Genomic DNA, 72,089 nt, shown 5'->3' with positions numbered 1-72,089 from the left:
GGGGAGCTGGGGCTGAACATGGTCATTGGGGTTGTGGCTAAGCATGGTGATGGGGGCAGTGTCAGATTAACATGATGGGGCTGTGGCTGTGGAAGGTGATGGGGGCTTTGGCTGAGGAATGTTAAAGGGGTCTGTGGCTGAGAAAAATGTTGAATAGAGGATGATGATGAGAGTATGAGAAAAAGTTATTAGGGCTGAGGATGGTGATGAGGTGTCGATTGCCCAGGGGAGGGCATGGGACCAAGTTTTAATCCACTGGCCTGGTCTGGATTCTCTTAATAAAGGCACTCGGTGGTCTGGATTTTCATGTAATTATCTCTGCAGCTATCTTTGACATTGTAGCAGATAAGGCCAGCCTTCTATAGAGAGCTGGGGGCATTGTGTTTTTTTCCCCTCTCAGGAACAATCTGTGTTTTTTTGTATATATAGGGGGATGCCGTGACATGAGCTTGCTTCATGTGCCATGGCCCCACTCTACGCCTCTGTGTATTGGGGGCCTCAAGTTCCATCTTACTGTACTTTACTTGATTTTCCCGCGATCCCCCGTACGGCTGCGAATGGATGATTGGCATAATCATCCATTCACATCCCTAGGTGCAGGGGAGAAATAATTTGATGGTTGGCGACCATCCAATGATTTCTCCAGTGCTGGCAGATCTGAGACACCTCTGTGGTGTCTCTGATCTGCAGGCTCCCTGTGCGGGAAGCGGGCGGGCAGCTGACATCCGCTGATGTCAGCTGCCCTCCCTTGGCACTTGCATCATGGGAATGCCCAGTGTTTTCATGGGAACGACCATGAAATGCTGGGCGTTCCCATGGGCGAATCCCCTGACCCGCCCCCCACGCCCCCTGCCCGGACTTCTGTGTGCAAGTGCTGTGGGCGCTCGCCCACAGTGGCTGCACATGCACATAAATAACTATGCACAGTTGCCAAAAATCGGTCCCATGTGGGAATTATTCAATCAGAATAACCCCCTTTGTTCATACCTCCCAACTTTTGTAGTTCAGCAGGCGGGAAGCTGCTGCTGCTGCGCGCCAGAGGCGCGTTGAAATTTTCGGGGGGCGTGACCTATACTCGCGGCTCCCCCGCGAGGCCACGCCCCCATTTTGCCGCTATGGGGGCATGACCCAGAGGCTCTGTGAGCCTCTAGCCATGCCCCCAGCCCCCTGGCTGCGGGAATAGACGCTGTGCGCATGCGCACAGCGTTTATTCCCCGCTGCTTAGCAGCTGACAGGGGGGACTCCCAACAGCCCCCCCACACCGCGGGACACTGCCGCCCGCGGGTGGGACAGCGGGACAGGCCCTGACAATCGGGACTGTCCCGATAAAATCGGGACTGTTGGGAGGTATGCCTTTGTTCACCACTGTCTTGGAGTCTTTTTAACTGTGTACTTAACCATTCTGTCTTTGACCACTATTAATTTCTAGAGAACCTACAGTAGATTTGCCCCCAAGGACTCATGGAGAGATAGAGACAGAGTCTCGGCTATAAACAAAATTTATGACCAATGAAGCCACAGACGTAAACCTTAGAAGTGTAGTTTATCATTTACATAATATACATTCCTAGGTTTGCCTGGTCTTATATGCTGATCCTCTGTATTTCTAAATGCCTTTCTATTGAGCAGGAAGTTTATGGCCTGTGTATACACTTTTCTGTTTCTGCACTTCGGGTTGTCCTGTGACTGCCCTGTTTGTAGCAAGGTCAGGTGTAGTCAAATACCAACAATGTCTTGGCCTATAAAAAACCTGCTATAAAAACTGAGGATAGTGCACTGGCATAGTCCAGTATTTATTTCCAGTTAATAGGTCACTATACAACAGAGCTTTTATTGCTGTCTTTGTACATGACCTTTATGTCTTTAGTCTCAGTCATAATCTATCCCAGTCCAGTTTGTCTTGTGTTTCTATTGTCTTCTTATATTGCTGCCTTGTTTTATAAGTGTATCTTGTTATTGTGTTCTACCCACATTTACCTTTACTTCTCAGTCCTGATCTTACCTAACATCATGCCCTGTTACAGATCTTTGTTCTAAATTGTGGGTTATCTGAATACTGTAATTGAACTATACTCAGGGAAAGGCAGCTGCGATAGGCTGAAGCATATGCAGAGACCATGAATCTTTGCTAGTGGATTGGATACCAGCCAATTCTCCTTTCCTAGTCCTCCATCTGTCTTGTCTGTTGCTATTGTTGTATTTCTTATTGTTTCTTCAGATTTACAGGTTTTGACCTCTGGCCTGGCTGATTAACCATCCTGGTTCTGGCTGCAGCTTGTCTATCTGTTTTCTACCATCTCAATTCTATACTGTAACATAAATCACAAATATAGTGTAAAGTCTTGTCCAATGCAAACTTTGTTGAATAAAGCACCATTTCTTTTTATAAATTTGTACTGGCACAGTACTTTATTGATTTCACAGCTGAAAATTTAAAATGAAGTCACACTTTTATGATGCCTTCAGGCACCTGAACATACGAGTGACCGAGCAGACAAATTCCTGAGTGCATTTGAGTACACCCAAGCCACACCCCCCCCCAAGTGGCAGCAAACAACCACCCCAGAAGTAGCAGTCCCAGAGGAGCACGGGCTACTGCAGAAGGCAGCGGCTGCAGCTTCAGTGGTGAGTATTTCTGGGGCAGGACAAACCTGTCCTTGTAGGTTTGTCCAGGGAAACCCACCACTCAAGGGGTTAAACACAGAAGGTGTCACCACATATTTCATTATATCGGGCATGTGTACGGGCAATAGAACATGATCTGGACCTAAAAAGAAATTCTTCCCAACCATCGGCCCAATTATTTGTCGGGCTAATGTGTACCTACCCTATGAAATTTCTATATCTGATGACAAGGAGGATACATGTGTGTGTGTGTGTGTGTGTGTGTGTGTGTGTGTGTGTGTGTGTGTGAGACATGACGTGTGTGTGTTTGTGTGTTTGGTTATGCGTGCTTGTACATGGTTTTTGTCTGTGGTATATTTTGATGTTACTGAATAGGCAAAATGAATGCCTTACTAATTTGGCTCCGAAAAGTCCAGAGTTTCTCTGCTGTAAAATAACTTCAGAAGGAATCAGAAAGCTTTATAATGTATGATACCCTGGTTTCCTGGAATACTTTCATCTTCCAAAAACTCCATGGGGGGGATGCTCTAACATCCACGCCCATCGCCGGCTACCGCAAACATAATTATCGCATATGATCTAAAATATGCTTTAAGAGCTGTCTTTTGCGTTGACCAGGCGATGAGCGGCGGGTCCCGGCGGCTCCCCCTTCCCTCTCTTACCCAGCCTGGAGCTGCTGCTGCAGGGGGGGCTGGCTCTCCTCCTCCTCCCTGCACCTGGAAGAAGATCACAGTCAGGGAGGAGGAGGTCACAGGTCCGGGCAGCACAGCTCTGTGCTGCCCGGACACAGGTGAGGGGGGGGGGGGGGGTCGGTGCGGGCGACGGGGGGTCAGTGCGGAGTGGCGGGGGGGTCGCGTTAGAAGCCCAAAGGCTTCTATGGGGCATTGCCAGATTTTTCTGGTGATTGCCCAGTCACGGTAACCCGGTGTGGGATGCTTAGAGCATCCCAAAATGCTGTAAAAACCCGATAACTGGGGTTTTACCGCATTTTTTGTTTAGAGAATCTCCCTTCATATCTCTTATAATATGTACATTTTTGTCAATAAACCACCGTAACTTAAATGAAATTCACTAAATAAAATAACATATACACTGCAGCTTGGTGTAAAAGGTCACCGCTTTTATTAATTCATTTGCTTCTGGAGAAAGAAAAAGGTGCTACAGATCTAGGTGATACAGATAGCTGTATCCAATTAAGATGTAACAAAATTGGGGGACGAGTAAAGCCTCATCTCCCCTCATTTGGACAAAGTCCAGACGCCTCGACAACAGAAGTGGACAGAACATTGTGCACAATGGGCGGATGGGACACCCAATTTGATAAGTAGGCTGAATTGGAACAAACAACACCATATATACTGCACACATCAGCACACATCCCTAATGCATCATATTGGCCTAAGCAATCTGATTGACATCTAAACCAGGAAGCTAAATGTACCTAGCAACATGGCTGTCATGCCAAGACAATCACCAGAAAAAACCCAGGACTCATATATACACAAGATTAGTCCATTTCTGTCTACTTAAAGAAATTTAAGGGTGGTCCAGACAGGTTTCTGATCGAGGACAACTGGGCAGAGGTACCCTAGTGGAGAGGCGCTGAATGTGGATGGAAGATAAAAATGATATGAAAGCAATTGAAAACCAAAGCGCACTTGGAGAAAAAAATCATTACATAGGGCCTGATTCAGCGATTCAGCATGGATCGCAAAAGCAAAATCTTTCTCTAATTGGCAAAATCATGTGCACTGCAAATGTATAGAGAGATTAAGGTGTATACTGTACACACGATGACATTTTGGCCATGAACGATTTTTACTATGCCTTTTCCCTTGAACTCTCCAGAGCAAGATTTTGAAAATAAGATTTTGACTATGGCTAATTTTTTCTAGACTGTACAATATAGTCAAAATTGTCTTTCCTGCACAGTCTATTTGTTTATGTTTTTTAAATACAGATTCCATGGGGGGGGGGGGGGGGGCGGCATCGGCAACGCAAGCTGTATACACACTGTGAGGTATGTGCTAGCTTTACTATCGATTTTGACTATATAGTTAAAATCAGAAGTTCAAATCGCACCGTGTGCATGCAAATTAGTTAGTTATTTTGTTTCTGTGCGGGGTAAATAGTAAATACTGGTGGCTTTATTTTTGCACTGCAATTTAGATTTTAGTTTGAAAACACCCCACCCAAATCTAACTCTCTCTGTACATGTTACATCTGCCACACATGCAGAGCACCATGGTTTTGCCAATTATAGAAATATTTTGCTTTTGTGATCCATGATTAATCAGGCCCATAATTGTTAATTGTACTTGACAGATATGTGCTTTTCCTGCTTGGCTCTATCCTCTTCTTTAAGAACTATTGCTGTGTTTGCCTATTATTCCCCACCTGGAAGAAAATTCCCATTAACCCACATTTGGAGATATCTGGAACAATATAGATAGCTGTTCTGCAAGCTCTGATTTCTGTCATCTTTATTAAAAGCTGTTGTTATTTTTCTCCTCCTGGGATGCAACTCCCATTAACCCATGGGCCACCTGCTTTCAGCGTGGATCTACGCATATACTGTATGTCAAGATAGTGCATTCTTCATTTCCAGGACTAGGATAATGATGTTGACAAATAAAAAATAAATAATCCCGAGATTGTATTATTTTTCGTACACATCAATATTTAATGGACAGTAAACAGCATTTATTTTTTTTCAGATAAGCTGTTCCCAAATACAGCCCAATTGTCCCTTAACACTGCCGCTCTGCTTAAACACATTCACACTTCTCAGTATTTCTTTATTTCTAGTAGAATGAAATCACTTGAGCAGGATTTTAGAAAAAAAAATGCATTCACTTTTATTCAGTTCATTTCAATAGTAATAATCCTAGAGCAGAAAACTCTTTTAACACAGTAAAGCCCTGCGTGACATTTCATTGTGGAGCTACCCGCCTGTGAGTACTTAACACAATGTAAATGGTTATTGCAGCAGCTGAAATAAAAAAATTAACAGCAACCGGTGTTGAAAATAAATACACTCAGAAGTTGAGTGGCTGCGGCACTATTACCGTGTGCAATTAGGCCCGACCTTTTAGAGTTTTTATCCACTTAAAGGTGCAACCCTCCTATAAAGCTGCTAAGCGGAAGGCAGCAGTATGTTGTACAAGCTTTGTAGAATTTACATTTGAATCACTATCTATCTATCTATCTATCTATCTATCTATCTATCTATCTATCACCTCTCTTAACACATGCCCATGTACCACCCTCCACCGATCTCCCTGCAGCCCCAGCAGCTCCCCAGCCTGCCCCCACTCCATGCCTGTCTCCCTGAAGTGGAGACGGGCAGGGAAGCTTTGGGCCAGATGTATCATGCTTCAAAAAGTGATAAAGTGGAGAGTGATAAACAACTAGCCAATCAACTTCTACCTGTCATTTTTCAAACCCAGCCTGTAACATGTCAGGTAGGAGCTGATTGGCTGTCTGTTTATCACTCTCCATTTTATCACTTTTGAAGATTGATACATCTGGCCCTTTGTGAGTTGCTGAGTGAGATGCTCGCGCATCCCTGTGAGCCAGTCCACCATCTGCCAGCCTGCACCAGCACATGCAATCTGACGATACTGCAGGCTGGCTGACAGGCGCTACATTTTTATACAGAAAACATTTGATTCATTCCTGATATGCTACACTTTGTTAATATAACACTGAAAATCATACTTACCTCCTTTTTATGTACTCCTTTCTGGGAGAAGCACAGAAAGAAGTAGCAGATGTGCATTTGGGGGTGGGGACAGACACTGAGGGGCGGGGATCAGTGGAGTAACTATTAATTATACGCCCCTCGCCTAAAATTTTACCAGAGCCCCCCCCCCCCCCCAGTAGGGTTAACAACCCCCCCCCATAGGGTTAACATGGGTGCAGCATGGGTGATGGGAGAGATTGTGCATAATGTCTTAAGGAACATACACACTGGAATTTTTGCCCATTATCGATGTAATGAAAATTGCTGGCCGATAAATCGCTCAGTGCATACACATTGAGCGATTTTCACAGTCTCCTACTTTCCATAGATGTCTACAGTGGTATTTGTTTAGGTGCCTGTGTCAGTGAGTGGTATACTGTATGTCAGTAAGGTATGTCTGTAAGTAAATATATGTACCAGTAAGGGGCACACATTGAGTGCTAGGTGTGCACACCCTTATGAACACCTCCCTGCCACTAGCAATACCAGCAATACCTTTTACCAAAGACATTTGCTTTTTCGAACATTATTCCATTAAAAAAGCGCCCAAAATGTACTAGACCATCAGTGGCAAACGCAGGATTTTCAGAAGGGGGTTTCCAGAGGGGCGGAGCAAAGCACGGAGATGGACAGGTGACACAGTATATGCCGGGTCAGTTAGAGTATTATAGATGGACCAAATGTATATAAATAATAATAATATATATATATATACACATACACACACACACATATATATATATATATATATATATATATATATATATACAGGGGCGTCAACAGCAGTGTAGACCCCTGGGCATAGCAATGTATTTGGGCACCTACCGATCCTCCAACGGTAGGGGTGGGGGAAGCTTTGATGTCCCCCAGGTGGTAGGGGGTATTATATCAACCGCTCAGGGCTTGGATCAGTGATTTCCACTAATTACACCTTTACTGCACAGATGGGGGGTGATGGGGTGAGAGAAGGGGACATTGGGCTGAACGAAGGGTGGTAGAGGATGTTTAATACGCAGAGGAGGGGTGTATAGTGGAGTGGGCTTATTATTCATAACTTTCTGGTGGGAGGACAGCTTGCTTGACTGCAGATATCTCCAGTTCTCGGAAATAAATTACTTAGATTTTAATGGAATTAAAAACTAGAGAATCCCACCTACCAAATGGTACTGGGGAATAGGGGATCAGAGTTCAGAAAGCAGAGCAATCTGCCAACGAGAATATAAAACTACATACCAGGTGTGTGGAGCTGGAGCAGTAACCAGCTGCTGGAAGGCTGATATCTCTAGTTCTGGGAACAGCAGAGACAAGCTACTACTGTCCATCAAAGGGGGACCATCCCAGCTTTTGGAATATACCCTCAGCAAAACTCTAAGTCAGACAGAACCTGAAATATCTGACTGGGAAAGCAATTAAAAGGCTTGGATGGGGACCACTGCTTTGAAGTCAGATATCTCCGGTTCCCCAGAGCCGATTTTTAAAATTCTTATACCGATGGAAAGAGGAGACCCTCAGCTTTCAGCCTAAGGCCCTTGGACTCCTGGGGGGGTTTCTGGGTACTCAGAAACCCCCCCTGCGTGCGCTACTGACCATTGTCATATCACTACATACCTGCGTCATTCATATATGTTTTTTAATTTATTTGCATGTACTGTTACACATAGTAATTAGAAGACTAAAACTGAAATAGGCAGGAGATTATGGCGTGGCTGAGAGACATTTTATATTGTAGTGAGTGCCAATAGATGATGGTAGACACGCCTCATTGGTGGTGTTAGACACACCCAATAGGTGGTGCTAGACACACCCCTTTGATTGTGTACCCCCTAATAAAATGTGCTGTGCACACTTTTGGGCATCTGCCAGTAAAGAGTGTCTATAGGTAAGTGTGTCAGTAAGCCGTCTTGGTGTCTGTGTAGGTAAGTTTATCAGTAATCCTTATTGTCCTATTCTTGGCATCTTGTTCAGATGAAAACCTAGTAAATTGTGATATTCAATAATCCTGTCCACCTTGGTTGTGTTTTTCCTGGGACAGCCTTGCAGCTGCTTGTTATTGACATGGCTCGAAACCGTCTGCAGGAAATACCAAACATTGGGCCAGATTCTCTAAGCTTCAAAAGTGATAAAATAGAGAGTGATAAACAGCCAGCCTAACAGGTCCAGACATTTTTCACACAGTCTGAGACATGGCAGGCAGGAGCTGATTGGCTGGCTGTTTATCACTCTCCATTTTATCACTTTTGAAGCTTAGAGAATCTGGCCCATTGTCTGCTCGATGCAAGATGAAAAAAAATCACATGCTCCCTCCCTCACATTTGTAGAGTATTATTTTCTGCCTGTCCTCACAATACTTATTGGGGTATGTAAACGATGTTTAGTATACCCCTTTCAGATTGCAAAGCCGGGTTGGACCTGGGATCTCGATCCCGACTCCAACACTGGCACCAACCAGGGTCCAGCGCTTTCACATTAAACCCAGGTTGCTCATTATACAGAGGGTGACCCGGGTTTAACCTCTCTTATAACCCGACTCGGGTTGGTCGACCCAGGTTATAAGCTTTGGGGCTTTTACACCGCATCTTGACCTGGGGCGTTACCCGGATCTGGATCAGGTGTGGTGTGCAAGGGGTAGTAGAGATATCACTTAAAATAATAGTCATCAAAAGACTTTTTGACCCATTGTCAAGGGGGATTTTTTTATGATTAAAAACTGTGAAATATGTGTACTTTTGATGTGCTTTAATGTGTCAATAAAGATGAATGCATCAATGTCAAAAACAGATCGGTTGAGCACTACTCTTTCGCCCTGGTTCACTCACAAAGGCAAATTCCTTCTCAAATGGACAAAACTATGTGCACTGCAGGTGGGGCAGATATAACATGTGCAGAGAGAGTTAGATTTGGGTGGGGTTTTACTTCATTGTGAGATCTACAGTATATTGCAGTGTAAAAATAAAGCAGCCAGTATGTTCCCTGCACAAAACAAAATAACTCACCCAAATCTAAATCTCTCTGCACAGGATACATCTGTCCCCAGCCCCTGCTGTGCACATGATTTTGTCCATTTGGGAAGGAATTTGCCTTTGCGAGTAAACCAGAAGAAGGGCCTCTGTACAGTGTATAATTTTTCTTTACAAAAAAGCACATAACTGGCATTATTAGCAAGCTTCTGTGTAATTAAACTATACTTTGAAATGTAATACTATATTAAAGGTATTACCAAAAGAAAATGAAAGGTTCTTAATAAAGAATGAGTCTGCGAGTTTAATTATGCAGCCAGGCTGTTTTAGAGCCTTGCATCTCTGAAATATGCATATTTCAGCAAGTGTTTTAGATTCAAGAATAGATTTACTGATAGCTACGCATTATTAAAATATTAATAGCACAGTTGTCTCACTAATATTTTGACATTTTACCCATATTAAAGTGCAAGAAAAAGAATATACGGTGAGGCACCAAACTGGTAAAGATAGAGTAACTGATGACAATGGGTTATTGAACTTTATACATCTGAATTTGGTGTTATATAGAGATGTGTCCCGCTACCGCTTTGCTGTGTAAAGTAACGTCCTGTAGCAGGATCACGATGTGTATGTATTGCAGCATGGTGCGTGCATACACATCTCAGTCACCTCTTGCCAGAGTGAATGGGCAGTGGGAGCATGTGTCAGTTCCCATTAAATTGTATGCATGCTGCGAGTTGTGTGCTGCAGTGCATATGCATCACAACACATCTGTACATGGGCACATTGACCATTAGAGTCTCTAAGAAGTTTGTCAGGAGGCAGACTGAATTGCGAGGTCAAATGTCGCATGTAGCCTAGTCTCCCCATTAGTGTGTCACTCATCATTCAGTCTGACAGGCACCTGTCAGCAGGCTGAGGCTCAGAGGAGCTCAGCACTTCTGAAATTGCAAGAACAGGATGTTCTCTTATAGGCAGAGCTCCTCCGGTCATTATTCCCCACCCGCGGAGAACTTCACTGCAGGGCCATCTTATCTCCACCGTGGGTCCTCGGCAAAGCAATGCACTGGGGCCCCTACTTTTAAGTTTTAAAAAATAAGAACTTTCTTTGGTGTCTCTTCACCTGGTATCAGCAATCCAGCAATTAGTATGCTCACATTCATTAACAGTAAATAATGTTTTCTTGATTTTGTATAATTCACAATCAAAGCAGCTGGGCAAAAATCTCTACTGGCCTCACAGGAAACTCCGAAGGAAGCAGCAAATCCGTGCTCTTAGGCTCTTAGAATTGTGGGGCCCTAGGGCAGCTGCCCAGTAAACCCAATACGTTAAGATGGCCCTGCTTCACTGTGGCTAGCCAAACAAGAGTGACACATGCAGCAGAGCCTCAGTAGAAGTGCAAGCAGTGCCATCTGCAGCCAGGTTACTATGGAGATGTGACTAAGGTCTTGGTACTGCTGCCCATTTGAATCTATTTTAATATTTGTGTGCAACAAGCCAAGTCTATAGCAATAAGCCAGGTCTATGTATAGATGGAGGTTTGGATCATTGTTAGGAAGAGATGGAAGACATAGGTCTGTGCAGCATATTTTATTAGGGGTGCAACATCAAAGGGGTGTGTCAGGGACATGCGGTGAGGTAAATGGCTCATGAGTCCCTGGCAAGTACCAGAGCCAGATTTGCACACAATACAGTATATGAGCCATGGGGTACATACCAGCATTATACACATGTAAAGCAGTATACACTGCTGGAGATTCGCTGAGTTTTAATAAGAGAGGTGCAGATAAGGTAGCCAGGTGAGGCACTGCCTCACCTGCCATGGACTTTTTACTCCAGAGTTTTGACTATAAAAATTATTAGAATGATAAAAATAAGATTTTTTTTATAAATTATTTGTATTTTTGACAAAATTTATCAATTGACAACGCCAGCATATATGCTAGTATGACTGGAAAGGCTGTGCCTCACCTGCCTCACCCCACCGCACGCCACTGGGGTGTGTATAGAACCACCTATTAGGTGTGTTGGACACTGCCCACTGGGTGTGTCTAACACCACCAATCAGGCGTGTCTACTACCATCTATTGGCACTCACTACAATATAAAAAGTATCTCAGCCACACCATAATCTCCTGCCTATTTCAGTTTTAATCTACCAATTACTCTGTGTAACTGTACATGCAAATAAAGCCCCCCAAAAATATGGACGGAGGTATAGTATGCAGTGATATAATAATTGTCTAGTACAATTAACAATGCAAAACACACATAATTGATTGATGGGCGCTTCTTTTAATGGAATACAGTTCTAAAAAAGCAAAAGTCTTTGGTAAAAGGTACAGTATTGCTGGTATTGCTAGTGGCAGGAATATGTTAATAAGGGTGGGCACAGCTTCAGGATGTGCCTGTGCACCCCTAACACTCAATGGGCGCACCCCTATGGTGGCAAATCTACTTCAGGTTGGGAGATACAGAAGGGAACTGGTGGAAAAGCAACGATGAGTTGTAGGCAAATCATGGTGAATAAGGGCAGAGGTGGCACAGCTGGAGAGCTGGGCTCGAGGCAGAGCAGGTATGTAAGGGCAGAGGCGGCAGAGAGGGGCTGGGGGTGGGGCAAGGGTGGCAAAACTGTGTTATCAGTATCCTAATCCAGTATCTAATCCTATCCCTAACCAGAAAATGAATCTGCCTCCTATGCCCAACCCTTCTGCTAATGCCCTTCTGCTAAACCCTAACTGCCCCCCTTACGAATCCAAACCCTAAGGGGGACATTTACTAAGATTGAAGATCGATTTTTAAAAAACATTTTATACATTTTATTTTAATATTGCTTTAAAATGACCGGGTCTTCTATTTATCAATTGTTTCTTTACAAGTAAGCAAAATATTTAAGGTACAGAAATATAATCGGAATAGAAAGAATTCAGGAAGTACAGTAAAATGTGGACAGGCAATATTGCATTTATTTTTACATACTGATTTTTCAATTTATTAACACAAAGATTAACATAGCTTAAAAAACGACAATTAGTAATAGCAACTATAGGCACACATAATTTGTACATTGCCTAACAATATTCTAATTTATTCATTTATTTCAGTGTCTTCGTAGTAAGCCAGATCGTAACTTATACTAAATATATAAGGGAATCTGCTCACATCTTAACCCCTTTCTCTGAAACTTTCTCAATAGATTAAGTTTATAGTTGTATGAGAAACAATTTAATACATTAGCTTCTACATGTCCTCTGTGCATCTCTTTGATGCTTAGCGGTCAAAAATCATTCACCCTAATTAAATTGCTAGTGACGCTCCTGTGTTTGTAGTCAATAGTCACTTTAATGTTACTGGAGACAGAGCTGGCTCATACTTAAGGATGGTCTCTGCTACTGCCTAATCCATTCTGACTCATGACTGATGCTTTCTCATGTAAGTGAGTGGGGTTGCCTGGGGGAACCTCTCTGCTCTGTACAAATGGATACACAGAAAGTATACATTTCTGGTAGCGACCTATTCAGATTGTTGCCAAGTTATATTGCCAACTAAGAGGTTGGGAATAGAAAAAATTCTTTATTTTCTCTTTCACATAACGAGATGAGTCTAGACCACGCTGTATAGTGTTGTTGTGAGTATATGCTATTTAATTAAACACAAATAAATCAGCGATTTCCTTTTATGAGTCCTTGGCACAAATGCAAACAACTGATGTCTGGCATATGGTTGAACTATGATTGACCTTTTTCGCTCTTTTTAAAGCAGAAGACCAACTTAGCCAGAACACTTTAATCATACAAGAGTTGTCCGTACACAAAACTGTTTTTTCCAATACACCCTCTGGTTTAAAAAAAAAGAAGACCATGGAAGACGTATTGGCAGAGTGTATATAAGTACGTGCAGTGTGGTTGTTAGACCTCACACTTAGAAGATATAACCAGTTTGAAGGGTTTATTCAAGTGGCAGGCTTGTAGGTTACAACAGTACTTCATGTGTTAACTTCAAGCAGTAATACAACTTGTACATTTGGTAACGACAGTCTCTGGTTGTTACTTAGCTGTAGCGTTTTGGCGCGTGCAGGGTAAATGACAGTCTGCTGGTTTACGCTGCGGTATCTCTCCCAGTCTCGCTGCTGCCAATGATGACTGATCTCCCTGTGCAAAAGGTCACGCTGGTAACGGGTTTACAGCGGGGGCTTGCTCCTATGCGCTCCGGTGCACGTGGAGCTACAAACAGCATGGACGGAGTCACACACGATCTGAGGCACACTCTAACGCGGGGACTTCCTCACAGGAAAGAGTAACGCTGCCAGCAGGGTCAGGGGTCTCTGCCCTGCTATTCGCTTAAGCGACCTGTCACTCAGGGTGACGCTTAACTACGTTGGCTGCAAGGGGGAAAAGGAAGACTGTAAGTCTTACACTAAGCAGTGTATGCGGAGACAGGCGCTGAGCGCTGCAATCTAACACTCCCCCTCGCTTAAGGCTGTCTTCGGCTACATAAAAGAACTCAATACAATGCTTTGTCCTTTTGTAATACCTGTAACCGAAAATATGGTTAGAGAGAAAAAGACATTCAGAACATCAAAAACTTCAAATCAACATTTTTGAACTTAGACAAGTCCACAGTCCTTCACGAACTTAGTAAGCAAGTTTCCCGACAGTCCTTTAGTAAGCATGTCAGCGACATTCTGTTCACTTGCAATGTATTCAACATCGATGGACTTGTTCTCCACTAGTTCTCTGATGAAGTGATGTCTTATCGCGATGTGCTTTGACCTTCCATGGTGCTTGGTAGTACAGGAAAGATCTATTGCTCCCCTGTTATCACATGCGATACTGATAGTCTCTTCTTCATAAAGTAGACCTAACTCACACAAAGTCTCTTTGATCCAGAGTGCTTCTTTTGATGTCTCTGTAAGAGCCATGTATTCGGCCTCGGTTGTTGAGAGAGCAACGGTCGGTTGTTTTCTACTCGCCCAACTAACTGCTGCTCCGGCCAGTGTGAACAGGTAACCGGTGTGGGAACGACGATCATCTTCATCTGCTCCCCAGTCGGCATCGCAGAAGACTTTCAAATTTGAATTGCTTGTCTTGGCGAATTTTAATTTCAAGGAACTTGTACCTTTTAGGTATCTCAGAATCCTCTTCACTGCGATCCAGTGTTGTCTTCCAGGATTTATTGCAAATTGGCTCACCCGACTGACTGCATGAGTGATGTCTGGACGAGTTCCAATACTTGCATACATAAGACTTCCAACCACGTTCTTGTAAGGAACATCTTGCATTTCCTCTATTTCTTCTTGTGTGGTTGGTGACATACTTTTTGTAATCTTGATGCTTTTGTCAATTGGTGTATTCACTGACTTGGAGTCTGCCATCCCATACTTCAAGATTGTTGCCTCGATGTACGTTTGTTGGTCGACTGTGACTGTTCCCTTTTGCAAGTTTTGAACAATCCTCATGCCCAACAGATGATTGGCTGGACCTAAGTCTTTCAACTTGAATCTCTGTTTCAGTTGATCTCTTACACTTGTGATGTGATCTTCGTGACCTGCTATAAGTATATCATCCACATAGACTGCTATGATGAACAACTTTTCTCCCAGAGTTTTGTGATAAAGGCAGTGGTCAGTCTCTGATCTAATAAAATTCATTTCAAGCAGTACTGTGTCCAATTTTATGTACCAGCAACGACCACTCTGCTTTAGGCCATATATGGATTTCTTCAGAAGACACACTTTCTCTGTCTGAAGTTCATTCTCATCATAATGATCTGGTGATTCCATATAGATCTCTTCAAGTAGTTCTCCATTTAGAAACGCTGAATCGAAGTCTAATTGGTATAGCAGTAAGTCTTGTAAAGTGGCGACTGCAATTACTAATCTGAGAGTGTTATACCTCGCAACAGGTGAGTATATCTCCCCATAGTCAATTCCGGATCTCTGTGTGTATCCCTTAGCAACAAGACGGGCTTTGTAACGGGCAACTTCTCCGTCTGAATTTAACTTCTTGCAGAAGACCCACTTGTTCTTGACTGTCTTGCGGTTGCTTGGCCTATTTACTATGGTCCAAGTATCGTTCTCTCTCAGTGCTGATAACTCTGTGTCTATTGCAGATTTCCATTTCGCCCAATCACTGCACGCTTTCGCTTCTTGAATACTCTGAGGTTCACTGAAAGCAATATTCGCATATTCTTCCTCATATCTTCTGGCTGGTATGCCCTTGTTTCTTCTCACAGAAGCTCTTTTAGTTGGTTCGCTTCCTTCTTCAGTATTTTCTGTTGCAGGTGTGCTTTCTATTTCACATACCTCTACTAGTGCTTGCTTTTCTTGCTCTTTTGCTTTTGTGGGTGATGCTGTTTCTTGAAATATCACATCTCTTGATTTCAGGAGACGTCTGTTCTCTGCATCCCAGAGCCTGTACCCTTTGCTCTCCTCACAATAGCCTAGCAATATGCACTGTCTTGATTTTGGGTCAAGTTTCTTCCTTCTCTCTTTTGGTATATGTGCATAAGCTCTGCTCCCAAAGACACGGAGGTGACTGATGTCTGGCTTCTTCCCAGACCAGGCCTCTAAGGGGGTTTTTCCCTTCACGGCCACTGTAGGTGTTCTGTTTTTCAGGTATACTGCAGTAGATACAGCTTCTGCCCAAAAACTCTTCTCCAGGCCAGCATCGTTCACCATCGCTCGTGCTCTTTCAACGATTGTTCTGTTCGCCCTTTCACTTACGCCATTCTGTTCAGGCGTGTAGGCCATCGTCAGCTGATGCTTTATGCCATGCCTTTTTAGGAAGTCGGTTAGTACTTCATTTTCGTACTCTCCCCCATTGTCGGATCTCAGGACCTTTAGTTTTAGGCCCGTCTGAGTTTCCACTAGGTTCTTGTACTCCACAATTTTCTTGACCACCTCACTTTTCTTCTTTATGAAGTATACGTGTGTCATTCTTGTGGCGTCATCGATGAGAGTCATGAAGTATTTGTAACCACTGGTTGACTCCTCTTCCATTGGTCCGCACACATCTGTGTGTACCAGAGCTAGTTGTGTTTCTGCTCTGCCTGCTGACTTGGGAAATGGGTTGCGGGTCTGCTTGCCTATTATGCAACTCTCGCACACAGGTCTTCCGGTGTCTTTCACTGTGATTCCTGTTGCCATCCCATCAGCTAATTTCTGGACATTATCATATCCTAAGTGTCCCAAACGTCTGTGCCAGAGCTCCATGGACTCATTTTCAGCAGAGGCTGCCAAAGCTACACATTCATCTGTGTCTAGGACGTATAGTTGGTTGCATCGGGTTGCTGAAGCAATTACAGTCCCTCTTTCATTATGCACCATGCACTTGCCCTTTGCAAACTGGACTCTGTAGCCTTTTGCCTCGAGTACGCTGATAGCGATGAGGTTACTTCCCAATTCTGGTACATACAGGACGTCTTGGATATCTGTGACTACTGTCTGTCCCTCAATTCTTAGTCTCACTGTGATTGTCCCAACACTTGAAGCAGTAAGGATCTTTTCACCAATCCCGGTAGCTGTTGTGGGGTTACACTGTGTTAAAGAATTGAACCACTCCTTGTTGCAGCTGAAGTGTCTAGAGGCTCCCGAGTCCATGTACCAGAGATCCCTCCTTGGCTTGTCTGTTGCATTCAGTGCTGACTCGTTCTTTTTATCATGCCGCTTGTGCATGCCACTAGTGTTCTTCAGCCTGCATTCTGAAGCCTTGTGCCCTACTTTGTGGCACACATAACATTTGAATGTGCATTTCTTGGGTTTCGCACCCTTTGCTACTAAGGCAGAACCTTCAGCTATGGCATCCTTGTGGATTCTCTCTTGGAACTGTAGTAGTTTGGCTCTCACAACTTCAGTTGTAAGCTTGGTCTCATTTGACTCTAGTGCGACAACCAGAAAGTCAAATTCCTCTGTCAAATTCTGCAGCATTACCATTGCTACTTCTTCCTCATCCACTTTTGCTCCTACACACGCCAATTGCTGAGCTATCGATAGTATTTTATCAATATAATCGTTCATGTCCTTGCATGCATTCAATTTTGTTCCATACAGTGTGCGTCTCAGACTTATCCTTCTCATTAAGCCTTTATTTTCATAAGCACCTTGTAGAGTTGTCCACATGTCCTTAGCGGACTCCTTCCCACAGATAGTAGAATAAACATGCTGCTCCACAGCCAGGCCTATTGTGCCAATGGCCTTGTCTACCTCTTCTGGGTTTGGACTTTCTCCCGGGGCTATTGTGACTTTCCATAGCTTCTCCCTCTTAAGCTGCATTTCCATAGCGAACTTCCATGTAGTGTAATTCTCTGAGCCTTTGAGCTTTGGAAAGTTCATGCTATGCCCTGTACTGTGCATTCTCGTTAACTCTTCCACAAATGGCAATTTAGAAATAATTCCTTTGTGTTCTTTTATGTACTGCGCTAGCACTTTGTCTTCAGGGGGTTAATCTTCGCGCACGTGACGTGCTGGGCCCATAACCTATTGGCAGAGTGTATATAAGTACGTGCAGTGTGGTTGTTAGACCTCACACTTAGAAGATATAACCAGTTTGAAGGGTTTATTCAAGTGGCAGGCTTGTAGGTTACAACAGTACTTCATGTGTTAACTTCAAGCAGTAATACAACTTGTACATTTGGTAACGACAGTCTCTGGTTGTTACTTAGCTGTAGCGTTTTGGCGCGTGCAGGGTAAATGACAGTCTGCTGGTTTACGCTGCGGTATCTCTCCCAGTCTCGCTGCTGCCAATGATGACTGATCTCCCTGTGCAAAAGGTCACGCTGGTAACGGGTTTACAGCGGGGGCTTGCTCCTATGCGCTCCGGTGCACGTGGAGCTACAAACAGCATGGACGGAGTCACACACGATCTGAGGCACACTCTAACGCGGGGACTTCCTCACAGGAAAGAGTAACGCTGTCAGCAGGGTCAGGGGTCTCTGCCCTGCTATTCGCTTAAGCGACCTGTCACTCAGGGTGACGCTTAACTACGTTGGCTGCAAGGGGGAAAAGGAAGACTGTAAGTCTTACACTAAGCAGTGTATGCGGAGACAGGCGCTGAGCGCTGCAATCTAACAAGACGCATATTAAAGAAAACAAATATTCATTCAATACTTGAAAATAATAAAACACGGAGTACATTAAGGAGGATCTGAGAGCGGTTTAACTACAGGGAGACATGGGTGGCTATTAATACATGGTCTGGACTATATTTGGGGCCTACTGTACACTGCACCCAGATGGCCAGGAGACAAGGAGCAAATCTCGAACTTTTGTAATGTCAGTACTCAATCTAACATTGAGGGCTAGATTTACTAAGCCTTAATAAAATATAAAGTGGCAAAGGTACTTATGTAATATCTGGGCTCCCGTTTTTCTTATGAGACCACGTCCCCTCGCGGGGCACGCTGCGCTTGCCACGCTTCGGGCACGGTGGCTCGCTGCGCTCGCCACACTATATAAAATCAACTCCATGCGTAGTTGGATAGTAGGGGTATGAAAAAATGGGGTGCATTTAACATGGGAGCCCAGATAATACATAAGTACCTAATCTGTTAACCGTCTCTTATACCAGCTCTCCCATTCCATCAGTATGATGTTCTGCGTGGTATATAGCTTATTCTTATCTACTGTCCCGCAAGTTGTGGGATACTCCTGATTCGTCGAGAAGTCCCCTACTTCACCTTAGAGTGTCCAAATCTCCTGCATCCCACCTGCTTCCTAGTGATGCCGGCATGTTGAGTAGATTATATCTGGGATTCACGGCTCTGCATAGAGGGAAAAGAACAAAATTTAGCAAATATTCATCATTTAGCCCCACCCCCTCCCTTTGGACCCACTACTCACAGCATTTTGACCAGACAGCAAAGGAACTTAGCGGTAAGACAGCCTGGGACCATCCCTGAAGTGTCTTGTGAAACATATCCTATCTGAGCTTTTCCCAGATACTAAACCACAAAAGTAGGACATAAAGTAGGGGTAGGGTGTGATAGAGTTGATTCTATTTAGTTTCCTTTGACACTATCTGCAGCCTCTACGCAATGGCCTTTATTCAGATCTGATCGCAGTACAAATTTGTTCACAAAATGGTCAAAACCATGTGCACTGCAGGTGGGGCAGATGTAACATGTATAGAGAGAGTTAGATTTGTTTGAGTTATTTTGTTTCTGTGCAGGGTAAATACTGGCTGCATTATTTTTACACTGCAATTTAGATTTAAGTTTCAACACACCCCACCCAAATCTAACTCTCTATATAGTCAACTAGAGTAACCCCCATAATCAGAACTAGTGTTACTGTCATTATCACCATAATTAACAATGGATATCTAAAGATGTTGGGTCTTTAACAGCTCCAAGGACCATTGTTTCACATCTATGGACAGTATGCAAAAAGGTTTATTCTTTTGAAATTGCAAATATTTTTATTTCATTCTCAGGTCTACAAATGTTTTTATCTGCCACAATAATTTAGGTCTTCTGCAGCCCAAATCCTTGTACCTACCCGATTCCATTTCACAACCGCTGTAAATCCATCCATTAAACTCCCCATTAAAGTTGAAAATGTACACATGGCTCATATTGTTCCTATATAGAAGCAATATCCCTGTTGCTCAGTGCATGCTCTTTATTGAAGTTATAATAGATTTTTATAGTCCTATTACACGTGCCGTTAAATTATTTAAAAGACGCTAAATTAAAGCAATTCAGAGGCATTCGTTAAGAGGTGCAGAGATTTACAGGAATGGCTGCAGAGATGTTTTCCCATAATCAGCATTCTTGTGCCAGCTTTTGATTTTAATTAACCGTGCTGGTTTTCCCATACAATTTTTAAAACTTTAAAGAAGTTCTTTCTGGTTGCAGTTCAGGATCTTTCTCTCTCATTAAAATAAATAAATAATATCAGTGTTACATACACACCAAGGGCCTCATTCAGATGTGGTCACAATGCCGATGCAACAGCAATCTTTATTATTGATGAAGTGTAGCAGCCACCCATTCTGTAAGTGAGAAGAGAAGCCCGCCAAAGCAGTCGCAACATAGTAGATGCTAAATTGTAGTGGGCTAAAGGACCTTCCACGCCCAGGGGGAGGAGCAAGGTCGGGGGGCTTGCTCCTTCACTATCCATGCCACCAATGGTTGCCTTTAGTAACCAGGTGGTGAGCGAAGCAAGCCACCGTGCTCGAAGCATGGCGAGCGAAGCGAGCCCATGAGGGTCCATTTGGGACCCTTCTTCTGACCTTGCTCCTCCTCTCTCAATCCTCCCCTCCTCCCCTGTGATGTCAGGAGGTCCCTTAGCCCACTTCAATTTAGACCTAACCATCACAACATGGTCAGCAACTGCTTACTCCATTGCAAGTATGTTTGAGACCTACTGCTGTAGATTAATTGATGTAATATATGTAATCTAAAGAAAATAATCACCAACAAGTCAATAGCATTTGGTTGCTCCCCTTAATGGTACTTTGAGCCTGATGGAGCACGGATCTCTAATCAGGGAAGATGTTGTGGACTGTTAGCAGAAAGATGCCACCCAGACAGAAAGAAAAGACCCCTGGCAAAATTACAAATGCATCACAAATAGTGGTGTATTCGCAGTACCATTTACAAACCAAACCATCAAACAGTTTTTTCATTCTGCATCAGTCTAGGGCAGCGGTGGCCAACCCGCGGCTCGCGAGCCGCATGCGGCTCGCCGCGCTGTAAAGTGCGGCTCCAGCCTCCCATCCCGTCTGCAAAGCGGGGTTTTGAATTTGGCGCCAATTCGGCTGCCAAATTCAAAACGCCGCATTGGCGGCCAATAGGAAACGGCCGCGGCGAGCAAATCAGCGCTCGCCGCGCCGTTTCCGCCCTACCCCCGGCGTCTGACATCAGACGCCAGCGGGAGGGCGAAAAGTCTTCTCCACGCCGGCGGAGTGCAGGAGCGCTCCTGAAGACACGAGAAGCCGCCGGAGGATGGCGCAGAAGACGGCGGCGGGGAGAAAAGTTCCGGCGCCGCTGAAGAGGCCAGAAGACGCCGGGATCAAGACAGAAGATCTCCGGCGCCTTCTGCAAGCAAAAAGAAGATGGCTCCCGGAGAGGCCAGCGGGGGTGGGAAGCAAAAGAGCTGACGAAGCTCCCCCCAGCGGCCTCTCCCAACACCAGGTAGGAGCCTTTGGCCTCCTACCCTCCATCCACCCTAGACCACCGGGTGTCGGGCACTAGGCCCGTGGGCAAATTCAGGCCCTTCTGGCCTGTGTGCGCATTAGTCGGGCCCTCTTGGCCCGTGGCTCATTTGTTTGTTGGGCCCTCCTGGCCCTCTAGGTGGGCCCTTTAGTTAGGAAGCTGGGCCCTCCAGCATAGGTGTTGCACTGTGGGCAACACCTGTGCTGGAGGGCCCAGCTTCCTAACTGTGGGGGCATATGATGTTTGGCACTGTGGGGGGCATATGTTTGGCACTTTGAGGGGCATGTGATGTTTGGCACTGTGGGGGGCATATGATGTTTGGCACTGTGGGGGGCATATGATGTTTGGCACTGTGGGGGGCATATGATGTTTGGCACTGTGGGGGGCATATGATGTTTGGCACTGTGGGGGGCATATGATGTTTGGCACTGTGGGGGGCATATGATGTTTGGCACTGTGGGGGGCATATGATGTTTGGCACTGTGGGGGGCATATGATGTTTGGCACTGTGGTGGGCATATGATGTTTGGCACTGTGGTGGGCATATGATGTTTGGCACTGTGGTGGGCATATGATGTTTGGCACTGTGGTGGGCATATGTTTGGCACTTTGAGGGGCATGTGATGTTTCGCACTGTGGGGGGCATGTGATGTTTGGCACTGTGGGGGGCATGTGATGTTTGGCACTGTGGGGGGCATGTGATGTTTGGCACTGTGGGGGGCATATGATGTTTGGCACTGTGGTGGGCATATCTGGCACTGGGGGCATAAAGTTTTGTCATGTGGCCACTCTCCTTGTGTCATATGACCTCGCCCCTGACCATTCCCCCGATCACGCCTACTTTTCAAAAGAGGACTGAGCAATACAGGAAGAAGCAGGACTCATATCTATATCTTGTGTATACTTATAATTATATGCTTCTCATGGTATCAATTTTCATTTACAAAATTACCCAGTTTTATGTGTGTATTTTATATATATTAAATCGAGACCTTTTATATTCCATTGATCCATTGTTTAAAATTCTATCTATAGTGCTATTTCTTTCTCTTTTTTGGTACCCACCTGAAAAACGTCTTTGCACCCTGCATTTTCACAAATACACCCAGAAAATTAAGGATTTGGGCACAAAAATTCCAGGATTTCAATCCCGGATTTCGGGATTAGACCGCGCATGCAGGGCAACATCTCAGCACTCGCTCAGATGCTGCCCTGCTTCTCCCTTCCCCGGCTGTGCAACCATGCGCACAGTGACACGGTCAGTGGTCACGCTACACAGCACCACCTGCCTGTCCGGCACCCGCAGCACTGCCCATCCGGCTCCCGGCCTCACCACTCACCAGGCTTTTTTTCAATAGGGAAGCCAGGATTGAGGATTTTTCAATTACGAATCCCGGGATTGAAAAAATGCCCAGGGATTGGCTTCCCTGCAGAAAATGCCATTTTTCCATCCCTAAATGTCAGCTTCCTGTCAATCAAACTGTGAATATTCTACAACATCTATGCGTGCAGATACTGCTAGTACTTATATGTTAGTTGGGCGCCCACTAAGCTATTTGCTTCGTTTTCCGCATCCCCTCGCGGGTCTCACTACGCTCGCCACGCTTCCGGCTCGGTGGCTCGCTGCGCTCGCCGCACTATATAAAATCAACTCCATGCCGACATGGATAGTGGGGGTATGAGCGTACTAACTATAGTGGGTGCCCAACTAACATATAAATACCACTATTTGTTCCCACACATGGGTGATGTGATAGCTGTGCATGCATATTTGTTCAATAGTCAATCAATTTGCAAATTCTCAGTCCTTGCTGAATTAAGCCCTTTATCAGCAATGTATCCCAACTGCATGTAAATTGAAAAAAAGGTGACAAGTCTAAGAGTAACAAATGGGGAAGCAGAAAGCAGTGTTAGGATCCGCCTCCAGCGGATCTGTGTTATGCGCAGATTCACATATTCTGTGTGTAGTTTTATGTTTCCCCTGGATTCTGCTCCCTGGGTTTATCCCAGCCTGTGTGTGTGTGTTTACTCGCTGGTGGCCTCCAGTGGTCAGCCTGGGCCATTGCAGCTCACTTTCAGTGGTGTGTCATCAGGACTCAGGTGTGTTTTAATTAGGCTTCTAGCCTGCAGTGCTCACCTATAGGCAATGTGTAATCAGCATCACATTGTGCTCACTATAAAAACCCTCTGCTCACACACTCCTGTGCCAGTTATAGTATTCAGTTGCATTGTTCAGTTCGTTGTAGTCCACTCTGTCCAGCTTCAGTCAACGTTCTGTCAGCCTATGTCAGAGTGTGTTCCTGGTCCTGGTTCCTGTCGGGAGCCTTCCTATTGCTCCACGCCTGCCCTGCCTGGTTTGGTCCTGCTGTGTCTGGGATTCAGCTTGTCTGCCCAGGAGATCTGCAAGTGGTGGTCTGGGACTCCGTCATCTTCTCAGATAAGTCAGGGGTTACCCTGTCCTTCTCCTTACGCAGTTTTGACACACGGTGTCACTGGGCATTATAGTCATTTCTTTATATAACATCTCATTAGCATTGTTGCCATTTCATTATATAACTTTTTATCAGCATTGTTGCCATTTCATTGTATATCTTCTCACTTGCATTGTTACCAGTCAGTTTCACCTGCTCAGCCTTATTACTTCTTTGGGCTTCTGGGAGTTCCCCGGTATAGGGATTTAGTTAGCTTTTTTCCCCTTGCTCTCTCCTGGCCTCGGCGGACGTGTTGTCATTTCCTAAGACCTGCCTGTAGCGGAGTGGGGCGGACCTAATTCGCCCTTCAGCCGAGACGGGCCCAGGTGAAGCCTAGCACCGCACACGTCCGTCGATTCCAGTCAGAGGCAACGGAGTTAGGGTACCGGGGATACTCCCAGAATCCTTACAGCAGTAGTAAGGTTAGTATCGAGTTGTAAAATGATAGAGCACTGGTTCTCAACTTTGTCCTCAAGACCCCAGTTAATTTTTTTCAGGTCACCTATGGATTATTAAAATGTGACAGATAGTGATACACTGTGTGCCTACTGTTTTGTTCATATGTTTGTAAATCCAGTCATAAGGACACAGAGACATGTCAGTTCACTGCTGTGCTGTTTTATTCCATCCAACTCCAGACACACTACAGATGGGTCAAGTCCCATCCTTGCTGGCGGGTCGCCAGAACGTCCGCGCTGGCGACCCGCCAGCAGCCACGCCAGCGAATACACTGAGGACCATCACCGAAGATTCAGGCTTACACACATTAGTAAGGGAGTGTCTACAAATATTAAGTATTCTAATACACTAACATCACACCTACTGGGTGACCTGAAAAATGTAGACTGTTAACACTGGGATGGGGTCTTGTTAGAACAGAGAAGGTAAGAGATGGAGAAGAGAAGTAATCCAATTTATAATAGGGCTGGTTCTATGGCACTGAGGTTGTGCTTGGTAAAGAGTAGAGGTCAACGGGGGAAGAGAAAGACTAAAGAAGAAGAGATTATAGAGGGAGAGAGGGAAGGGAGAGCAGTGGCGTAACCATAAATTTTACTCCCCCCTGCTAAAAAGTTTGTGGCGCCCCCAACCCGCCCCCGGGCTCCTCTCCAGCGTGTTTCCCCTTTGTGTGATGTGATGATGTCACACGCATAACGGAGAAGCTGAAGCAGGAGAGAGGAAGAGAGACCAGCTGACACTGCTGCTTCCCTTGGCTCCGAAGCATCCCAGGCCACCCTAGCACACCCATCCGCCCTCCTGCCCATCCTATACACTGTAGCCAATAGCCGGCTCTGTGTACAGTCAATTGAATCAGTGGGAGGATTTGTCGTCTCTGCCATGGCCGCACCTGCGCTGCGGCTGACTTGCCTCCGGTGCTCAGCCAGTGGGCAGTGGCAGGCAGCAGCATGTCAGTGCATCGAGCGGGTGCCGGAGCCCACACAGACCCCGCTGCCGCTTGCTCCCCCAAGCGGCAGCTGGGGCTGCCTTACAGTTGTTACGCCACTGAGGGAGAGATAGAGTAGTCAGAGATGTCACAGCATTTGGGAAAAGATTTAGATATTGACAACTGGATTGGGATGGGGAGAAGGCCCATTGGGTGAAGCCAAAATGCAAGTGAGTATAAAAAGTTTGAAAGTGGGTGTTGGGGAAAAGGTGAACGTAAATGACTGTCACTTGCAGATGGCAGGGTAGAAAGGCAGAATAGACATTAAAGGAAGAGAAGGAATAATAGTTTACAGAGGAGAATCCAGAAGCACTTATATGCCACCATTCTGGCAGTTCAAAGTGCGCTGTTTTTGGGAGAATGTGAGACCCCAAAATTAAAGGCAGCGAGAAAACTATTGTCAGTTGAGGTGAGCAGGTTTCACTGGCAGTATGGTGGTTGAGGAAGTTGAGATACATTAGTGGTCATGGATTGTAACCAATTTATTATATACAGACCTGGCATTCCAATTGATACAGGATAAAGAGATAGATTGGTATGTTGTTAAATAAAGAGTTTACAGGAGAGCATAACATCTCTATTAGACAGTTAAAATATTCACCAAGTTATTGTAGTCCATAGCTTGCTTTTATAGGAATAAGTAGATCAACTTAGTTTTATACTGAATACAATTAAATCAAGAATCAATCTGACGACAAAAAAAAAGGAAAAATAAATGCAAAAATCACAATAAAATGCTTATAAGATTCTCATATCCATTAGATAAGTGAGGAAATGTAACTGCTAATGTTTTTCAGTAAACAGTTTATTATTTTCCTTTCTTTTTTTGTATTTAGCAGAAAATGTAAAAATATGGCTTTTCTGCATCTCTAATAGGAAGAGAGGATATTTATTTCATGCTGTACATCAACAGCGGTATACAAACAGAAGCCATAAATTAAATGAAATCACACTTCACCAATGTAGCCAATGTTCATCGTAATAAGTATAAAACAATATGAATTTGGCAGAAAATGTTGCAAGCAGTTAATTATAATAATGTCATTAGCATAACGATAAAGTTCACAGATGTTCTGTTAGTCAGATCATCTGTAAAGTGGATATACGCTATATGTTATTTTGACAATGTTCAGTTTACGATCCCACTACGGCAAATCTGCCCAATCAGTCCAATATAATTTGTTGGTTCTGGAAGAATTTATCAATTTAGAAACATGCACATCAATTTATTACAGTCAAACACTGCACACACACACAAAGGAAATGGATTTTAGAAGAATCAATGCGGGTCATTTATGACAGCGTGGCACAGTACAAATCTGCATGGCTCTGTGTCGCTGTGTCATTGCACTTAACCTTGTATTATTATTGTGCTTCCTTGGATAAGCCCCCTGGTGCAATGTTCGCTTTGTCAACCTGTTTTGCACACAAACTGTGCCTTTTGTTTAGTAACTCTTTTGTGTGTGATGTGACAAAAGTAACAAATTCCATCTAATGCACTAACTTGTACAGCAACCATATTAAATAGGATGCTCTCAGTTCTAGCTGATGCCCAGTCATGTCCTAATTAATTATTTGTATAAATGTGACATGAGGGATTTCTTTACATTAAATATCGTAATTGTGTAGTTGGTCATATCAGATACATTTGCACCTTGCTATATGCAAAACCAGTGATTTCCCTCCAGTGTGCTCAGAATCATTTGTGTTCCTGTCCTGGTGATATCAGACTGGTTGTATGTCAAGAATCAGGGTTTCAAGTGGTCCTGGAGAGGAAGGGAAACTTCACTCTGCCACCTAATTACCCCCCTACCCTCCTCCCATTAGGAATAGCCAAGGCCAGTGGCGGAGGTTGAACTCCTTCTTTGGCACCAGTACAGGTGGTGGAACTCAGTTCCACCCCCCCCCCCCCCCTCCACACACACACTTTAACTCCCAACAAAAATTATTACCAATATGCAGGAACACTAAATTTAACTTTCAGATACATAATTTATTATCACCTATACTCCCTCCACTGGCTGCATGTATTTTATGAAGAGCTTTTCTGTACTTCATTGTTTCTGCAATATCAGGGCCTGATTAAAGGTTCCAGGTGCCCTCACTAATACACATGTAGCTCCCCTTGTAATACTGTTAAACACACATGTAGGGATGCTCAGGGACTTGCCATTCATACTGCCCATGTTCATGCAACGAAGGTTATACACCTGGCATGTATGATCCAATGCTTGTTGCGTGTGAAGGAGACTTTGGCTTTAGGCTGCCCAGCTGGCGCTGTAGCAAAATGTACATAAAGTAATGGTGGTACTTATATGTTAGTTGGGCGCCCACTATAGTTAGTACGCTCATACCCCCACTATCCATGTCCGCGTGGAGTTGATTTTATATAGTGTGGCGAGCGCAGCGAGCCACCGTGCACAAAGCGTGGCAAGCGGACGTGTAAAACTAAGCAAATAGCTTAGTGGGCGCCCAACTAACATATAAGTACCATTACTACGCGAGCCACCTATTCTATTCTCCCTCTATAGGGGTCGTGGACGAGGGAAAATAGCTAGTGGCCGTCGGGCACCCGGCTGTCGGCATTATTTGAAAGCAGCACCGACCCCTCAGCTCACGACTCGGATTTACCTAACACACCAGTCCTGACATGGTCCCTATCTAAGCAATAACAGTCTCTTGGCACAATGGGGGTCATTCAGGTGCGGTTATAACTGCACCTATCTTTGCATTTTATTATCGGGCCCCTGCGGCATAGGAAGCAGGCCGGCATCAGACTGACCACATTATCTTTCAGCTCTGTCCACTTATTGTGTATCCGTTGCTGAGATTCAGAGTGCCATCCATTCCCTGCTTGTGAGTATATTACTATCGGCGGAACACCTGGACATGGTGAGGCTGCTGGAGTGCCGGACTGACTACTATACTATGGGGGTCATTCCAGTCCCGTCGGAATGGGGAGAATTAGACCCTGTTCCAATGGGTAGGGGACTGCACATGCACATGGTCTTTTATGCACATGTGTAATTCCTCTTTGCAAATGGCTTTGGTGACTTGCATATATCATCAATATATATCATATATTGTGTTGTAGAGTATTGCTCATATGATAATAGTTTTCACATAAAATGCAACGTAATTTTTGAATATTTACAGTATTAGCAAAGAATTGGTTCCTATTTTAGTGAACAGCTTGCTTGTAGCATCCAACAATCAGTATTCACCAAATTGCAATTGTCTATAATAAATATGTTCTCTGCGGAGGAAACTGTTTAATATACCCCTTGTCTCAACTGATCTTCCTTACCTTTCTGAAGAGTGGAGAGAATCTGAACCAGGCCCGGAAACCCAGGTAATGAGGTAAAGCCACACAGTTGCCATTTCATACCACTCGTGGGTGTCACATACACATCCCTTTGCATGGTTGCGAGTGGAAATGGTGGCGGGGGTGAATTTTTGTTGGGGCAGCAGGGTGGGCTCTCTGGCACTAGGTAAGCTGCAATCCTCGCAACTTACTGACTCAATCAGAATCAGTCCCTATATGTGTGTGTGTGTGTGTGAGTATATATACAGTATATATATATATATATATATATATATATATATATATATATATATAATATGCACACACTTTTCATACATGTCTGTGCAGGTGCATTATGGAAATATTTAGAAATTCTGCAAATATTATCATATTATGTGTATATTCTCTCCACCTTGAATGACATTCAGACAAATGGTTCCTGTCTTCTGTCCACACCATGACAAAGGGAGGATGACACAGTGATTGATTCAATTGTCTACAGGGAATGGGGTTGTTTGCTGACATTCAGGCTGCAGACTAACAGGTATATACACTGGACTACTGAGGTGAAACCATATTTACATTGTGTTGGATCCTGCAATGAAAATGTGTTAATAATACATTTATTTTACTCCTTATAATCAAACATTTATCTTTGTTTAGTAAAAGTTAATTATGTGCTACAATTTGTAAACTCATGTTAGCAAGCATTGCTCTAAATGTTTTGTTTTAATAGCTATTTAACTATTTTGAAAATCACATATACAGTAGCTAGCGTAACTCTCCTATGAGGTGTGTGGTCAGAGCAGGTCTGTACCTAAAAAAATTAATAAAGTTATGTACTTTAAATATAAAAAGAACAACCCTAAGGGAAGTAAAGTGATCTTTATGTTCTGTATACAGTGATAAATGATATGCTGCATGCTAAATAATGTCTGGCTTATAGTTTATCATGTAGTCAAGAGAACCCTTATTATTAAATCTGAAAAGGGCAGCTCACTTTTCAAACTATTGTTAGTTGTTGTTTGTAATATCTTTCCTACAGCCATATGTAAAAGTGCTATACTACATGTTTTATTGTTTTTTTCTTTGCTCTGCTCTTTTCCAGGTATAATGTCCCTACAAAAATGCAAGCCTCTTTGTAAGAACAGCCGATGCCTCAGGTGTATATAAGTACTTTGCAAATGAAATCCGGACAGCTGCTAATGAAATGCAGAGGGTGTCTGCACAGCATACTCACGCTCCATAGACCTCATGTAAAGCAGCAGAAATATCTAGGCCTCACAGCAAGTTACACCAAACTGCAGAGCTCTGCCTACTTCTAAGACAATACCAAATATAGTACTTTATACCTGAAAGATATCTACTTTCCTTATAAGGCTCATTCATTTCTGAATGAATTAATAAACTAATACACATAGCCAGTATGACTAGTCCTGTCAGACTAAGGGCCAGATGTATCAAGCTTCAAAGTGTGATAAAGGGTGATGAACAACCAGCCATTCAGCTCCTACCTGTTATTTTTCAAACCCAGCCTGTAACATGACAGGTAGGAGCTGATTGGCTGGTTGTTTATCACTCTCCATTTCATCACTTTTTGAAGCTTGATACATCTGGCCCTAACTCATTATACTATGCCACACTATTGGCTGTACCTAAGAGAAAGGATGTTGTCCAGTTGTCAAGGGATTCTACCCTCTTCATTTCCACAACTATCCCCGACTCCTTCTCTCTGGAATTCTCTCTCTGGTGGCCCTGTTCTTCCCACCGGATATATGATATCATCATAATCGTCAGTGGCCTTCCCTCCCGATGACCATGGAACGAAATGAAAATAAATTCCAGAGAAGATCTGTCAATGTGTAAAGATCATAGACCAATGATTAGCAATGTGTACCAATTGTTTCATGTGTATGCACGATGAATGATTTGGTAAAGCTGATTGACTGGTCCCCACTCCCCTCCACCATCATTAAAGATCAATTGTTCATGTGTAATCTTTTGTACAATCGCTCACTATTTGACATCAAAACGTTTGTCCAGGAGTTCTGGGGTAATCGTTAACGAGATTGGATCATTTGCTAAATCTTTCTGTGTGTATGCACCTTTACTTAGCAATGATTGGCACACTTTAATGTTACGTGGCTTTAAACATTTGTTTCCTAAAAGTGAATTGAAGCCCAACATTAATTTATTTCCCAGTGTGCATTGTTAACAACATTGTAGATTATCATGTGAAACAGAGGAGTGCGGTAGATCAGCCTTTGTAATAATGAAAACCAGATGCTATTAATCTATTGTAGTATTATTTTTAGTGAGAACACAAAAATAAATATATCTTCATAAATGACAAGATATTTAGATAACTTAGATAAATAAATTATTTAATGCCTGTACTAAAATAAATTGTTTTGCTTTAGCTTTCCGTTAAGTACTCCTGAGCATTACTTTACATTCAGTGTAACTTGGCAGCCATCTTGTATCCTAAAGGCCCATACACACTGTGCGGCTTTGAGCTGAAAGTCATTCAAAACAGCATGTTTGAGCAGCTTTCAGCTCAAAGCCGCCCAGTGTGTATGCCCCATGCGATGAGTGGTGAGCCGGGAAAGCCGTTCATCATGGTATTACCAGCAGATGAACGGCTTTGAGGATGGGTTTGCATAGCTTTGCGCTATGCAAAGCCGTCTTCCCCCCGCCGGGCATACACACTGAGCGGCTTTCCCCCCAGGGATGAACGTGATCATCACTGTCCATACACGCTGGGCATAGTCGCCTAGTGTGTATGGACCTTAAGTTTCTAACAGATTGAAACTGACTTTTCAGGAAGCTACTTTTCATTTCTTTCAAGTTAATTTGACATTAAACTTTCTTGTTGTCTTGCTAGATACACAACGCCTGTAATGAACAAGGGCCAGTCCTGGTTCCCAAAATACTGGGGAAAAAACGAGTAGTGGTCCCCCGTATTTCAAGAACCAGCACCGGGCCCAACCAGCAAGCAGGACAATGCCACAACCGAGTGGAGACTTTTGATACAAATCCCCCCCGGCCAAAGCCTTGACCCCCTGACTGGTCAGCTTGGGCAGGGATCCTGGGGAAGTGGGGACCCCTCATCCAGAAATGACCTGCCCAGGCTGAAGCCTGGGGCTGTCCCTGGTGCCCCTGTGCAGTGGGCATCAGGCTGATGTTTATGTAAAAAATAGAATGAAATGTTGTGTATTGTTGTGGAACTAAGTCCTAGCAAGTCTGCACCACATGCAGCGACTTGGAGAACCACAAATCCAAGCATATGGGGCAATAAAGGACCCTCTGGGACTTGTAGTTTCACAACAGTACAAATAGTGAAAAACAAACACAGACACATACAAACAGTAAAACTTCATAACATACTACAATCATCCACTCACACATTAACTATGGATCCACCGATGGCCTATCCTCTTCTCCATGCAGAATCCATTTGGGTTCCTGTGGAAAGAAATCATACTCACATGCTGTCTTCTGTGCTTCTATAGCTCCACAGAAACACTGCACATACACTGCGATCTTCTATTTACATCTTGGCTCCGCCCACAGACCAGGAGTTAGGCCCGCCCACCAGCCAATCATGATCATGATGGGCATTGGAATTTCTCCCATCATGATTGGCTGGTGGACGGGCCTAACTCCCAGTCTGTGGGCAGAGCCACAGATGTAAACAGAAGATCGCAGTGTACTGTATATACAGTGTTCCTGTGGAACCGGAGAAGCAAAGAAGACAGCGTGTATCTACTGATGAGAATAGTATATGCCATGGATCAACATGTTTTTTTCTCCAATCAAGACATCTCAAATTCTATATTTAATATGAAGCATAATGAACCATCCATTGCAATACACTCTACAGTATGTTACAGTATGTCTACTTCCTATCTAAAATGTTCATTCATACTTCTCATAGGCAGTTTTTTTTCCATGACACACTGGAGTGAAAACCACATACAGTATATGAGTTTGCAGTGGGTAGATGCTGCTTCAGAAGCTGTTTGCTTGGTGCTATTGCACTTTGAACCTGACCTTATGGAAGCCAGGGGGTGGATGACACTTGTGGTCAGTATGCTGCACCAGACTGACAACATGCAATCAGTGGAGCAGAGAAGAGAGTGCGAAACCAGTCTCTCCACCTCCAGTCACCATGATGGTCTAGATTCTGGAGTTGTGCTCCCACATATATATATAGGGCCAGATTCTCTAAGCTTCAAAATAAATTGGAGAGTGATAAATAGCCAGCCAATCAGCTCCTGCCTGACATTTTTCAAACACAGTCTGTGACATGGCAGGTACTGTAGGAGCTGATTGGCTGGCTGTTTATCACTCTCCATTTTATCACTTTTGAAGCTTAGAGAATCTGGCCCAATGTCTCCAAACCGACCTGTTGGGGGTTGAAGTTAAGAATCACCGCTATAAACCATCTATCATGTTAATTATTAATCCTACATTTATACACACTATCCAGTGTGTGCTAATTAGGGCCTCATCATGAACCTGGTACACTGGCTTAAAATTTGAGTCGTCCCCCCCCCACACACACACACACACACACCAGTTGGGCAATATTATAACCTATGGCACACACACCCTATGCACCGCCTTCCCTCTTGCCCAACACCAGGCAGAGGGAGCAACTTTGAATAATTCCTTGGTTCAACACTGAAGCATGGCAACTGAGGATCAGTGCCTCCAGTTCTAGACTGGGGACCATTTATGTTACTATGCCACAGTGACAGGGGGAGGGGGGGGGGGGGTTAGGTCTTGATTATGACAGTGCTGGGTCAGCAGTGGTCTCAGCACTCCCTTAGGAAAAAATTAAACTTGTCTGCTGACATTTTATGTAAGTAATGGGAACAAATATATTTTCCTGTTACAGCTGTGATTCACTTCTTTCTACAATCCAACATTGTTTTTTCTTTTTCTGCCCTTATGACTTCTAAATCTCATATAGGGCCAGATTCTATAAGCTTTAAAAGTGATAAGTTTCACAGTGATAAACAGCCAGCCAATCAGCTCCTACCTGCCATGTCACAGACTGTGTTTGAAAAATAACAGGCAGGAGCTGATTGGCTGGCTGTTTATCACTGTGAAACTTATCTCTTTTGAAGCTTATAGAATCTGGCCCATACTGAGATCTGAAATGACTACATTCTCAATTGCCCTATTGTGACCCACAAACCTATAATTCTGGCATTATGCTTCCCAGTAGGTTTACAGAATGTTGTGACAAGATACAAGTGTGTTGGGAGAGGATGTGATCTGTTACATGTCAGGACCATCCATCCTCCAGCAGGTGATAATTATATGTCACTTACTAGTGCTTCTCGACTGTATCCTAGCATACCAATGAATATATAACTGCACATGTACAGAAAAATTCACTCCAATGAATACAATTATGTACATTTCCTTCATTGACTTCATCAAAGCCTCCTTAAACCATAACAGTTTCCATTGTTAGCGGAAACTATCTTCCAGCAGTAAAAATAGGGGTACTTATGTAGTAGACAGGCGCCCACTAAGCATGACATTGTATGACATTGTATGGCATTGTATTTTAGGTTTTATGCACCCTGCCCCCACTATCAACGCCACCCCGAAGCGTGGCGAGCGCAGCGGAACGTGTCCTCCAACCTTTTCATACCCCTACTATCCACGTCGGCGTGGAGTTGATTTTATACTCTATAGTGTGGCGAGCGCAGCGAACCACCGAGCTCGAAGCGTGGGGACGCGGAATACATGTAAAGTAATCTGCGCCCCCTTGCATCGCTCGCCATGCTTCGGGCTCAGTGGCTCGCTGCGTTCGCCACACTATAGAAAATCAACTCCACGCCGACTTGGATAGTAGGGGTATGAAAAGGTCAGAGGACGCGTTCCGCCACCCCTCGTGGGGGTCGCTGCGCTCGCCACACTTCGGGGTGGTGTGGATAGTGGAGGGTTCCTAAAACCTCATTGTATGTCATACAACGATATTATTGTATAGCTAATGTAATGGCATCGTACACCCTATAAGATCACATGTGATCGCATGCAATTTTGCGGGAGGTCCGATGCTATGTGGTGCGATTCCGTGGGGCTGAGAGAGCACTGAATAAATGACATAAGAAAATCACATCGCACGGCCTTTAAAATGGCCCATGCGATGCAATGCGATTTTCCTTAATTATCGTACGTATGCAAATTGGGCGCCCGTCTACTACATAATTACCAAAATATGATATGATTTTGTTTTAGAGGCATTATTATATCTGGCTTCAGAGGCCAAGGGTGAGATTTAATAGGATGAGAGATTCAGAAAATGAGAGATTTTGTGAGAAATCTCCTGTTTTTTTAAAGCGGCAATCATTTACACTTCAAAATCAAACTGATTTTTCAGTGCAAATGATTGCCGCTTTAAAAAAACTGGAGATTTCTCACAAAATCTCTCACTTTCTGAATCTCTCATCCTATTAAATCTTAAATCTCACCCCTAGTTCCTAATTCCTAGTTCACTCAGATCCTTTGTAAATAAAAATCAATTCTAGGCTACACAACAGTGTTCAGTAATAAACATAATATTGTACTTTTATTAGTTTTAAAATATGTAACAATATAGTGTTGGTGGACTCCAATTATTTTATTAAACTGGCCATACAGTACATTAATGATATCTCCAGCTAACCCAAGGGATTAACAATTGTTCTGAATCATTCAATTTATGTTCATGAAAGAAAATCTGGCAGTTGAGGCAGGTACTAATTACCCTACAATGTGATATAATGTGAACTAAATCACTATTGTGGTTCGAAAAATAAATTAGGGCACTATTATGTGGCTAAACATTAGCAACTGCTGCAGAGAGGTGTTTCTCCAGAAAGATTACAGTTAGGACCCCTTTAAACTCTTTCTATGGGACCTACAAAATTCTACCCAAAGGCGTAGAGAGCTATGGCAAGCCCCAGTAATAGGTAGGCTTGAAAAAGTGGGCATATTTATAGTAAAGGAGGAGGTCCCTAGCCAGTGCCATCTTCCCAGCAACATTAGAGATACTAGGGACCAAAGACTCTGGCACTGTGCAGTGCCCTCTTCCTGAATATATCACCGGGAGAATGGTGCCACTCAGTGGCATAACTAGATAGTCATAGGTCCCATAGCAAAGGTTTGTAAGGGCCACCTATTTAGCAACTGATGGTGAAAAATATATGTAAAACATATTACTTAAACAGCAAAGATGGGCCCCCTGCAGCTCTGGGCCCCATAGCAGCTGCACCCCTTGCACCTATGGTAGTTACGCCCTTGGTACTGCAACTGGCTACAAGTATACTATGGGTGGAGCAGACCCAGGCCTCGCTGGAACCCTCCAGCAGCCTGGGTCTGGGTAATTAGTACCTGCCTATTCCCCCCACCCCCCTCGGCACCGCTGGTTCTTCCTATGCCCCTGTCTACACTAATATATTCTGAAGCCCATCCAAAAGCAAAAAACCCTATAAGAAATGACCTGGTACATATTTGGTATATCTGGTTGTGTACATAACTGCTGTGGAAAGCATAACTGTAACAGACAAAATCTTGCAGTATCACTGGCACCCATATACTGTGCATAGGCGAATCTAGAATTATAGTAATGGGTGGTCACAGATCTAGACACAACAGCAGGGGGACCTTTGTGCGGCGTAGCCGCGCTGTGAAAAGGGGGCGTGGCCTTATTGGAAGGAGGCTTGGCATAACAAAAAGGGGTGCAGTACATGGTAAATTACAGTTGGGAGGACCTTATTTGAGCATCCAGAGATGAAATTTTACCATTTGCTGGATAATAATACAAATTGGGAAGGAGATATGAGGGGAAAAAACTGAATCACACTTTATTTATCCTGCATAGCTTATATGTAGATTTACATCATGCAGTCTCCCTATGAAAGGTTCTTTGCGATTGAGGTTTTTTTAATATTTAAAATCTTTTTAAAATATGTTTCTTTCTTGCACTGTAAATTAGGGTACATTCAGAACACATCTCAATTTCCTTACAATTTTATATTTTTTCTACGGCACTCCTCAGATTCACATTGTTCTATAGTTGACAATTTGTTTTATGATAGAAAATCCTAAGCATACATCAAACTGTGTCACAAAATACCCTTTGACAAACAACCCAATTTCACATTTTGCATTATTGCAGGAAAAAATAAAACAGACAACAGTCTTTAAAAAAAAAAATTATTATCTTTTTATAAAATTCAGCCAAGCACAAAATAATGATAGAGACAGATTTACGCACGGTGTGTAATCAAACAGTGTGCAGGCGTGAGCTTAGGACACAGGAGTTTGGGGGCGAGGGGGTCACATGGGGTATCTCATTTGAAAACATATGTTAACCATTTGATGCTGGAGGGGGTGCAAATGTAATTCCGTGGAGTAAAAAGGTCATAAAATAAAAGTGGTAAATTCTTGCTTTAAAAATATTAAACATTCACTTTTACGCTGCATTTGCTGGACTTTTAAAAGGTTTTATGTTTGCTAGTGGTGTATTATTTGCCCAAGAAAAGCGTAGTTTTCTGCAGTATACATTAAATATGATTTACTGGTACTTGTGTATTTTGGCGGCGCCCATCGCATCGCATACCATAACGCATACGATGGTATGCGATGCGACGCGATATCGTACGATAGTGCACGATGGCATACAATTTTAAAAATTGTATGCCATTGTACATGGCATACAATGCCATACGATGCGATGCGATTAAACATTGTATAAGCACCCTAATGGGTGCTTATACAATGTTAAGCACCCAAATGGGTGCTTACAATGTTAAATGCACCCCCACGCCACCCCCCCACTATAAACGTGAACCCGAAGCGTGGCGAGCGCAGCGAGCCCGCGAGGGGCGGCGGTACGCGTCCTACGACCTTTTCATACCCCCACTATCCACGTCGGCGTGGAGTTGAGAATAGAATAGTGTGGCGAGCGCAGCGAGCCACTGAGCCCGAAGCGTGGCGAGCGCAGCGAGCCCCGCGAGGGGACGCGGATACCTGTGAAGCCCGCGAAGGGATGCGTTTACCTGTGAAGGTATCCGCGTCCCTTCGCGGGGCTCGCTGCGCTCGCCACGCTTCGGGCTCGGTGGCTCGCTGCGTTCAGCACACTATTATATCCTCCTTCCACGCCCTAGTGGATGGTAAGGTATAAAATACTACCTGTCGGCACATATCGGCTCAAAAAAAAGTGAACTTCCCATTGTCGACCTTCTAACCCAATCCACTTTAGCCATGTCGACCTTTTTCATGTGTCAACCTAAGCCCTGTTGACCTTTAGTGGTTGACCCAATGTATGTTGACCTTCATAGTGTTGACCGTGCTGCACACCCTAACCTCTGCAGATGCTCTGCCCCCTCCTCTGGATACACCCCAGCTGCCACTTCTACACTCTGTACACCTTCCCTTCTTCCTCCTCTACAGTATATATATACTTGGTGGGGATGGAGCGGCACTCTCAGCAGTAAGAAAAACAGGTACACGTTGTTGAGTAGAGCGACGTTTCAACGTCCTTTATTTGGACATTTTCTTCAGGCTGTTAATCATTTGAAAGAAACATGGCTTTATACCCACTGTGCAAATTAGCGTCACCTGCCGCCACGCAGGGCGGCGCAATGCGCATGACATCATAAAAAAGTGCTACCATCACCATGGATACATACAATAACAAACCCCCATTAAAAGACTAAAGATCAGAAAATGGGACATTGAACATGGATAATAGAAAAGGCATGAATATCAAAAGCGGGCACTATAAATCATACGGACAATGTAATACAAGCCGCAATCAAATAGAAGCATAGTGACATATAGTTAATACGCTAGAGATACATATATAAAAAATGCTCGCAAAAGGGGAGAGTAATACAATATTGACATGTATAAGAGACCTAAGAAGTTCTTAGGTACGATGGTAAAGTAGCACCAGGTGGAATATCACTAGGTAAGACCAGAACTACAATAAAAATAAAAATAATTAGGATTACTAATAATAAAGGTCATAATGTAACATAGATAATGAATCAATATATTAATTAATTAATTATGCGTAGTACAATGATAAGAGACAACAACCAGATGCCATAGGGCACCAGAGGTTACTTTCTGGTAAGGCAGCTAATACCCGCTAGCTCGTTTAAGCCACGGGGAGCAAGTGTATCTAAACGGTGTATCCACCGTGATTCACATTTAAGAAGCTGCAAGCCCCGATTGCCACCCCTCAAATTCAGAGGGATGTGGTCAATCATGTGGTACCTTAAAGAAGGTAGAGTGTGTTGTCTTAATACAAAATGTTTGGGTACAGGCAAATCACATTTACCTCCCACCAATGCAGCTCTAATAGTCGAACGATGTGTGGTTATGCGTTCTTTAAAACTGCGCTCAGTTTTACCAATATACGAAAGGCCACACGGGCAAATTAATTGGAATACAACAAATCTAGTTTGGCATGTTAAGGTATGCCTAATGGTGTACTTAGTACCATGCAGAGGGTGATAAAAGGTATTACCAGGTATCATACAAGTACATACCGTACAAGTGCACCGAATACATCCTCTAGGAGGAGGTTTTTGAGGAGCATTAAAGCCTGTGATGTCAGTTTTGACTAGTATGTCCCGCATATTAGGACCCCTTTGGTAACATGCCATAAGTCTGGTGTTAGGAATGTTGATTTGTTTGTCAGTTTTGACTATAGGCCACAATTTTTTAGAGATTTTATTAATGACTGGGCTGGCTTTAGTGTAAGTGGTAACCCAGGGGATCATCGGAGTAGGGGGTATATTAGGTTTAGTAACCAAAAGGTCTTCTCTAGGAATGCCTGCTACCCGATCCCTAGCGGTAAGGAGATGTTTGAGACTGTAACCACGTAGTCGAAATTTATGAATCAGTACCTCAATCTGAGCATCAGACTCAATTGGGTCAGACACAATGCGCTTGATCCGCACCATTTGGGAGAATGGTAGTCCCTTAATCAAACTAGTCGGGTGACAGCTAGTTCCATGTAAAAGATTATTCTTATCTGTCTCTTTCTGGAATAAAGAGGTGGAAACAGTCCCGTTGACAATTTTCACTGTAACATCAAGGAAATTGATGGCACCCTGATTGTAAGTCATAGTTAATTTAACTGGACTGGGGCCAGTGTTGTGGATGTCAATGTGAGCGACCAAATCAAGGATATCACCAGACCAAATTAGAAACAAATCATCGATAAATCTTCGATATAGGAGAATTCTGGCTGATATCGATGGTTTATGAAAAAATAATAATTGCTCAACATAAAACATGTAAATGTTGGCATATGCCGGAGCGGCATTAGAACCCATCGAGCAGCCATTAAGCTGCAGCCAGAATTTTCCGTTATGCAGAAAGTAATTACGGCACAAAACAAATCGTAACAATGCAATCATGAAATTTATATCGGGTCCCGTATAGTCAGGTAATTGGGACAGGAATAATCTAAAAGCCTCAACACCATCACCATGAGGGATGATGGTGTAGAGGCTTTTGACATCCAGTGTGACAAGCCAAATCTCACCAGTCAAGGTGGGTACATTTTTAAGTGCTACCAAGAGCGCGGTGGTGTCTAACAAATAATATGGCTGGCACACAATGGATGGCTGTACTATGGCATCAATAAAGACAGAAATGAATTGTGATAAGGACCGCCGGGCCGCAATAATAGGGCGCCCGGGGGGCGCAGTTAGTGATTTATGAATCTTAGGTATACTATAAATTACCGGTACCACAGGGTGATCAGGAATTAGTGCCGACATCAGTTCTCGGTCGATAATCTGCCCATCAACAGCTTGTTGGAGTAATGTGCACAGTTCTTTACGATATTCAGCTGTCGGATCATATGGCAGTTTCCTGTAAGTAGATGTATCAGCCAACTGTTGGTCCAGTTCATCTTTATAGTATTTATAATCCATAATTACAAGGGCACCGCCCTTGTCTGCAGGTCGAAAGATAAGTTCTGTATTGTTGGACAAGTTCTTTAGAGTCTTTCTTTCAGATGATGACATGTTAGCATGATGTGGAGGAGACCGGGTCAAGGACTCATCGACCTGGGAATCCAAAAGTCGCATGTATGTTTTAATCGACGGGTTAGTCGACTGGGGGTCAAATGTCGACTTGGGTTGCAATTTGGCCAGCTGTGGGGGGATTGGCACAATGGGTGTCTCACAAGTGTTGACACGAGGTGATGATGCAAAATATTCCTTCAATTTTAGTAATCGACACAGGGAGTATTTCTCTACCTGCCAATCAAGTAAGTCCATATTCAGCGATGGAACATATGATAAACCTTTTGAAAGGATAGAATTCTCTTCATCAGATAAGGGGTACGAGGACAGGTTGACGACTAGATTTTGGTCGGCATCGGGGGGTTTTTGCCACTTGGCTTGTCTCTGCCACTGGCGCCCCCTCCTGGTAAATCGCCTGCGCCGTCGTTGTGGTGTCGTTGGCGTGTTGTCACGGCTAAAGGGCCGGTAGGCTGTCGGCGTCCACGTCCTCTCCTAGGGGCTGTATCCATATCACTGTTGATTGTCTGAAGACTGGTCAGAAGTAACATAGCCACGGTATCTGTTTTGTCGGAAAAAGGGACGTCGGTCACTACGAGTAGTAGAGGTCCAATTATATACTGTGTTCCCATCGTAGTCTGCGTCGACCTTTTCACGTTTTTCTTTTTTGAACCGGGTTAGTTCACGCTTATATGCGGTAATCTGGCCAGCCAATTTATCGTACCATTTTGTATCCACATCAGCGATAAGTGTAGGTCTGTGGATGATTTCAAATTGGTCAATTTTGACTTTCAAAGCAGCTGCTTCTTTGGAGGTAAAGTCAATAATCAGGAGCATGAGATCAAATGAGCACTTATTTAAAGTGGCTACCCACTTTCTGCAAAAAATAGGATCCTTCTTACCCAATGTTGGGGCATTTTTGACCCTCAGACCCCTCGGGATCTTTTTTGCCCGGTAATAGTCGCTAAGGGTCATAGCATGGAAAAGCAGGTCGATCTCTTTCTTCTTATGCTTTAATAAATCATGGTATAGCGTGTCCAATGAAGGTGGTTCAAAAAGGTCATTGAGGTCTGGGCCTCGCAGGATAGCTTCTGCGTCTTCTGGTGTGAAACAGTTAATGTCTCCCAAAGGATAGGTGGGGTGGGAGTAACCACCTGTGGCTTGATCACTTTCCATTGTAATGTCAAACAACTTATTAAACAGTCACTGAAGTAATAGCCCAATAAATGCCTTCAAATATAATCCACAAGTAACAAACGAGTAATGCTTACTGCACTGTAGTTAGCACAGAAGAGCACAAAGCAATAACAGGTGGGTGCCTTGTCAGAGGAGGGGGTAACAACTCCCGAGTTCCAAAAGATATGTGTCCAAGAGACCGGCACAAACCACAGCAGCTATGCAGAGGATATTGGCTGGGTGCCTGCACAAAGAGATAGCATACTTGGTGGGGATGGAGCGGCACTCTCAGCAGTAAGAAAAACAGGTACACGTTGTTGAGTAGAGCGACGTTTCAACGTCCTTTATTTGGGCATTTTCTTCAGGCTGTTAATCATTTGAAAGAAACATGGCTTTATACCCACTGTGCAAATTAGCGTCACCTGCCGCCACGCAGGGCGGCGCAATGCGCATGACATCATAAAAAAGTGCTACCATCACCATGGATACATACAATAACAAACCCCCATTAAAAGACTAAAGATCAGAAAATGGGACATTGAACATGGATAATAGAAAAGGCATGAATATCAAAAGCGGGCAATATAAATCATACGGACAATGTAATACAAGCCGCAATCAAATAGAAGCATAGTGACATATAGTTAATACGCTAGAGATACATATATAAAAAATGCTCGCAAAACGGGAGAGTAATACAATATTGACATGTATAAGAGACCTAAGAAGTTGACATCACAGGCTTTAATGCTCCATAAAAACCTCCTCCTAGAGGATGTATTCGGTGCACTTGTATGGTATGTACTTGTATGATACCTGGTATGATACCTGGTAATACCTTTTATCACCCTCTGCATGGTACTAAGTACACCATTAGGCATACCTTAACATGCCAAACTAGATTTGTTGTATACCAATTAATTTGCCCGTGTGGCCTTTCGTATATTGGTAAAACTGAGCGCAGTTTTAAAGAACGCATAACCACACATCGTTCGACTATTAGAGCTGCATTGGCGGGAGGTAAATGTGATTTGCCTGTACCCAAACATTTTGTATTAAGACAACACACTCTACCTTCTTTAAGGTACCACATGATTGACCACATCCCTCTGAATTTGAGGGGTGGCAATCGGGGATTGCAGCTTCTTAAATGTGAATCACGGTGGATACACCGTTTAGATACACTTGCTCCCCGTGGCTTAAACGAGCTAGCGGGTATTAGCTGCCTTACCAGAAAGTAACCTCTGGTGCCCTATGGCATCTGGTTGTTGTCTCTTATCATTGTACTACGCATAATTAATTAATTAATATATTTATTCATTATCTATGTTACATTATGACCTTTATTATTAGTAATCCTAATTATTTTTATTTTTATTGTAGTTCTGGTCTTACCTAGTGATATTCCACCTGGTGCTACTTTACCATCGTACCTAAGAACTTCTTAGGTCTCTTATACATGTCAATATTGTATTACTCTCCCCTTTTGCGAGCATTTTTTATATATGTATCTCTAGCGTATTAACTATATGTCACTATGCTTCTATTTGATTGCGGCTTGTATTACATTGTCCGTATGATTTATATTGCCCGCTTTTGATATTCATGCCTTTTCTATTATCCATGTTCAATGTCCCATTTTCTGATCTTTAGTCTTTTAATGGGGGTTTGTTATTGTATGTATCCATGGTGATGGTAGCACTTTTTTATGATGTCATGCGCATTGCGCCGCCCTGCGTGGCGGCAGGTGACGCTAATTTGCACAGTGGGTATAAAGCCATGTTTCTTTCAAATGATTAACAGCCTGAAGAAAATGTCCAAATAAAGGACGTTGAAACGTCGCTCTACTCAACAACGTGTACCTGTTTTTCTTACTGCTGAGAGTGCCGCTCCATCCCCACCAAGTATGCTATCTCTTTGTGCAGGCACCCAGCCAATATCCTCTGCATAGCTGCTGTGGTTTGTGCCGGTCTCTTGGACACATATATATATATATATATATATATATATATATATATAAAATGTAGCTCTTCTGACATGTCTTTTTTTAGTTAGACATCTTACTTATTTATTTCATGTAGCTGTACAGGTTTTCTGCATGGATGAATACAGATTCTCTGCAACACTCTGGAGAAGCTATAGAGACCAAATACACGCTGCAAGGTAAATGGCTCACAGTCTATTGAGGCCGGTGGCTCTTCAGTGATGTAGAACTACAAAGCACAGCATGTCTTGCCAGGGGTCATGTTGCAACTTCTAGTTTCTCAATAGCGGGAGATCCATAGGTTGTAACTAGTGCACAGTCAGATTTAACTCTTAAGCCATCATTTCTTTGTGACAACTCCTAGAGTAGAATTTAACCATTGCCTAAATGGTGACTTCCTTGTGTGCAGCATTGCCCAATCTCAGCTGGTACACTCCTTCTCATAGATAAACATGGCCCTTCAGTTTGTGGCACACTTTTTATTGCCCTATGTACAATGAGACACATGTTATACTTACTGCCTAATAAACCTTTAGGAGCAGAATGGATGGAAAAAGAACAGATTGCAAGGTTAAGGCAAGCATCTTCAAGGCAAATGGGGACCCAACATAAGCGCTGTTGTCAAGAAGGCTCAGCAGCGGATGTTCTTCCTGAGGCAACTGAGGAAATTCAACATCCCCCAGGAGCTGCTACTTCTCTTCTATATTGCCAATATGTAGTCAGTCCTATGCTCCTCAATCACAGTTTGGTATGGAGCCGCCAAGGAGAGGCTGCAAAGAGTAGTAAAGTCAGCGGAAAAGATTGTTGGGGCCGACCTCCTGCCTGTCCAGGAACTATACCCGTCCAGGTTCAAGAAGCATGCTGGGAAATTGTGGTGGATAAGCTGCACCCTGGCCACAACCTGTTTGAAGTTCTTCCATCAGGAAGATGCTACAGGTCCATCCATGCAAAGTCGACCAGAAACGCTAAAAGCTTCTTGCCAATAGCTGTCCGTCAACTAAAGAATGTCTAATGCATAAAAGAACATTTAATACAGCATGTCTAATATGTCAAGCCCTATGCACACCCATAAATAGGTGAAGTGTCCACTTTGATCCTGCACATGTAATGTGTGTTATCTATTTTCCTCTACATATTCTTGCTTGGCGATGCAATGTTACCACAAAAAAATTCCTAGTATACCTGGCCAATAAAGTTGATTCTGATTCTTCTGATTTAACCTGGGTGGAAACAGCTGCAGACACCACATCTCTTGTTAAACCCCTTGTTTAAGGTACATCAGCTTCATCAGCAAAGATCAGTGAACTACGTAATACAGTGCAGCTTTCACATATTGGTCAGATGCAGTTCTTGTGATTGCTATTGCTGTCTTTTGCCACATGCAATTGTGAGTATATGCTAACATGGCAAAAGCTAACCTGAGCATAAGGACATCAACTGCCGTCTCTTCATTTCTGTTTGATGGTGTACAACTATACATATCCGGTCATGTCGCAGAGTTTGTGTGTCTGTGTAGACACGCATGCTGAGCTGCTCTGCTGGGATACAGAGGTCTCTCCAGCAGGGCCGGTGTGAGGCTGCACAGCACCCTAGGCAAAACTTACTGCACCCACCCCTCTCCCCCATACTGCCACCAATACCCACTTCCCAACCCCTTAAGGCATACTTGACAAACATTCTGGAATGGCAGGGAGGCTCACAAAAAAATTGGGTGGTCCTCCCAGCCCCACCTTGTGAAGGTGGGCAAGTCCCCTGCTTTCCCTGGAGGCCTCCCTTTGCCACCCACAACAGAGTACAAGGAGGAGGGGGCGGCAAATTAGCAAAGTATGCCTCAAGGGAAAGTATGGAGGTGAGGTCTTAGAAGTTTCGCAGCAGCCACCTGCTATCTCCATAGACATCCTTGATCATTTGACAGGCAGACTTGGTGGCGCCCCCCCAGAGTCTGGCGCCCTAGGCAACTGCCTAAAGCAGCCTAATGGTAGAGCCGGCCCTGCTCTCCAGAAGAAAGTGAGAGTGCAACTGCTAATTCATGTCCAGAAAGCTCCGTCTGAACGGGCATGATGCGTCTTTGTTTACTAAACCACTCCCCATTACCACCTCCAAACTCTGTCTTTCTGTCACTCACTTTGCAACTAATCCCTCATTGTGACTTCCATCACATTTCACTTACTGCTCTTATGCTCTGCTGGTCAGAGGCATCATGCAACAATAGCCGCTTGCATACACCAGAGGCGTAACTCTGGGAGACAATGGAGTAATCTGCCGCCGGGCTCCTGCTCCCAAGGGGGCACCTCTCCTCCCCTGCAAATTTAAATCAGTTCATTGAAAGCCTTCAATATCGCTTATGTGTCTGACTTCCCCTCCTAGTAGGACCATAGACATCTCACTCTCTTTATTTTAAACATAATATACATAACATACATACATACTTACACACATGCATACATATATTTATATAAGGTGCTGTGTGTGTGTGAGTGGGGGGGGGGGCACCAATATTTATCTTGCCTCTGGGCAACTGGGGCAAACTTACGCCACTGGCATCCACATTAAATTAGGCCTACAGAGACCAATCTTAGTGAATATATTCAATAGTGTGACAGGTTTGGTGACTGGGTTATATAACAAGCAGCTCTTCGGTATCCATGAGTGGGATGTACTAAGCATTTGTGGTACATCCTGCACTGACAGCATAGATACTTATAGCATATGTACTAACATACTGTATGCGATTAGTATCGTAAAAAGACAGCTCTTCGGATAAGAGCTATCCTTTGCGATCAGCATTGGTAACAGCAGGAGTCCCTCCATGCATGCACTAAGGGACACAGCGGCTGTGGGGGGTGAAGGCAGGAATTTAATTGCACAATACGGAAATAAGCCATAGGCTTCTATAGGGCAAATCCAGCAATTACCCTCCACACCATATCCCAACATTGTCAGGCATAGTACATATGGGAAATGCAGAAGCTCATTTTCCCTTTAGTACATTCTGCCCCATGTGTTTTTTGGAGGAAGGGTTCATACCAATTTTGTACAAGTGTTACACCCCTGTAGAATTAAGTGCTTAATGCATGGATAAAGAGGTGTGGAACTCTTTTAGATAGTTGCTTTTGTCACGGTGACCGTCATACTTGCCTACCATTCCAGAATGGCCGGGAGACTCTAAAAAATCAGGTCCTGCTCTAGGCCCTCTGGAAGGATGGGCAAGCCTCCCACATGCCCCTTGACCCTTGAGATGGCCTCCGCACCCCCTCCTCCTCCAGTCAAATACATAATTTGCAAATCTTCGAGAGGAGTGGGTAAAAAATGTTGCAAATTGCAACCTTTTAGCCACGTCCCCTCCATGTTGACACACTAATTGCATCAATTACTCTAATGGGGTGGGGCTTGATAATGCTAAGCTCTATCCCTGCCCCCGAAGTGCAGGTGAGAGTTTCCTCTCCAGGCTTTTCCCAGAAAGGGGAAAAAGCACATAGGCAAGTATTGTAAGCGTGTTTATCATTTACAGCAGGGTTATAATGAATTCATTCAATGTGAATCTTTTCGTCCAATACCAGGGCCACCATATTCAGTCAGGTAGTTTGTGGCATGTGAAGGTCAAGCAAAATCTGTTGGGCAGTCAGCACAGCCCCCTAAATTTGGGACTCTCCTGGACATTTTTCCCAATATATCTTACCATTTTGGAGAGTAGGATAGAGGCAGGTGGTCACAGAGGGAAAGAGGTGGGCAAATGATTGAATTTGATCCTATGTACTGACACTTGGATGTGGTCAGGGTGTGGGAGAGTCATGACCTAGTCTCCCAGGAGTCTGTGGGAACCTCCTAGATGTTCCAGGACAGTAATTATAAATGACAATTATCTGCGTATGCACATCTTAGTTTACCCACAAAACACACTCACCAAACCTATGTGAAAATGCCCTCTGTTTTCCATCCACTTATGCCCATTCAGTGGCAAGTAGAGATAGGACTAAGATGAATACAGCTCGCAACTAGTCATAGTTGCATACAAACAGCTTAGTAGCATGTGTAGTGCTACAATATCATAATAACTGTCCGGAAAACTGATTTGTACACACCTCTGCATTAGACCCCAAATCACCAGTGCTCATGAACCAGATTCAGATAATTGATTATTTACCAACATTGCACATAGATGAGACATTTGTACATAGCAAACACAGCCAATTACTGCAGCTTGTATGTGTCTAGTAAAGGATAGACACTGTAAGCAATTACTGTATCTGATTGGTTGACATGATTAACTACAAATTGTATGTCTAACCCTAACCCCACCCAGTAGACTACATTCTTATCGTAGCCACTGTCCTGACAATAACATTTTAAATAAATAGCCCTGAAAAGACATTGCTTATTGCTGCGATATATGGCAATAAGCAATTACACTTGCCCTTTCTTCCTTCTCCTGCACTGAATTAAAGCATAACAAGAACATCTTTTGCTAAAATCATGGTACCTGCAAAACTTCTACTATTACGAGCAGAGAATAGTGCAGCTGACAAGCCTAACTTATGACAGAGGTCAGTTTGTCACCCTGAGGAAACCTCTATGTTGTGTAAGAAAGCTTCAATCAAATTACTGCTGACAGCAAAACACATTCCACCCACTCCTAATGCTATAGTGCACCTGCAGGGCACCCCAATGATAGCTAGTGCTTGTTTGATTGACAGATGGAATAATCCTTCTGAAGCTCTGCTCAAAGATTGTTATATATGTTTGTTGGTAGTTCTTACAAGTAGCCCGTTTGGTTTTGTGGATTCGGTGCCTAGAATGTTAGTGATACCACTCACACTACCTTATTTAGAGGCATATTTATAAAGCATATTTGCAATTACCCACAAATATTAAGAATCCCATGAATGTTCCTACGTGTGGTGTCAGCAAATATAGGCGATTTCTTATATAATCCCCATTTTCACTCGCAAATGCAACCTCCTTAGGTGTCTTTGGTGGCTGCTAAAGAGCCCAATTTAGCAAGATCTGGAAAGCACAAGAAAGAAAAGAATTCCAGAGCTTATCCACGCAAGATAACATCATCTTCAGCCTACCGGCTGTGGATAAAGACAGTTGCTGGGATAGGGATCTGTAGGGTACACCCTTTCCCCTTTTCCAGTCATCTGACCATGCTAGTGTAATACCTTATTACTGTAGTATTGGAAGTCATATGTAGGTCGTGCCTGCTTGTCTAATATATCGATGTCAGCAGTCCCCGGATGTCACCTAGAAACTTCAGGCAAAGGACAGAGAAACCCCAAGGAAACAAAACGGTACTTGTTTCCTATCTGGGCGCCCGCTAAGTTAATTGCGCACCATGCTATTCTCCGTAGAGAAATCTGATCGCATCGCATCGTACACAAACACGATATTGAACGATGCGATGCAATGCGATCCGATTCGATTTCCCATAGGAAACAATGTTAAATGGATCAATTTACCCAAATCAGCATAGGGAAGAATGGTAAATGGGCCAGAAACCCCAAAAAAACCCACAGAGCAGTGGAATGTCCCCCCAAAAGTAGTTGACGCCACCCCGCCATCAACGTGAACCCGAAGCGTGGCGAGCGCAGCGAGCCCGCGAGGGGCAGCGGTACGCGAGGGGCAGCGGTACGCGTCCTCCGACCTTTTCATGCCCTACTATCCACTAGGGCGTGGAGTGAGAATAGAATAGTGTGGCCAGCGCAGCGAGCCACCGAGCCCGAAGCGTGGCGAGCGCAGCGAGCCCCGCGAGGGGACGCGGATACCTTCACAGGTAAACGCGTCCCTTCGCGGGCTTCCCAGGTGTCCGCGTCGCCATGGACACCTGGGAAGCCCGCGAGGGGACGCGTATAACTGTGAAGGTATCCGCGTCCCCTCGCCACGCTTCGGGCTCGGTGGCTCGCTGCGCTCACCACACTATTCTATTCTCACTCCACGCCCTAGTGGATAGTAGGGCATGAAAAGGTCGGAGGACGCGTACCGCCGCCCCTCGCGGGCTCGCTGCGCTCGCCACGCTTCGGGTTCACGTTGATGGCGGGGTGGCATCAACTACTTTTGGGGGGACATTTCAATGTTCAGGGGTGTTTTTGGCCCATTTACTATTGTTCCTATGATAATTTGGCTAAATTGAGCCATTTCACATTGTTTCCTATGGGAAATCGAATCGGATAGCATCGCATCGCATCGCATCGTTCAATATCGTGTATGTGTACGATGCGATGCGATCCGATTTCATTACGGTGCCGTACGTAGAAAACCTGGGCGCCCAGATAGGAAACAAGTACCAACAAAACATAGCAAAATCACCAAACATTAGGACAGTGACTCGATATTTATTTATCTGGAACTAGCCACACTACTCATGAATTACTCTTTGCATTTACTTTTGCATTTACATGTAATAACAGTTATATTAAAGCAGTACCAATTCCACACACAAAAACATGTATTAACTGTTAACCTGAGGTAAATATCTCTCAGCATCAAATAGGTGGCAGACATGTATTCATTTCTCAAGTGAAGTAATGTCTCTTAAGCTGGCCATACATCAGAAAGATCAATCTTAAGATCGATTGCGCTCATGATTGTGTACAATTTCCCTTGAAATCCCCGGTTGTCCTTGGTGGTTTTTGGACACGCAATCTACACACAATCGATCATACAATCAGTCATACAATCCATCTACTGCATGATTGTGTACACAAGATGTGCACACAATCTGCATACAATCCATTTTACAATCAATTGAGATTGTATGATTGGGTACAATATCTTTCTGATGTATGGCTACCTTAAGCATCCAATAGGTGACATATTAACGTGTAACTCAAGTTGTTGTTCCAAGAAATCAAGCCAACCTGCTGCTTGAAGCCTATAATGGTAGATCTAAGCACTTCGGCACTCAAAAAATTGAAAGCTTCTTTTCGGAAAAGTAATTTCTTAATCGGCTCGAGGGAAGATACTGAAAGATGGCACCAAGACCAAGTGCATTGTAACCTCAAAAGATACCCTGATGCTAGTAAGGATCCTTTGCACGCTATTAAAAGTCTACAGGATGCTCTGGATCATGTAAATCTCTAAACCAGCATGATTAGGTATAACCACACCTTGACCATGACTGAGCTAAAACCTCACAAGAAGACCACCACAAGCTCTTTATGAAACACTTTGCAAGACCCTATGGGTATCCAGACTGTATCCTAACTGACCATTTTGCAGATATTCCATGAACTCAACTCTTATTTCAGTGCCAGAAAGCAAAAACAATGGCTAACCACCTGCAAGGAAACGGACTGTGTGAGCGGGCCAACCAGACCATTATTGGAATCATACCTTATGGCCGACTTTACTACACAACCTTACCTATTTATAACATTACCGAACACGGTTCTACTGCAGGACAGGCCAGCCTGTGGCTCTCCAGATTTTGTGAAACTACAAATCCCAGCATGCCTTGCCACAGTTTTAACACTCCCTTATAGCAAAACTGTGGCAAGACATGATGGGATTTGTAGTTTGACAACATCTGGAGAGCCACAGGTTGGCCAGGCCTGTTCTACTGGATTCACAGCCTTTTATCTCATGTTCAGCTGAAGGGCAAACTACCCCAAGACCTAGAGCTGACTGCCAAGGTTACTTACCTGACCAACTTACAGACTGACTGGATCTGCAAACATCAATGGAGAAATGAAAAGGACTGTTAGGAAAATGGTAGAGATTTTCCACCAGTGGCAATAGAAAAGTTACAATGCAAGTGTCAGGCCGGCTCCTCTAAAAGTGGGTGATACAGTATGGAAAAGGTAAAACTATCATTCTAGCAAGTTGGCACCATGTGGGAAAGAATCCCTTACGTCGTGGTCAGGGTTTCTGATAGTGAATTATATACTTACTACATGCGCAGAGGCCCAGATGGACCAGTCATAGTCAGTCCAAGGGACCAAGTCAAGTTCTTTAATGTGGAAGTACCTGAGGCAAAATATGACTTACATGTGGCAGAATGGCAGGGATCCCCGGTGAGCATCCCTTTACATGGCCCCATGGAGCTCTCATTGTACTTGTGCGGCCTAGCTCCTCCAAGCTCATTACAGCAAGTTGCCCCAGAGTCATTGATTTGATGGGGCATACAGAAGACCAGGGTCACCCCAATCCAGTCACTGTTAATACTGAGAGCGATATCCCTGGTGTTGAGGTGTAAGATGATCTATTATTACATTACAGTAGGGCCAGCCTGTCTTAGCTGAATGTTTGGGTCTTTGGTTTCACCATTATCCTACTCTGTGGTAGCATTGCAGAATGTCATGGAGGCTTGGGGATCTGCAAGAACCATGCTTCAGTCTTGGACATATACTGTATGTAAACATTGTACACATTGGCTCATTGTACACTTGATAGTAATTTAATTTGATTTAATAGGGTGTGAGAATCAGAAAGTGAGAGATTTTGTGAGAGTTTTCCCAGTTTTTTAAAGCGGCAATCAATTACATGGTAAAATCAATCTGGTTTTGCCGTGTAAATGATTGGCGCTTAAAAAAAAAAAGAGGGGAAAACTCTCACAAAATCTCTCAATTTCTAATTCTCACACTGGAACACCATATTACATTTCCCTTTTTATGGAATTAAACACTGCATTAATTAAGGAAAACAGGTGAGTTTGACTGGAAGAACCAACACTTACGTACATACTGTATGTTTAATTAATAACATATATGGATTTTTTTCCCTTTTAACAATGACAATAAAAAACACATACAAATATATATATAAAAAAAAACATATAACAACCGGTTGTATTTTCTATTATTTAAATAACCACACAATCTATGTAATCACTCTTAAATTCTCTGAATCACTTATAATTATAATAATTATGAGAGGTGGATCAACTGTCTTAGTACAGTTGTATAGTCAATGACTGTCATCATATTTATTTCAAAAGTCAATAGTAATATGTGGTTTAAATCTGTCCCACAATTCACAATGGGTCACGCAATGTGGGAACAGCATGTCAAAAGTATATTAACTGTCTCCTCTCGGGCAGATGGAGAGTGTGGCAGCAGTGCCCCCGGGACTACGCTTCCATCTAGGGAAGTTTTGACGGTTGTCCCGCCGCTGACTGTGAATGGCCGTGCATGCCATGTGTGTACCGGCGGTGTCAGTCAGATGACCCGCTCCTTTTCTCCTACTGAAGTCCACAATGTATGCCAAGTCCGTGAGCCAAGTGGATTTGTATTGGGTGGCAATAAAGGGCTGCGTTCCTTTGTTATATGCACATGTTGAATGTGTGGTTAACCTGTGCAGGTTGAAAACTGCTGCTATATATACTGTATATATAGCATTAGGTCGACATGCAAGTAGGTTGGCATGACTTTAAGTTGACATGGGTTAGGTCAACAGGGTCATTAGGATGACAGGGTCATTAGGTCTACATGGGTTAGGTCGACAGGGTCATTAGGTTGACATGGGTGAAGTAATCAGTGAAAAAGTCGACATGGTTTTTTTATTTATTTAATTTATTATTTTTTCACCCGAATGTCAACACAGTCAACATGAACGCGAAAACGTAGCATCGCTCGCTGCACTCGCCATGCTTTGAGCATGTTGTCTTGCTACGCTTGGCACACTATTTTATTCTCCCACCACACCCTAGTGGATGGTAAGGCATGAAATACCACCTGTCGGCGCATGTCATGTCAACATGGACACTAAAACGTATCACTGCGTCCCTTGGCATGGCTCAAAAAACTGTAAAAAAAAAAAAACATGTCGACCCTTTGACTGTCGACCTTACCCATGTCGACCTAATGACCCTGTCGACCTAATGACCCTTTCGACCTAACCCTGTCGACCTAATGGCCCTGTTGACCTAACCCACGTCGACCTTCCTGCATGTCGACCTAGTGATGTCGACCTAATGCTTGTTGACCTACTTGGTGGTGAACCAATGATCGTATCCCGGGTGCCCACACTCCCACTTGGGTACCTAAACCATGGACTTTGCACACATTTCTTCTCGTGCCTCAGAAATGTCACCCCATGGCTAATGGACATCTAAACGTAACAATTGAATTGCTCCATTTTGCGCCCCTAGTTGTAGATGCTGTAAAAATTAATTAATCACTCCCAGAAGGACAGTGACCACAATAAGTCATTAGATGCAGTTGTAAGGTCAGCCCACCTGAACTCACTGTTTTTGTTTTTTTTCTCAAATGTGACTTCCACAATCCAATGCAAGGTTTCCCTGGCCCCACACAGCAAATATGGTAGGAGAACCGCTGGCACTGGGCATGTGCAGCTGCTAAGTTCCATCCTTTATGCCACAACGTTCTTGCCACAGTGAAGGTAAAATGGTATTGAATTACTACTGCTATTGTCTACTGGTTATTGTGTGTGTGTGTGTGGGGGGGGGGGGGGGGGAGTTAGCCTTGGCATTTGCCTATACTGTATATTAAATATGGAACAAGATAACTATGTTGTTTATGCAGAATTTTTTTTTTTATGTATAATGAATGTAAGACGTATTAAATCCATTCTATAACATGCATATTTTTATATCATTGTGACATATGGACTACAGATCCACATTGAAAGATGTCTTGCAGAACTGAATTGTTTCTCTCTGCATTTTACTCTAGTCTAGGTCTCAAATATTCTTAAAAAAAAAAACCTGAAAATTTGTATTCATGCTCAACTGTATGAAAGAGTTTTTGTACAGCATCTGGTCTTTGACAGATCTTTCTTAAACTTTACAGGCATCTGTGCGAGAACTGTTAGGAATTTGTATGTGTTTTAAGACCAAAGGAAAGCATGTTTCTCAGCTGAAATAAAGAGATGATTCATACACCCACCAAAAAGTATATAGATCTTTAGTGGGAACTGTATAATTGCCGCTTAGTGTACTGTATCTCCACATACAGTATGTATTGACATAGAGATGTGCATTCCTACATTTTTAGGACCTGTGCTTCATGCAAGCTTAGCCAGTCATTTCCAGAATGATTGAGACTGCCGGGAAGTGCAATCTCTCCCCTTGACGCATGTGTGTAAATTTGCTACAGTACTAGAGCCCAAACGACTCTTATTCTTTACATTAAGTTTGGGGATGTGCAGCAGTTGTAGACTAGATACAGTTACATAGCAGAAATAAATCACAGTGTACTGAATGTTGAGGTCTAACTATCGTGTGTAGTATACCCATAAATTGCTTCCAAACAAATGGATTATTGTAAAATAAAATGCCAGTTCACAGGAATCATTGTTTTTTAAATATATATTTTTATTGGCTTGATTAGAAGAGCAAAACAGATTCAAATAATTCAAAAATAGTAAAAATAATAAAAAAACTGATGCTTGTAACAGATGTATTAATGAGCAAGTTTTAGACCTGATAATTTGTTATAGCCACTTATCGCCAGGATGTATTAAAAAAATACATATGCAGGACAAGGGTGTTACGTTCAGTTTCCGTTACAGGTAGCACATGTGCAAATAATAAGTGTGCACGTTATTTGCAGGTGTAACGCTTCACCTCTTTACTGAGGCGAAGCAAGAAGCCACAGCTCCAAGATGTATTAATGTTTATAATGCCGAAGCGGTCGCCCCTCCGGTGATTGCTGCCAGCCCCTCGACAGTGCATCTGCCTAGTTCTGATGCACTTTGTCACTTCCCTGAATAGCTCACTGGGCATGTGCAAGATCTCACAAGTCTTGCAGCCGGCAGTAGCTACAGACAGATACAGCGGCGCTGACCATTCATACATTGCCCCCTCCTATTGTCCTGCCATCTTGTGGATAGCACCGGCAATAATGACAGAAATGCATATGCCCCTGTCACTAAGCCTGCTTCTCCTCCTTCATACATTGGGGAGTAACAGTATCAGCACTGAGACCGCTTCACTCCCATAATGACCATTCATACATTTAACCAGGGGCATAGTTAGAACAGCAAAATCTTGAAAGAAACCCCTGAACCTTTGTCACTACAATGTCCCTTAGGGGCAGGACAGAGGGGGAAGTGAGAGAAATAGCTAGTGTCAGGGGACAGAAAGAAAGAGAGAGAGGAGGATGGAGAGAGTGAGAGACAGTGTCAGAGAGAGAGTGTGTCATGGACAGGGAGAGAGGGTCAAGGAAGAGAAACGATGTCAGAGGCAGAGAGATAAGGGGCGAGATTCTCTATTACAGAAATGCGGTAAAAACCCCGTTATCGGGGTTTTCACCGCATTTCTGTATTCTCTAATGTCCCTCCGCAGTGTCACCGCTGCGGAGGGAATCGCCAGCAAAAGCTGGCGGTTCCCTGCAGAAGCCTATGGGCTTCTTACCGCAGCGGTGTGTGAGGGATCTGTCACGGATCCCTCCCAGCATGCCCTGCGGCCGGCGCGTCAGTCTGCACATGCGCAGACGGACTCCCGGGTCATAGACCTGGAAGTCCAGCAACGGCGCCGCATCGCAAGGGACAGCTCTTACCGCAAGAGCTGTCCCTTGCGTTAATGACCGCATATTTTAGAGAATATGCGGTCATTAGAAATGCGGTGGCCGGCGATACTGGGCTGCGGATTTTAGAGAATCCCGCCCAAAGAGAGAGAAAGAGAACAACAGTGTCAGGAAGAGAGCAAGAGAGACAGTCTCAGGGAGTGACTGTTTCAGAGAGAGAGAGGAGCATGAGAGACAGTGTCAGGAAGAGAGAGGGGTAGAGAGAGGGGGGTTTGGCAAGCAGGAGAGACACAACCTGACTACAGCACAGAACGGGTGGGGTGCATAGACAGATGGACAGGGGCATTGGCGGACAGACAGAGCACCATATGGAAACATAGGCAGACGGATAGATGGAAGAGGACAGAGATGGAAAGACAGTATGGGGTGGGGCATAGATTGGCAAAAGGATGGATAGAGCACCATATGGGGATAAGCAAACTTGTCTGGGAAACTGAAGATTTTGGGGAGACCAATGCTGACTTCAATGAAACAACACATGGTGACAGGGAAATGAAGCTGTGAATTGTGTCCTGCTCATTGTAGTCTCAGCTTACCATCCTCTCTGGAAACTCCTGGACGGAAGACATTAAAAGAAGACAAGTATGAATAACAGGTTTATTGGTAGAGACGTACAATTTAGTGGAAAGGCCGAGGAGAGATAGGCAGAATTATAAGAAGTTTACATTTGGACTAAGCAATAGAGACATTATACACTATAGAAAGCTGAGAGTACAAGGCGCCAACTGTAAAACTTCCCGTATTTTATACACAGACCACATGAATTATTGTTTTTTGCAAAGCATTACTTTATCCTGTGCTGATAGAGAGAAAACAGCAGCCTTGCCATTTAAATAGGAAAATGATTGATAGTCAGGAATGTACATGAAGTCTCCTATTTGCCTTTTAAATCATGCTATTCTAGCACAGTCTGGGTTTGTCTGCTTTTGTGTTTGCACTGTGGTTTATTGAAATGTCATACCTCCCTGCATCTAAAGAGTTTTAAGCTTCTGTTTATTCAGAGTGTACATAACACTGTGTTAGTGTGGGCACCTGACTTAGCAGTGCTAGACTATTCCAGCCCTGATAATTATCTACCATCACCACAGGGATCAACTGCTCCGATTTCATGGAGAAATAAAAGGCTGTTTGTGCCAATAAGCTGGAAGACTGGTCTACTCCTGTGCTCTAATTAACTAGGGATTTGGGAAAAAACAGTGGCACTGTTCCTGATTGTGGTTGACAGTCTTGAACAGAATTTAATTTGTCATAAAATAGTCTAATACATTAAATACTGTGTGGGGCTTCTCATAACGGGGCAGATGTATTAAGCCTTAAAAAGAGATAAACACGATGGTGATAAAGAATGATATTTCAAACACAGCCTATAACATGACGGGTATATGAATTGTATGGTCGACTTAAAGACATCGTTGCCTACCCTCCTGCATTCTGCAGGAGACTCCCTGAAATAGCAGCTATCTCCCTCTCTCCCTCATTAGTTTAGCAATCTCCCTCATTTCACCTAGCCCACATTACACTGTATCATTTTTGGGGGGAAAAGGAATCAGAGACAGATACATTTACATTGAATCATCTGCACCATTTCCCAGCACTTTACCAAGTATAGTAGCTCTTACTAACTGCTTTGGGGATCATCTACCTTTGGATATAAGTCATATACAAGATTCTTCTCAGATATAGCAGTACACACCCACGCTTCTAGGTGCCACGTTCCCAATCTATTTTCACAATCTCTCCATATATGGAACTAGCCACACCCTTTTGGTTGAGCATGACATGCTCCCTCAATGGGGTCCTTGCAAAATTCTATTACCAGCTATAATCTCCCTGAAACTAGTTTTCTAAATTAGGCAAGTATGCCTAAAGATGGTCAACAGTCATTAGGTCGACATCACTAGGTCGACATACTGCAAGGTCGACAGGGGTCTAGGACAACATGGCACAATGTCAACAGGTCGTTAGATCGACACAAGCATCGCTGCACTCGCCATACTTCGGGCATGGTATCTCGCTGCACTAGGCACACTATTTTATTCTCCCACCACGCCCTAATGGATGGTAGTGCATGAAATACCGCCTGTCGGCACATGTCAGCTCAAAAAAACTGTGAAAAGCCCCATGTTGACCTTTTCACTGTCGACCTAAACCATTGTTGACCTAATGCTTGTGTCGACCTAACGACCGGTCAACCTTGTGCCATGTCGACCTAGACCCCTGTTGACATAGCAGTATGTCAACCTAGTGGTGTCAACCTAATGACTGTCGACCATCTTTAGGTCGACCAACCGATCAACTCCTTCCATATCCCAACATGACAGGAGGTGATTGGTTGGGAGTTTATCACTCTTTATCACCCCAGTTCACATGTATCTCTTTTTAATGCTTATTACATCTGCCCCAATGTTCCAGCCAAAAGTTCTAATTTTACTCAATTCTGACCCAAGCATCACAAATAAGGCTCTATTCATCATGTTGCATGGACATTGTATGGGAAACGACATTTTCACATTTAATCACATACACTAGTAATATCTGACCTGACCAGACCTGAATTGTTTTTAAGGAAACAAGTCAGTGCCAGAGTCCTTCAGACACACAAGTATCTCAGTATTGTCTCACAATGTTATGTCTTTACTGTTTCAGAAGGAAGTGCTGTATCTTACTTGGCAAAGGTCATTTATGAAAATGAAATATGCAGATGTGCAATCCTTTTTTTATCAGTAAATGTGCATATTAGCCGTACTCGCACATACATAAGGGAATGGTCACATTCTGGTCCAGGCACTGTCTGCATAATGAAAAACTGGTCTGGATTTTGCTGCTAAAATATTCCATCTTCCAGACACATTTACACTCGGATGTAAATGAATCATCAGAGTGAGAGGGCAGCATTGGGACTGTCTGTATATGTTCGGGTAAACAGGTGATCTCAGAGCCGTAACTATACTTTTGATGCCCTGTTCCAGAAAGAGAATTGGGGTGAAATTTAATAGGATCAGCAATTCAGAAAGTGAGAAATTTAGTAAGAAATCTCCAGTTTTTTAAAGTGGCAATCATTTACACTGCAAACTCAAACGGGTTTTGCAGTGTAAATGATTGCCGCTTTAAAAAAACTGGAATTTCTTAACAAATTTCTCACTTTCTGAATCTCTCATCCTATTAAATTTCTCCCTCGGTCTCACCCCTCATTCTTCCACTAGGGATATAAACACTGGTGGCTCCAGAGGTGGGCAGGGCCAGCGCCACCACTAGGCAGCTCTAAGCATTTGCCTAGGGTGCCGGCACCTGGAGGGCGGCAGTTCGACCCTCACCCCCAGCATGGAGGGTTAGCGAACTGTGTAAAAAACTTGCGGCGCCGGCGTCCCTGCAGTGCTGGAGCGGGCAGGGGTGTCCGTGCCGCGGGGGTACCTGCGGCGCTGTCATTGTGTACAAAGCTGGCGGCGGCCGGCGGGGTCCCTGCAGTGAATAGAAAATAACTAGCGCTATGCGCACGGCGGCGCGAGAAGCGCTAGTTATTTTCTATTCACTGCAGGGACCCCGCAGGCCGCCGCCAGCTTTGTACACAATGACAGCGCCGCAGGTACCCCCGCGGTACGGACACCCCTGCCCGCTCCAGCACTGCAGGGACGCCGGCGCCGCAAGTTTTTTTCACAGGTACCCCACCACCACCGCCCCCCCCCCCCCCCGGCACCGGGGCGCCCCCACCCCGACTCGCCTGGGGCGCTCCGGTGCCTTGCACCAGCCCTGGAGGTGGGGCTGCAGCATAGTCCAAAATTCAAAATGGGGGAGCCATACAAACTGCCAGTGAATCAGTTTGAATTGGCAGTTGGTTGGCAGTTGCTGTGCCTCCCCTATTTGAATTTTTAACTGCACTGCAGCCCTGCCTCTGGAGCCTCCCCTGGTTATAAGGCATATGCTCTCATGAATCCCAGAGAAATCTCCCCTTTACTCTACAGTGCTTTATGCGGTGGAACAATCTGCACCACCACCCTAGTTACAGCACTGTCTGATCTCTGGGCTGGCATATTATATATATTCCATCATGCTTCACATAGTTTGAAAATGTTTATAATGATTATAGATTTCCACTTTAGAACAAAAATATATGATTTGCGGTTAGCATTTAGTAGGGAGCCAAGATTTGCGTAGAATTTGTGTGGCCATTAACATTAAAAACCTGGCCAGCCCCAGGTCATGTATGGGGGGTAAAATATGTGATCCAGAACACCGTCAACCATTATTCAAATACAGAACACAGGGTTGTTTTACCATATATAGATTTTCAGTTATAGTATATCCGGAAATTGATGTTTGATAAACATATGCATAGGTTTTTAATGTTTATATTATTCTGGAAATGTTTTGTATGAAATATATAAGAAATTCTTAATGGATTAAGGACATACAGTATTGATGGTATTATTATGTTGCATGACCAGCTATACCCCTTATGCAATATGGGGGGGGGAGCATTATGAGGATATTTATACCTCGGAAGGAGATGGCATCACCTTGATAAAGGGGTTGGGATCATTTGGTCTACAGCATTATGGTCGACAGTCATTAGGTCAACACCATTAGGTCGACATGGGTCTAGGTTGACATGGGAAAAGGTTGACATGGTTCTAGGTCGAAAGGTCATTAGTTTGACAGGTCGTTAGTTCGACAGGTCATTAGTTCGACAATGTCTAGGTCGACAGTCAAAAGGTCGACATGGGGTTTTCACTGTTTTTTTTTACCTGAATGTCAACACAGTCAACATGGACACAGTGCACCGCATCCCCTTGCATCGCTCGCTGCGCTCACAATGCGTTGGGTATGGTGCCTCCAGTGGCGTAACTATCGTCCCGCAGCCCCCGCGGTGGCGGGGAGGCGCTGAGGGTATGTGGGCGCCGGGGGGCTGCGGGACGATAGTTACTCACTGTTTGCCTTCTGCCGCGGCGCCGGTGGTTTTATTTGCAGTGCACCGGGTCCCAGCTCTCCCGAGTCCCGGCAGCCGCAGCGCTGTTCTAATACAAAAAGGTGACACTTGGAAAATGGCTGCCCCCATACCGCAGACAGTTTTTCGTCTGCAGTATAAGGGCAGCCATTTTCCAAGTGTCACTTTTTCATTAGCAGCAGTAACGGGAGAGCCGCCCGGGACCCGGCGCAGATGGATGCGGCCACGCCGGCCAGAGGTAACACACACACAAACACACACATACACACAAACACGTCACACATACATACAAACACACACACACAGAAGCACAACCCCCCTCCCCCCCCCCCCGCCGTACCCCGGCTCCGCTCCGTTTTTTTTTTACCGGGGGGCGCCTCCTGCATTGTCGGCAGGGGGGGCGCAGAAAATCTAGTTACGCCGCTGGGTGCCTCGCTACGCTCAGCACACTATTTTATTCTCCAACCATGCCCTAGTGGATGGTAGGGCATGAAATACCGCCTGTCGGCACATGTCGGCTCAAAAACAGTGAAAAACCCCATGCCGACCTTGAGACTGTTGACCTAGATAATGTCGAACTAATGACCTGTCGAACTAACGACCTGTCGAACTAATGACCTTTCGAACTAATGACCTTTCGACCTAGAACCATGTTGACCTTTTCCCATGTTGACCTAGACCCATGTCGACCTTTTCCCATGTCGACCTAATGGTGTCAACCGAATGACTGTTGGCCATAATGCTGTAGACCAAATGACCGCATCCCTTGAAAAAGTCCCTTGAGTCAAAACACATTGGTGCGGTGCCATTTTCATGTACCCAGATTCTATACTACCATTTGACTTTATTCGCTGATGAGCATCCCCGGATTTTTCCATCTTTTTTTCCCAGTGATCATCGTCTGTGTTTTTTGATATCTGGTGTATATACATGAATTGTCCTTTATGTGGACCATTTGGGTCATGTTTTTTTTAAGAATAATTTTTTTTACGGATATTAACCCCTGAGAGTCTGCTGTAAAAGATACTTTGATGTGAGGAGTCATATGCTTATAAATGTAAGCATACAAGTAAGCATTTGATTCGTCAGTGAGAGAACATAGGAGGTGTGGATATGCAGTTTCCCTTATTTACCCCTAAAGAAACCTTGATGTGCATGACATATATTGGTTGCATGTAAGCATACATGTACGATTTATTATACTGTCGTTTTCACATGGTGAACCCATAAAGACTACTGTATTAGATCACGTGGAAAAGAGTTTCTTGAATGGTCCTGAACTTTTGAACACTTTGGGGTGTGGACTGTTGCATAAACAATTGTATTACACATTGTTGTTGTTTTTATATATTTTATTGCATGTACCCTGTGGAGTGGAAAGTTTGAAAAAATATCTCGTTCTGAACAAAGGACACACATACAAACAGGATGTAAGAGCGTTTTATTGATTGATCCTGACTGTGGGGCGCTATACCTTTTATATATATATATATATATATATATATATATATATATATATATATATATATATATATATATATATATATATATATATATAGCAACACTTATTCCTTGCTAGGAAAAAAAACCAGCACTCACGTTTTGGTGAAACAGAAAAACGGTGTATTTTCAACAGATCATAGTAGTTATCAAGCTGTCTGCCGTCCCGACAGCTGTTTCGGCCGGCAGCATGCCAGCCTTCATCAGGGGTAATGACAGGGTATCCCCGCAGGGTTTATATACACTAAGCAATTGACATAAAAGGCGCCAAACCCGCCTCTCGCAAGCTCTGTCACGGAGCTGTCACTCAGCACCTATAACGAGGTGCGCGCGGCTGTTTAGTTGTCAGCCGGGGGTGTGTGTGGGCTTGGCTACAGAGGGAGTCCTGACGTGACGTCAGGGGATGCCCGCTGACAGACGCGATGATAGCAGCGTTCTGTGATAGGTGGCACGCGTGAAGGGTGTATGAAGGGTGAGTTCAAACGGACTGCACGGGGATGACGGGCCGGCTGTGGAGGTGTGCGTGACAGCTCCCTGTCAGCAACACATGTAGAATAGACATAGAGATTTATGCAAAGACGGTACTGACATTACTACAGTAAAGGTAACCCGCATTGTTCTTATGGGCACCCGCTGACCTCGCACACCGCTCTGGTGCAGAGGTGCTTAAGAGTAGCCATGGAGGGCTGAACTAGCTGACTATAACAGCGTATACAATGTTGTGGTGCACTTAGGTACCGTATGTGAGATGCTACACAACAGCACGGCGGCATGTCGTGCGCATCCTCCAGAGTACATAGAGGATTAACCACTGCACTGACCACGAAATACATGCGCCTTAATAACATATACATGTAGGTATACTGCGATACCGTGTGTGGAGTAAAGTACATTGTGATTATTGACAATGTGCTTACTCTGACATTCAAAGTTAGGGCACACGGTGGTGCATAGGATAGCGGGTACACTCAGGCACCGTGTGTGATGTTCTACACTTCAGGGGTTTTGAGGTGTTAACACAGACAGAGGCGGCGACCGTGATAAACTACTTTTGCAAAGAGAACTACAGTGGATCCACCGATTGAACTGCTTGGCCCCTGAAGGACTAAACGAGGACTTTAAGATGGGCTGTTTCATGTAGCCCTGCTGACATTCGACAACATTGTGACTTGTATACGCTATGTCTGTGTTAACACCTCAAAACCCCTGAAGTGTAGAACATCACACACGGTGCCTGAGTGTACCCGCTATCCTATGCACCGCCGTGTGCCCTAACTTTGAATGTCAGAGTAAGCACATTGTCAATAATCACAATGTACTTTACTCCACACACGGTATCGCAGTATACCTACATGTATATGTTATTAAGGCGCATGTATTTCGTGGTCAGTGCAGTGGTTAATCCTCTATGTACTCTGGAGGATGCGCACGACATGCCGCCGTGCTGTTGTGTAGCATCTCACATACGGTACCTAAGTGCACCACAACATTGTATACGCTGTTATAGTCAGCTAGTTCAGCCCTCCATGGCTACTCTTAAGCACCTCTGCACCAGAGCGGTGTGCGAGGTCAGCGGGTGCCCATAAGAACAATGCGGGTTACCTTTACTGTAGTAATGTCAGTACCGTCTTTGCATAAATCTCTATGTCTATTCTACATGTGTTGCTGACAGGGAGCTGTCACGCACACCTCCACAGCCGGCCCGTCATCCCCGTGCAGTCCGTTTGAACTCACCCTTCATACACCCTTCACGCGTGCCACCTATCACAGAACGCTGCTATCATCGCGTCTGTCAGCGGGCATCCCCTGACGTCACGTCAGGACTCCCTCTGTAGCCAAGCCCACACACACCCCCGGCTGACAACTAAACAGCCGCGCGCACCTCGTTATAGGTGCTGAGTGACAGCTCCGTGACAGAGCTTGCGAGAGGCGGGTTTGGCGCCTTTTATGTCAATTGCTTAGTGTATATAAACCCTGCGGGGATACCCTGTCATTACCCCTGATGAAGGCTGGCATGCTGCCGGCCGAAACAGCTGTCGGGACGGCAGACAGCTTGATAACTACTATGATCTGTTGAAAATACACCGTTTTTCTGTTTCACCAAAACGTGAGTGCTGGTTTTTTTTCCTAGCAAGGAATAAGTGTTGCTGTTAAACCAAGTCTGGACCTTGCACCGCTCCTCCATTTACAAACTGTGATTGAGTGCCACCTTGCCCAAGAAAATGATATATATATATATATATATTATCTGTACATTTTCCTAGGCCGATAACACCTGGGTAGGTAGTTGCTGCCCTTTTCCAGTGCCATAGATCGTAACTTACTGTATTATATGACACTATCATTACTACTGCTGTGTCTCGTCTGCGTAGCCATAGGGATACCCTTAACGTCGACGTTCCCCGTATTTGCATAATGGTTACGAATGTGTATGTATTTGCAAATTAGTTTTGTGATGAATCCAGTGGACGTCTTTTTATTGCTGGGCAGCAATTTCACTTGCTAACAAATGCAGCTCATTAGCGTAGAAAATTGCAATTCCATTTCCATGCAAACATGAATTAGGCCCATTATGAGCCTGCTTGAATCTGTAGTTAGGTATAAAGAATTATTAAATGAAAGAGAAGACACAAACAATGAGTATTGTATACATGTATTAGATGAATTAAATAATCACTACACTTATCCCTCATTCTCCAGTGTATATAAAATTATGGGGTCCTTTTCATTCTATGTAGGCATTCACAATCTTAGCAAATCATAAATGCTATGGACTGGCCCAGAATAGAGCTGCAATGACAGTAACATGTGTTTTGCCAAAATCCATACTGCCTACATGGAACAAAGAGGTGGTCTATCCCATACAATTTAAATGTATTTTGTCAATGAGTTCAGGCAGGTGCCGTGGTGGTCACACGCTCATAGAGATCCATCCTTGGCTCCAAAGTTCACAATTCGGTACTCTTTACCTATAAGGGCGCCCATCGTGGGCATCGCATGTACATCGCATGCCATTATAATGGCATGCGATGCGACCAATGCGATGCCCGCGATTTTACATAGAAATCCATGTTAAAATGTAAATCGCGTCGGTCGCATCGCATGCGACCAAAAAATCGCATGCGATGCGACCGACGCGATTACCGCTATTTCCCATAGGGAACAATGTTAAATGTCCCAATTGACCCGATTTTACATAGAGAACAATGTTCACTGGCCCACAGAGGCCAAATAGGCACCCTGAAGTGTGAAATGGCCCCCCCAATTGTTAACGCCACCCTACGATCAACGTGAACCCGAAGCGTGGCGAGCGTAGCGAGCCCGCGAGGGGCGGCGGTACGCGTCCTACGACCTTTTCATACCCCCACTATCCACGTCGGCGTGGAGTTGAGAATAGAAAGTGTGGCGAGCGCAGCGCGCCACCGAGCCCGAAGCGTGGCGAGCTCAGCGAGCCCCGCGAGGGGACGCGGATACCTTCACAGGTATCCGCATCCCCTTGCAGGCTTCACAGGTGTCCGCGTCCCCTCGCGGGGCTCGCTGCGCTCGCCACGCTTCGGGCTCGGTGGCTCGCTTTGCTCGCCACACTTTCTATTCTCAACTCCACGCCGACGTGGATAGTGGGGGTATGAAAAGGTCGTAGGACGCGTACCGCCGCCCCTCGTGGGCTCGCTGCGCTCGCCACGCTTCAGGCTGACGTTGATCGTGGGGTGGCGTTAACAATTGGGGGGGGCCATTTCACACTTCAGGGTGCCTATTTGACCTCTGTGCGCCATTTAACATTGTTCCCTAAGTAAAATCGGGTCAATTGGGACATTTAACTTTGTTCCCTATGGGAAATCGCGGTAATCGCGTTGGTCGCATCGCATGCGATTTTTTGGTCGCATGCGATGCGACCAACGTGATTTTTTACCTTGCGATGCCCAAGATCAAAATCGTGGGCGCCCTTCTAGGTAAAGAGTACCCACAATTCCTCTGCTTTCTTCCTCCACCCCAGGGACACCAGAGTCCAAGCACCACCTCCTCTGTCATTCCATTGCTGACCCCCGGCAGCACTGTGTTTTCACCGCCCAACCCTCCCCTAAAATATGAACCCACACACCCCCAAAGTGCACTGCCATCGAATACCCAACCAAGGGTTCACATTCTGCCGGGAGCTGGTGCCAGAGGAGTAGACAAGAGAAGCTGAAGTACAGAGAGATGGACTTCTCAACCAGAAAGAAGACTGACATTTGAGATCCAGAGATGCACCCAGATCATTGTGCAAAAGACTGCACACGGAGACCATGTGGATTGCTGCTTCAGTGTCTACAGGAGAGATGGTAGGTGATACCAGTGATCAGTGTGAAATACCGCCCCTGCGCAAGGCTACGAATGGCATCACAGCCATGCGAACAACTGCAAATCCATTTGCATCACTCTCACCATCAATTGGTTTCCCCTCCCCCTTGTGTGCAGCAGATGTGTGGTCACAGACTTACTTGGCGGCTGTGATGATAGTGGGAAAATGGGGCCGGAGCTGACGTCAGAGGCCCTATCCGCAAACACCTGGGTATGCATGTGTTTTTCCGTGACACTCCCTGAAAAAGGTCGGGTGTCATGCCCAAATGCAGTCCACCTGTCAATCACCCTGTATACGGCCATTGTTTAAAAGCTAACACTGGGTTTTATCACAGGGAGACTTCACGCATGCGCACTACCATCCATGTGCATGCACAATGGTTTGATAATTGCTCGGGCAGTGAATTTTCCGGCCAGCAATTGCGTCTGAACCGGTACTATGGGCCTGATTCAGACCTGTTCGCTCTGATGTGAATTCACAGCACAAGCGATTATCAAACAACTGGGCATGCCCATAGTACAGTGTGCACATGCGCAAGCCATCAATACGAAGACAACAAATGAAGGCTAACCTTTGCTGGCTGTGGCCATTTGGGGGTGGCAACCATGCAGAAAACCCAGGTGTTCCCCGTCTGTTGAGATTAAGGGCCGCTGACATCTTCTGTGGCCTCCTTCTCCCCATGGCCTTCGCAGCATTGAGTAAGACTAGACTTACTCAGCGATGTGAACATAGGGGAAAACTATTCGATGGTGAGTCATAGGTCTGAATCGGGCCCTGTGTCTCTCATGTCTGCACCTCCTTTGTCTATTTTATAGAACTTGCTGTTTTATTTTTAACTTGTATGTACAGTAGGTGATTTTATGTTTTATTTGTACTTATGGATTTTGGAGGTTCAGACCTGATCACTGTGCGAATTTGAAAGCCAATCGATGATGGAACAACTGTGCATGCGTGACACACAGCAGCAAAAATCAGTAACTTTGCAATCCGGCCGCAGTTTGATTGACAGGATGTTGCTGTTTGGTGGTGCCAATTAGACCTTTTTGTGGAGTGTCAGGAAAAACACAGGCATGCACAGGTGTTTTCAGGGAGGATGTTACACACACTTGCACAGACTGGGAATATCCTTCAATATTCAATGTAAATGTATGTAAATTCGGACAGCAGCAATCAGGTCTGAATAAGCCCCTTTGTTCATGTTTATATTACCTATTTTTAAATGTACTAGCATGATTTGTTGTTATGTTTAATCATAATGCTGCATGTATAGGTACTCTATAGACAGAGAGCAGAAGTATATTTTTGTTGTCGCATGGTTTGCAGAGTCCATCTCATGGGTGTACACAAGGCATAGCTGCCTACCCTCCTGCATTCTGCAGGAGACTCCCTGAAATAACAGCAATCTCCCTCTCTCCCTCATTAGTCTAGTAATCTCCCTCATTTCACCTAGTTCACATTACACAGTTACATTTTTGGGGAAAAAAGGAATGAGAGATAGATACATTTACACTGAATCATCAGCACCATTTCCCAGCACTTTAGCAAATATAGTATCTCATACTAACTGCTTTGGGCTCATCTACATTTGGATATAAGTCATTTTAAAAGATTCCTCTCAGATGTAGCAGTACACACCCACACTTCTAGGTGCCACATTCACAATCTCTTTTCACAATCTCTCCATATATGGAACTAGACACGCCCTTTGGGATGAGCATGACATGCCCCCTCAATGGGGTGCTTTGCAAAATTCTACTGCCAACTATAATCTCCCTGAAACTAGTTTTCAAAAGTAGGCAAATATGACACAAGGGTACTGCTTAAACTGGCATTTGCATAGTCTCACACTTGGGAATCTGTAAGCAATCTCAGCCAGGTGTACAGTAGTTCAAAAGGTCGATGGTCAGCAGTGTCTAGGTCGAACCCGTATAGTCAACATGCACAATCTCGAAATCTGCGTCACCAGGCTGCCAGGTAGCAGCGACTGAGCTGCGTGCTGGGAGCCCCTCCGCTCTCCCCCAACCCCTGGGTCACTGTGCACAGAACTCCGGCCGGAGGGAGCAAAGTCCGTGTAGCCACCACCACCAGCCCAGACACTGCGCCCGTCACCAGGCGGCCAGGTAGCAGAGACTTGTTTAGTTTCACGGCAAAGGCTATGCTGACAACGTAGCTTAGGCTACGTTGTCAGCGTAGCGTAGAGCGGCCGCAGTGAAACTAAACAATTACCATTTCACCCTTTGACCACGTTGACATTTTGTGCCTGTTGTGTTTTCCACTTGTTGACCTTTTACTTATCAATCTAATGTATGTCGACCATATGTGGTCACCCTCATCATTGTACTCCTAGACACTGTATATCTTCTATACCACCCTGAGCTGTAATACTGTATATGATGTCATTGTCAAGAAGTAGCAGAACAGCATTGCTATGTTGTTTGGGGACATGGGGGCTGCTTTAGCCTCACATGAATTCCCCAATATCACAGTGCCTGGAATGTTATGGCCATTTAGGGTGGGAAGTAGGATATGTTTCACAAAATGGAGGCATTGGAGTACCAAGGCCAATGACTACATCTTCCGACCCAGACCTACTAGGCCCAGCAGCAGAGATGTGGTAACCATTCAGTATAACCTTGGTGTTCCTCAAATGGCTGATGCTGTCATCGATTGTTGTGATGGGGATCCAATGCTGCATCCTTAGACACTTGCTGCTTCTAGGCAACCCTGACATTTATCAGTACCTCTGCCTCATGCCTAACTGCTCATATGCAGTCCTTCTGTTCATCAGTTCCTGTACCTCATAACTCACTGCCTCCTAGGCCCTGCTGTTCATCAGTACCTGTGTCTCATACCTCACTGCTCCTAAATAGTTCTGCAGTTCATCAATTCCTGTGTTGCGTACTTCTCTGCTCCATTCCCCATGGTTCACTCCAGTATCCACCAGCATGTCTGCTATATATATATCCTGTGAACATTCTAGTTTCCAAGAATGTGTTTTCATATGTGCAAGATTACTGGTACTTGTAATTAGTTATGGAAGAAGAGTGTACTAACTGTAAATCTCTGCCTGTATTGTGCTTGCCCAGAACCTATGTTATTATTACAATGCCCTCTGTAATTTAGCAAGATTAACAAGGGATCCTATCCCCCAATCTACATAGGACTGTCAAGGCTATGGGCAGATGTACTAAGCATTGGATAATGATAAAGTGGAGAGAGATAATGGGGTAGATGTAATACATTGCTTAACGTGCAGCTATAATATGACTGCTTCACCTTATCTCCCTCCACTTTATCCCTTTTACAATGCTTAGTACATCTTCCCTTAACCCCTTGAGTGGTGGGTTTTGCTGGGGCAGGACAAACCTGCCAGGGCCCCAGCAAAACCCATTACAGACCGCAGGAGCCTCCCCGCTCCCCTGCCACCTCTGCCCCAGCCGTCAGTCACAGCAGTGACCTCAGACGGCAGGCTCAGTGATGTTCATGGCGGCTCAGGAGGATTTGGGCGCCTGAGTGCTCCCGAGTCCCCCTGAGCCGCCCCGAACATCCCCAAGCCAGCTGCCTACGTCACTGCTGTCAAATGAATGGCGGCTGGTGGCTGGGGAAGCGGCAGGGGTCAGGGTACCCGGGGCAGAGGTGATGGGGGTGTGACGGGGGGGGGGGGGCTCTAGAGATGCTGCTCCAGTGGTGGACACCTGGTCACCACTGGCGCGCACCTATTCCATTTGCGGCAGCGCAGCATACCACCCAGCTTCAAGCTTCTGTGCTGTTACCAGTCTCTGCCATCTCTACAACTGCTCTCACTCCAGTCTCATCTGCTTCTAGTCTGGTGGGTCAACTGTGTGCTGCAAATCTGTTGGTTCCTGTGTTGTAAGCCCTACAGTGGATTTTGCGTGCTATACTAGCTCCAACTTCTCAGTCCCGGCTTAATTTCTTTGATTTCTAGTGCTAAGGTGGTAATCGAGTTTTCTTCAGATGGAATGCAACTCTAAATCAGTCCCATATTGGTTATTCTGTTGTATGTTTGTACTGTAGGTGAATAATTGCTCCCTATTTTACCACCTATAGGGACACATTCATCATGTAAACATTTTCATTAATAGAAAAGTAAGGATTTGACTCACAGTGATAAACAGTAAGCTTTGTGTAATTTTTGGACCCATTCATTATGATTCATTTATGTAATTATCACTTCCAAAAATCTGCTCTTTCTTCGGAGGCAATTGTTTGGATGTATGAGATACTTCACCTACTGTTCCACTGTTCCGATCATATTTGCTCATGTCTACAAACTGCTCATGCCCAAGATGTTAAAAGACAGGGGCATTGGAACACCTCTAGACTGTAAGCTCCTTGGAGAAGGGCCATCTTCCCTTCTGTTCTCATAGCCCTCTTCTTGCATTTTATTTATAGCACCTACCATCTATACCCGCATCTATTCTCACCTGTGTTCATTCATCTCTACTAATGACAACCTTCCCCTGATAACATGCGGACAGCTCTTTTGCTTCCGTACATCAGCTGTATTGTGTACTGATATATTGTGCTGCTAATTGTAACTTGTGCTGTTTTTGTTCTTCATTTGGTGTTATGTCTATTTCTGTGTACCCTGTATTATTTTAAAATGTGCCATATGTACGGTGCTGCAAAACACTTGTGCCGCCTTTTAAATAAAATTTCATAGTAATATCACTGTTGAATGTGAAGTGTGGAGAAAGTATATAGACATAGGACAGTAAGAAGAGAAATATTCAGCACTCAGTGTATGGACAGCTCCCATTACTCTCATGGCTACTACTAGATCTCCAGGAGTGAATCTTGCAGGCTGCTGGTGTCAGTAGTTGCCTGTTTGGTAGACTGGGAGGAGGAAAAAGTGCAGACTGGGGATTCTAAGATCTTATCTACAGG

The sequence above is a fragment of the Crinia signifera genome, chromosome 1, assembly GCF_055691185.1.
Source record: "Crinia signifera chromosome 1, ASM5569118v1, whole genome shotgun sequence".
NCBI lineage: Eukaryota > Metazoa > Chordata > Amphibia > Anura > Myobatrachidae > Crinia > Crinia signifera.
The sequence above is the reverse complement of the archived record's forward strand: the minus strand, read 5'-3'. Positions refer to the sequence as shown.